General features: G+C 42.3%; 1 long non-coding RNA gene across 2 annotated transcripts; it reads right to left on the bottom strand.

Annotated features, from left to right (window-relative positions):
• Positions 1-17,949: 17,949 nt before the first annotated feature.
• LOC126043866 (uncharacterized) lies at positions 17,950-55,824 on the bottom strand. 2 transcript variants are annotated; one of them, XR_007507533.1, is made up of 4 exons: positions 55,717-55,824; positions 48,723-48,773; positions 43,458-43,836; positions 17,950-18,732 (listed from the first exon to the last, which is right to left on the bottom strand). It is a non-coding gene; the product is annotated as an uncharacterized LOC126043866 (long non-coding RNA). The 2 variants fall into 2 exon arrangements; XR_007507532.1 differs by lacking the exons at positions 48,723-48,773; positions 55,717-55,824 and adding an exon at positions 48,488-48,670.
• Between the last annotated feature and the right edge of the window lie 16,265 nt (positions 55,825-72,089).

Here is a 72,089-nt window from a genome sequence, read left to right as displayed (position 1 = left end):
CCACAGACAATCACGGAAGTGATTTTACTAGTATAATTAATAACTTTCCATCAGCTTATCTCTATATGTTTTCATGGTAGCTGGTATCACTGCTTTGATTTTACAGAAAATCAAAGACAGATGAAATAGCTTCTCCAAATACCTTCTTCCTTCCAGGCCAGTAGCAGAGTCTGGAACAAAACACAGGTCTCAAGTAATACCTTTATGTTTAGATCATGCCAGGCTCACCTTCTGATCCACTTCGCAGTTTGTGTTCAGACAAGCTCTTCAGAAGCTACTAAATAAACCCAAAGAGATAGTTTCTGGATTACTTCACTTATCCACACCTGTTGCAATACAATTCCTTTTTGCAGACCGATTTGGTATCCCTTTTTCAACAGCTCCCTTTCTGTAAGTATTGCAAAGTCACCCACACAGCACCTGTTCCATGACATACTAGGTTTTCTTAGCTGGCCCTACTACTTCACTAAGCAAGAGCAGCCTAGCTGCAAATATACTCTCAAGCCCTTATATATAAATCCTTGGAACCTCATTTGCTCTTTATCCTTGAATTATTGATATTAAGCATCGATAGAACCTCTTCCCGAATGCCCTTCTCATAAGGCAAGCTGTTTCTGTGTTAAACACTCAGTGATCCTTCCATCAAAAGTGCCACTTCGACACATGAGAAAACTTTCCACCCTATTCCCCTTTCCCTTAGCTGAGAGAGGATGCTATCAGGGATACAAGTCAAAAGCAGCAGCTGCTTGGCAGCAATCACTTATAAGTCTGGACAGATCAACAAGAGTAGAGTCCTTGGGGTAGTTACAAGGTTCCCTCTAGGAATACAGTACCTGAATATCAAAGACAAAACTACCACACTGAAGTATCATGGTAGCAGGGGACAGGCAAGAGCCTGTACACTTACATCATGAGTTCATAGCCATTAAAAGCAATGATTGTTCAGCTCTGAAAGAACATACAAGGGAGGAACAATATTGGAATCTGCTTTCTTGGATATATCTTTTTACCTTTCTGTTGAATGCAAGCTGTTATTGATACACTTTAATTTTTGCCTGCCCAGCCCCTCCGGCAGCTCTAGAGCCAATTTCCCTCCTCTCGGCACTGGAAGGGATTAGGAATTCCTTGAACACCAAAGCAAGATGCATTGCTTCGATGGGACCCAGACAATGTTCTAACGACAATTGCAGCAATACTTGACCTCTGCACTGCATGCTAATGCAGAGTGCTAGTAGCACCAAGAAGCACCAAAACAGTCCATGAACTGCTACTTTTTCCTGAACACTTCTTTATAGGCCCACAGGAAATTAATGTCCTAAAATACCATACAGCCTCACTGCCCCCTTGGAGGCAATAGGATTTCAATAAACAGCTACTTCAACTCAAATGTAGTCACTGATCTCAGCTACCTTCCTGTCACAGCCTACCCCAAGTGCTCCCACGTTAGTGTTCACTGCCCATGTTAGCATTCACTGTCATCACTGCTTTTCAACAAGTTGAATTTCTTTCACCTCTCATAAAGGACACCCCAGCAGCTTTGGGCCCTGACAATTCACACGCTCTTTATGGAATAACTAGTACAGCTACTGCAGGTTTGCAGGCTTGGGTAGGTGCTCCATTAAAAGACTTATCAAACTTCAGGTGGAGCATTATCATAGGAAAATTGAAACCTCATATCTGTAGCAACAACCTCATCATATCAGATGAAGAAACAACAGCATGAGGCCTGAACAGGAAGTCCCTTTCATAAGTGAGTTTGAATAAGTAACTCAAGTTCACATAAATCAGTCTGCATTTTTATGCCAACACACTTCTGACTCTGCCAGGGGAATCTATAGCCACCACTGCAAATATTACCCCTTAACAATCTGCTCCAATGGATGGTAAGATAAGCAGCAGTCACAACCATCTGCTAACAAATACAGGTAATCTGAGAACTAAACTGCCAGCTGCACCTGCAAATCAAACTCTTACATTTTCCTTGTGACCTACATTTTGACATACAACCCAGAAATTTTGGGAGGATTCTTCCAGAATGTTTCTGCAGAAATTCTGTAACTGATTAATCAATCAGCTCTGGCCATAATCCTGCCATTTCTGTTCAGAGTTTATGCACAAGTAGAAGAGCTGCACACAGGGCAAATTTTAATTTAATATTTTTGACTCTGGGACAAAAGATTCCCAGGAGGAATATCACAAGATTTTCACACCACCGGCCTTTCTCGCAATATTTATAACAGCAGAAAAACTGGGCAGAGGGCTGGGAGTAGATGAATCCTCTGTGGCCCTATCCTGTGCTTACACTTTCAAATACGGCCACATCCTCTGCCTCAAGGTAAAGATACAAGCCTTAGCTTGAGCAGAAGATTTTCTATGCTTTTGTCTTGCCTTGACTCCATTAGAATTTCTGGGGTCTAAAAAAATCATCCCTCAATTGAAGGTCTTCCAGTACATAGGGAACCCTTGACATTTCTGCATGAGCATTCAAGATCAAGCTCATAAAGCAGCTAGCACTTCATGAGAGCACTAGGCTTCTCAGGCTCCTGACTTTTCAGAAATATTCAAAATCCTCTGAAAAATTGTACCAGAAACCCCCAGCCATATCTGAGCTCACCTTTCACTCTGAAAATTGTGCTCTCCAGCAATCCCAGCTCCCTGAGAATGACTTGTCTTCTGGGTTGGAATTACCCTGTCTGACCAAAATAGTTAGCTACCTTTTTGCTCAGCCTATTTTGGGGATATTGCTTATTAAGGAATTTGTTTAAAGAGACAGAAAAAAAATCTCCCTTTCCTTTGTTTTTAAATGGATCAAATGCAACATAACCCCAAGCTCTTTCTGTGGCTAAAACCAGTAAGCACAGGTAGCCAAGGCGTTCTGGCAGGCAGTGGATCACCACTCAGTAAACACGCATTACTCACCTCACAGCAACCAAGGAACCCAACTCTTCATTTCAACTTTCAAACAGTAATTAATGACAACAGCATGAAAAATGTAATCTAATGATTCTTCTATAAGTCATCACACATTTACAGAGGGGAAAAAGGAAAAAAAAAATAATCTAACAGAGTTGGGCAAATGCAGCCCCCACTCCACATCCAAATTTCTGCTCTGCCTCCCAAAAATCTGCTTTTATTTCACTTTTATCATCACCATATGTTTACACCAGAAATACCTAGGTGGGAAACAAAGGTCAAAGACTGTAACGTGTTTTAGTTTTGTGGCCCATTCCTATTGCTATCAGAGCTGAATCAGTCTCCAGTTTCTAGCTAGCCTTTGATAGTTTACCATGATTTATTCTGTATTCAGATCCAGAATTGTACCCAGTCACTGCTGGATTTATAAAACCTATATACCTGGGCCTGAATGGATACTTTCCACAAGTTTGCCAAGATCAGAAACTAATCAAAGCATATATCCAATTCATCAGGTCTTTCTTGGGTAATCATTTTTCCTATCCCTATGTTCAGACTCAGGTTCCACATTTCAGAGGTCCCATCATAGTTCCTTACAAAATAAGATAAAATACTCTAGCCACCTTCCTTTTTCATAGCAAACGCTCATTTGTGACGAAGTCAAGAATAGAGGAGGCCAAAAGTCTCACAGCTGAGAACTACAATCTTTGGATTCAGAACATGAGAAACAACAACTTCATAATAATAAAAAAGGAGGGATTTTTCTATTATTGCTGGCACACATCAGTAGATCCTTGCCTTGAATTTTGGCATGGGTACTAAAGGATGCTCTCAGTCTTATACATCAGACAAAGGAGCAGCAGCTGGAAGGGAGCTTCTTGGGACCAGCTAAAAAGCAGCTCTTCCAGCAAGGTTCACTAATAAACCCTGGCCAGCATTACCAGCAAATGACAACCGTCAGGCTGAGGACTTCAGAGCCAGGCCATGAACCACAAAAACAAACAAAAAAAATCTGATGAAAACAAGAAAATCCAGATCAGGGATCCCCTCCTTTGGGTGAGCCAACTTAGCGCCTTTGTTTCTTCTCCCTACACAGCCTGAAGGGGGAAAGTCATTGCAAATTCAAGAGCGAAAGAAAAAGCAGTTATGGCTTTGCCTTTCCCACAAACAGCTTTGCCAATGCACCAGTGCCTGGTCCAATTCTCAGTAGACATGAGTTTGCAGCAGACAAATCTCCTCAGCACTGACACTTCATTGGCAGCCTCACCAGGACTCACAGCCCAAAGGCTGTAACAAGCCATCCCAATTAAACCACTGTCACCCATAGAGAGCTTTCTTTTTCTGAAAGAAGAAAATGGGCTCCAATTCCACTGGCAGGAAAGCTGGCATTTTTGCCACGAATAAGCAGCCAGCTTCTTCCTCCACAGGTGCCAGCTTTGCCCCCACATACACAAAAATTAAGCTTTTTTTTTTTCATCTTGTTCTGTCATCACAACTCACTGCCAGTAGCACATTATTTCATCCCATTTTATGGCTCACATGTGCACCATTGTCTTGCTCAAATTATGAAGGCACAAACACCACCTGCCACTGGTTTGTGGGTTTTTAATCTGCCTTTTCTGTGTGTTCAGGTAATCCATGTTGCCATTTTCCAGGCATAAACTCCATGATTTCTGGTTGTTTTACCCAAAGCTCCATAACCTGAAATCTTGTCATAATAAGAACAGTACGTTTGATTTAAAAGACGAGTAGAATCAGCAATTTACAGAAATTACTTGTAATAACATGAGTGACTCTGCTAAAAAGAAAACTAAAGAGAAAGCAAGAGGCAAAAGGAGAGAAAGGGAGGACAAACAGCATCACCAGAAGGATATATACTGCAGTCCAGACTACAGGGGCAAAAATAAAAAGCCCAGATACAGGGTACTTCAACCTAAGCTCCATTCCCAGGGAAGTTTCCAAACCCTGCAAAGGGTACATTTGCCTCTGACAAGTACACTTGTATCAGCACAACTGCTCTCGAGGTTGGAATAGTATCACATCACTAAAGGCCACATGATCAGGCCCAACAGGAGACATGAATAGCGTTTAACTCTTCACAATTCCTTTCTCCTCTGCCTGGATTTCCTATAGCATTTATCTGGGATTAGTGCGATGTACCCCGATTTCCAGAAATGTGCATTGGACGCCTAGTAAGTGCATTTTCTTCAAAGATGTGTTAATAGTCTTGCCAGAAGTACACTCAGCTAGAAAGTTTTGGGCCCAAACCTTTTCCTGAAGAAATGTCCCCTATCTGTGCGTCCTCTTCCACCCCCTGCGTGCACTTCACTAAATGTTCGCCTGCAGTATTTTCAGATAACTTTACAGGAACCAATCCTGCAGCTGAGCAAGTTTCCAAAAAGGAACAAAGACACATTTACCCGAGCAAAAGAAATATTTGAAAATTCAGATGATTAAATGCAGCCTGCTGTTCGTTTTACCTCTGTGGTCTTCAGCAAGTACCATAAATCCTGGTTTCACTTCGAGACAAATTGTCACATTATAGCCCTGCTATACAGGCATACACACATTCCTTGCTATAAAGAGGAGAGAAATCCATGCCAGATTAGGACATATGGAATCTCTGTTTATGGATAAATCATTTTTAAAACCTCTCTCTCTCTCTCCCCATGAGTCATATGTGAATTGCTGAAAGTGTCCTGTCAACAATAGTTTATTTACATACAGAACTAATTAGCATTATTATGGCAGACTGGAGAAGCAGGATTATAGTTAGGAGACATCATAAAATGAGCGATGCCATTTTAGGAAGGTTGGGAAACAGAGGTTTGCAGATCTCTAGCCCAGAAGTATATAAATTGGCCACCTGCCAAGGATGTCAAGATGAAATTCATTTTTAACATATCTTCCATTACCAATAATATTACTTCAAAATTAAAAGCCTGAGTCCTAATTTCTATTAGCTTGATGTTTGTTTGCAATATTCATTGCAGAGTAGAGCCTGGTCAGCTTCTTTTGCTTACAGTCCACTTTCTCAGTCTCATATGTTAGCACCACAATGTTAAGTTCAGATTTGCAGTGCTACATATCCATCTGCAATTCTGAAAAGTTTCCAATGCCCCAAACATTTATATTCCATATTTGAAGATTATTTAAAGTCAGCAACTAAATTTTAAACTAAATTAAGTTTACATAGCCTCTTTAAACTACTGAGCATAGTACATACAGCTACTCTGGGCCTTGCATAGACCTTTCATCATTAATAAGTGGAACAAGATAATTACATGCTCCAGTAGCTCATAGGGGTCTAGAAGTTATCACCACATAACCTGCTTTGTAATGGAAGAAGAAATCATCTCTGCTAGACCCGGGAGTATAATTCAAAGACATTTCCATAAATATATAAACACTGTGAAATGAATTCACGTGATGTGTAGGCATTTCATTTTCAGAGCTGCTAGCGCGTTTGCTCATTAATTTGTCAGGAACGTTCACTTCGATTTGCTCCATTTACCTTAGGAGGGTGTTCAACAGCAAAACAGTCAAAACTGCAAAATCAGACTGTGCAAAATAAGGGCATCTTAGATTAGCATTGCTAACATGGCTCTAAATGGTCCTTGCACAGATGTCTTCCCACGTAGACGAGCCAACTGCAGGAAGACCAAGGACAAGAGGCTGCTTTGAACACAGGAGAGGATCTCCCTCCCCACGCACACCTGACGGATGGAGATGCCTCCTCCTTTGCTGCATAGAGAGAAGATCCCCTCTTACATACCTCTTTTTGACAGGATCACACCCTGCTCCTCGCCTCCTGGGGCCGAACCTCCTCACCTGCTGTGCCAAAGCACGTTAGCACACAGGCGGCCCTGGAAAAGCCCTCAAATTCTTTGCCACTTTAGTTAAGACATGCTTTCGGGCAGGTTCAGATTTCCCCGAAATTATTTCCAGCCATTGCAGCCTGTAACGGGCAAGTTTATTCCTCGCAGAGCTTCCCCAACCTCACTTCTCAGGCGGCGTGCCTCCTTTAGAGGGCACTGCCTGCCCGGCCCCGCACCGCACCGGCCCGGCGGGAGCCCTTCGCCGGGAGGCGGCACGGCGCCTTGCGCTCATGCTCCGCACGGCAGCGCCGCAAGGGTTAAAGCCCTGATGATGCCTCAAGCCTTCAACCCCTGATGATGCCTCAAGCCTTCCCGCACCCTTTGGGACGGACGAAGCTGCGGGACCCACGAGCTCTTCCACCCCTGCAGATGTCGGTACAGCCGTGACAGTCGCGACCGCGTTCTGGCACGCTTTCATCGCCCGTGGCTTTCGCACGCCCACCGGCGCATCTAGCTACGTGGGTTCGCAGGCTGCATTGGGAGCGTGCGCCGAACCCTGGCGCGGGAGCGAGGGCTGGCAAGCAGAAAGGGTGGCCAAGCTTACGAGCGAGCAAGTGGAAACTTGCACAGCCTTGGGCGTCTAGAAGCGGTCTGAAGAGGTACTAGATAAGCACAGAGTATTTTTGCCATCTGAACAACTTTTCTGTTTGGTGCAGCTGTGTACAGTTTGGGGCGTTTTGTTTGGTAGTTTGGGGTTTTTTTGCAAGTATGTTCCTAATAGTCGCCCTTGCCTAGAGTTTTCCAGTTTCTGGCCGGTTTTAACACTCGACAACAGCTGAGCAATAAAAAGATTTGGACCTGGAGAAGTCACATTGCTCAGAAGCCAAAGAACAAAGTTTTACCCTTGCTAAGAATTGAATTTGACAGAGGTGAGGGGCAGAGCCAGCTCCAGCACCACGAGCCTTTCTGTGGGCTTTACATGACTACACTGGTTTTCCCTCAGTGAAAGGGGACGGACACACAAGCCCTGGGCTGGAGGCAAGAGGAGTGAATACTGGCAAAAGCACTGGCAGCCCTTGCTCACCAGCTTCGAAATCTAGAGAGCAATCCTGCCATTGGGGACGGGAATGGGTGGGAGGAGAACAGAAACAAATACTGGGAACCTCAAAGACTCAAGAAAGCGTTTATATTTCCTAAGAAAGGCTTGGCAAAGCCTGCCAGGCAAGATAAGCATTTTCACACAAGCTAACAAACAGATGATCTTGAGGTACTTCCTTCCCAGCTCCACCCCGCAGATCCCTTTGGGATGACAACTCCCCCAGATTCTCCTTCCCAGGGAAAGATACCTGCACCCCCCAGCTCCGCAGCGCTGCCCTGGGGCCAGAAGATCTGTCCTGCAGGTATACAGCATGTGCTGGGCTATGCTTCCACCAAGCACCACTACTGTTTGCCTCGCACACTCCCCAAACTGATATTTGAAACTCCAGCTTCCACTTAGTCACATCTTTAGAGAGACATTTTTGTTCCTTTCCTCTTGGCATTTTGATCTCTAAACACTTGAATAAGTAGCATTTTGACTGTATTACGATGGGGGCAGCAGGGATATTCTTCTGTCACTACAGCACATGCACTTAATACACAAGAGGCTCTCAGTGAGTCAGGTTTCATTCCTGACATTGGTTTTTCTATGTGAACCATTTATTTTGCTGAGTTGGCATTTATACACCCTCCTCCTTTCACCATATGAAATCTGAGGCAAATATAAGCTTGAAGTCATAATTTTTATTTTTACTTTTTTTTTTTTTTTCCCCCAGAAAGCTAAGCTTGCTAGTGTTTGCATGTGGCCACCCAAATTCCAGACCAAGCTGCTGAAACCTTGTTTCACTGTTCATAAAGTGCGTAAGGCTTGGCTGGTGCTGGTTCCCACATTCCCGATCCGGGCAAGCCAGATTAAAGCTCCTCACATATAGCTTGCACCTCTCCCCCATGCATCTAAACTTACAGGGATGAATCGACACAAAGGAAAGCCTGAACAAGTGCAAACTAATTTTTCCACAAGTTTAAGTGCAGTATAGCCTCCCCTTCCTGCCTTCTCTCACCATCATCCAGCTGTGCCCATAAACCAGAGTCTGACAAACTGATGCAGGAGTTGAAGGGAGCTATTAAATCTGCTCCCTGGAGCTTTAGCACTTGCAGCAATTTGTAGAGGAATTATTCTCCCAGCTCAGTTTGCAGCCTACCTCCATGCGGGATTCAGTGTTGGGGTTGAGCAACCTATCTGCAAATCCTTCTATTCCAACGAAGGTTAGATACGGGGGGCCACGCGTGGCTCAGATGGGCACACATCCCCATGCTGGCATTCCAGCTAGGCAGCGAAAGCCAAGTTCAGCCTCTTCTCCTTCTTGAAATGCATTATTGTTAGTGTTAGCTAATCTGCAAGATATGCCAACTGTCTGGCAAGCAATTCCAGGCAGCATTGTTTGTTTAGGATAGGATTGGGCTCTGTGAATCCAAATAAGACATGTATTTTTATATCTACCTCAGCCAGGAATGTTTGAAGGTGTGCTGGGCTTTAGGAGGCAGGGAAACAGCAAAACGGGCGACAAGCCTGGAGCTTTATAAGGGTTTGCATGTGTTTCTTTTTCTAGTTATTTCCTTGCCTCCTCTTTAGGTTCTTTGGGGAGCCAGAAACCAAAGTGTATTTATATACTAAATTCTCCTTATCATCACAGAACAGATACACTGATTTGTTTTTCAGCAACAGACTACAGAAACCAGGTTCTTGGTGTTTTGGTTTTTTTCTCCCCATCCTCTGGTGGGGCCCTGAAACACTTCACTTGTGAGCACTGGAAAAGTGAAAAGAGAACCTCTATCAGTATTCCAGCCTTCTTTCATTGCCACCACAGCTCCAGAGGAAAAGCAGACCCTCAAGTCTCAGTAATGATCAGAGGATGAACTGGCTGGTTCCTCAGCAGAGCAGTAAACTGTTCTAGAGCCCTGGGCCAACCTACCTCCCCCCCCCCCCCAACACTACTTCCACAGCTTTCAGATACCTATACCAAGCATCCCAACAGCTTGACCTCAGCACATGGAAGCTGACAAAAAGCCTGGGGAGCTGAAGAGTTGTTGCTATTTTCCTTTTGTCCCAATATTGCCAAGGAAGGGGAGTAAGTTGGGACCAGCTGGAGCACATCTTGCTTCCCCCTCTCCATGCAAAGAAGCCAACCTAGGAAATCTCAAACAGTCAAATAAACACAGACCAGGCCTCAGCTCAAGGACTAGAAAGCAGCTCTATCATAGCTATAGAAGAACATTACATTTAAGCCTCATAATTACTCACTCTTAAAAGAAAAGCCATTCTCAGCTCCTTTCCAAGAGCAGCTGCCATCAGGATGGAGCAGGACAGCTGATGGTCCCAGCCCAGGAGCCCTCCCAACCTTCCTTCAGAGAGCACAGCCTCCAGGCAAACTGAAGCCGCCTCTTGCCACAGCCCTTATGGCCTAATCAATCTGGCTAATTATGCCTCTCAGCTGCTTGATTGCAGATTAACTGGTGCTCTTTAACCCTTCCCAGTTTGGTGGTATGGGGGTTATCATCATGTCTCTCCTGCCCACAAGTAGGCAGGTCTAGCTATTCTCAGCCAGGATTATGTGCCCCTCCCTGCATATCAGCAAAATGCTTTAATCAATTCATAGATATCATTTCCATCTTGGCTAATTGAACTTCAGCCTGTTTGCATTCACATTGTTCCCAGACCTGTACCAAGGCAGTAGAAACAAACCTCCATGGGCTTCCTTCACAGTCCACAAGAATCATCATAGGTCATTCTGTTAACATAAAGAAATCTTTTTACAAGAAACTTGCATGGAATTGTTACAAAGAGCTTTGTTCACTAATAGTAGTAGCATTAAGTACAAAGCAGCAGCTGGTCTCTGAACAGCCCGGTGCTGTATCTTGAAGAGGTGAAGCAGAAACCCACATAAAACTGTAGCAAACAATTACCAGGGAAAACTGCCCTAAAATTACTCTCTAGGATCTGCCTGTTTAGACAGGGTGAAGGTTTTGTGCACAATAAACTTGCATTTATTTGGAAATAAATGGCAGATATCTCGGTTTGTCTTTTGTTCTCCTGTTAACACTTGAACCTGGGGATTATTTTCGCTGCAATTCCTAAGGCTTGCAGATGAAGTGACCTCTTCACCTGGACAGGTTTTCCTTCATTTGGGGGATACCTTTCATCAGTGCATTCAGCCTTTTTACCTACACCTTTGACCACATACTTAGTTTTCAAGCAACTGTTTGAAGAGTCTGCCATTTTAGCTCCATAACTGTGATTTTTTTAAAGTATTGTTACACAGCTCTGGGGTGGTGAGGACTCCTGTGAACAGTTCTTGACAAACAATATCCACGATACAATAATTAACCCCATAAGCGTGAGCTGTACCACAGGTAAAGCATAAAGGAAAGAGGCAGTCTGAACTATCATTGGTTTTGCATTAGCAATTTCTAGCCACTGCTAGCCATTTATCTGATGTCTCTGTTTATCTTCCCTCTCAGTACCTCAGAGAGGAAATGATTGGCAGGATGAAAAAAACCTACCCAACCTCATAAGAGCATGAACACATAATTTTATAATTTTGTATGTTATCAGTGATATTTGCTATGCATTGGGAGTTTTCATTCCATTTTTTGTAAAATCTAGATATTTTAGCTCTCATCCCACACATCTGGGGGAAGGGCAGGGAATGAAGATTCCCTAGGATGTAAATTATGTGAAATATTGAGATACTTTTGGAGAACGAAATGATGGCGAATAAAAATTCCAGGTTCCTGTCAACAAGAACATTTTCAAAGAACCCAAGTTCATACTTTTCTCCTTGTTACCTCTACAGCAAACATGGTTATGTGTATTTTTCCATTTAATTTCCTCCCATTTCTCTCTTTTTGCTACCTACTCCAGCTGTTCCTTTTCTCTCTCTCCTCTTGCCTCCAGTTTGTGCTTATAATTAATTGCTTCTGTAGTAGATTGTGAGTAAAAAAAATTGAGACTGCTTTCCAACATTTGACCCTCAATAACAAATATCACATATTGGTGGAACAATTATTATGCTTATTCCTAAAAAGTCTGTTCTCATGTTTAAATCAAAAGGTTAAGACTTTGATCAGTCCAGTTTTAAATAGTGCATTCACAGCTTTATTTTGCAATGAGGAGCAATAGATTTCCATACTGAGGATGGCGAAAGAAGACAGGCTGCTCCTTGGAAGGGATTTTTGTTTCCAATTATATTTGTTTCCCTTCTTTTCATTGCCCTAGCCATTAACACCAAAGTCCAGCCATTTCATCTAAAAAGTTGCTGTGTTTCTTATGGATTTTTCAACACGTGCTACTTATTCCCAGCCTGTAGTCTCTGCAGTGATCTGGAGACCTGTAACACCCAGTAAGTGATGTGTGTCTACTCAGCCTGTTTCACACCAGCGTTTCTCCTGTACTGGACCTCCGATGCACTTACACCTGATTTATCCTACAGTCAGTAAGGTACAGCAGAGAAAGAAGTGAGAGGCACGAAAAAGCACAGCACCTTGAGCATTCATTTTTACAGAAATATCCCTTGAAATGAAAAAAAAAAAACACAAAAAACCCCACCAACCAGGAAACATGCTGAATCATCCAAAATATTGCAGATAATGATTCAGACCTTGCTGAAATGAAGTGCTCATTTCTCTGTGTCGTTTTCATTCTTTCTTACAAATTGCCTTAACCTTGGACACAGAGGGAAGAATTTGTTTCCTTTACTGCAGTTTCTCATCTGTCAGAGAAGGCGGCATAGACCAGTGAATTCTCTCTGTTAGAGTAATCAGAATAAATGGACAAGACATTTATAGTATTTCTGCTTTAATATATGTGGCTGCCTATTAAGAAGTTCACTCTACCCAGAAAATGCCCTCGCATGCTTAGCAGTTTGATGTTTTATTGTCCCAAAGAAAGGACTAAGACGTTGGATTACATGGCTTCCAATACAAGTCCAGGAAAGACACACTTTTCCAGAGCAGCACTTGTCAAAAAAGGGCTGGTATTACAATAAATAATAATATCAATGTTTATTTTGTTTTGGGAAAGATATTGCGGGGGTTTTTTCCCCAATGAAAATAACCACAGGCACCAGGATCTGCATTGTTTTCTTCCATTTTCAGTCCTTAGTTTTTGTTTTCCTTTTTCCTTCTGTTGAGAAAGCAAGGAGCACACACACAGGAACCCTGGAGAAAAAAAAAGTGGAAAATGTAGACTGAGAAAACTTTAAAAATTACACCTGAGATGAGTCATTTTTCTGAAGTTCGATTTTTATTTTCACAGGGCTTTTTCACTAGAATATCAAAATATATGGGGAAAGAAAGTTAATAATGTTTGGACTATAATAGAATATTGACCTATCTTACCTCTGAGAGGGGGAGGAACAAATCTAGGAATAAATCTAACTCATAGTACATTCTGTTGCAGTCAGCTCTTTTCCTGCAGCAAATAGGTGGGAAGCAGTGGCCGTCATTATTATCATCATCATCATCATCATTTTTATGATACTTAGAAATAATCATAGTTACAGTAAATGCCACAGAAAGCTGTGAACTGCATTTTATTTCTCACAAAATATCCTAGAGGTGCAAATTAGACAAAAATATGATTCTCTTTTGATTTCCATGCTGATTTTAGACATTTTTGAATTTAAGTGTTAGAGAAAAATCGTGAGTGATAGCAAGATATGTTTGTGACACAAAAATATTTTTTAAAAAGAAGTCACTTACAGGAATGCCTTTCCTGCTTGATCTAAAGGGTGTTCTAGAAGGACTCTGGACCAGAGGTGTGCTCTGCAATGCTTTGTGCGGTGGGATACAAACATTTAACCAAGGTAAACTGATTCTTAAATGAACAAACACATCTGTTAATTGTTTTCTGTGTTATATGGGTAATGGATGTATTAGCAAACTCCAGATTCAATAAAGGAGAAGAGATAAGCTCCTCTTGTTGATAACAGTCTAATTCATGCACACAGAGGATACAGGGGAACAACATGTGAATTAAATACCAGGTACTAGAGACCATTTAGGAAAGGATGTGACTGAGGGAAAGTAGTAAAGTACTGGGAGTAGAAATGGAAACAGACTGGGGGTAGGGAGTCATGTCAACTTGCTGCTTGTAAAGAGCTGGTATCAGAAATTATCCTCCTTAACCACCATATTAAATTAGTAGCTCATTCATTGCATGTGTTCATCTGTGCCACAGTTGGGTCCCTTACCCTACCAGGCAGTCATTGACATACATCCAGAAAGGCAAGACTGTTGCAAAGACAGGGAGAAATGAAGTTGCCTTGGGACCACACTGCCAGCAGGGCCAGATGATCTAGTAGGAAAGACAGGAATAGCCCTAAGGACGTCCTAGCCTGGATGGTCTTGTTTTGCCTTCCTCAGGCAGGTATAGGTGGTTGGTCAGTTGGTTGGTTAGGATATGTAGAACACCTGTACAAGAACCATCACCATGTGCGAGTGGCTAATCCATGAGTTATCCTGTGGTTTCTCATCTACTGCAAACACAGAGATTGAAGAGGCTTTCCCAAATCACCAGGAGTCAAACCATGGGCAGCAGGGGGTGAGGGAAGACTTTAAAAGATGAGGAAATGCTATTACATCTTGCCATGGTCATATACATGTGACCAATCACTGATACACAAATATTTTACATCACTTCAGTGATGAAGAATTTTCTTGGAAAAATGGGTAGAGAGAAGACTGGTACAGAAAGGAGTCTGCAAACAAAGATGCTACTGCGATCAGGTAGTACAATGAGAGAAGAGGAACCAAGTATCCAGGATTTCGTCATGAACAGGGTTTATTAGGGCAGAATTGCTCAAAGTGCTGCCTGAGAAGAGGTGCTCTATTGATCTGTGGTTAAGGTGTGTGAGTGTCCAAGCTCTCCTTTCATTCGGCTCTCTAGAATCAACAGTAACATCTTGTAACATGAAGAGACATGAAGACCTTAATGTATGGCCCGTAGGATACAGTCAGCACATCTGTCACAGCAAGTATCTTGGCTGCTTTGCCATTCTGTATTGTGAGCAAATAATCTTTTCTTTCCCCCCTCTCTGAACCTGTTTCCCTGATTTACTTGGCATTCTTTTTCCTTTGTTGAAACTTTGAATTCAAACCTGGGGAACTTCACACCACATCTCGTCTTGAACTTTTAATGCAGTATCATCACATTCTGGGTTTTCTTGTACACTGGGGTGTTTGTGATAATCGAATGAACTTAACCTCAGTCAGTTTTGATTTCAGGTCAGCAAAAAGACTCGGCAGGCCTTCATGAATAAGGCTTGCTTCTTCTCCTCCTCCACTTTTTTCAAAGTTGCTTCTGACAAAACCAAGGACCCTTGGGCAATATTTCCTATTTATTTCACTGTCTGAAGCTAATTTGAACAGATGCACCAAGAATGACAAAAGTTAAACAGCCTGAAAAATAGGTTTCCAGCCCCTGAGGCAAAAGTTTAAACCACTTTTTTTTTTTTTTAAACTTTTTTTTTTTCCTTCTCTCAAAACATCCTGAGAAAACCCTGCTGCTGAGGTAATGGTTACTTTAGAAATTGCTGCATTCTGTTGTTTTACTCTTTAACCAGATTTAAAGTGAAGGCTTTGTGTTTCAGATACAACTAAACAATTACAACAAGAAGTAAATGTACATCACTGTTGGGTATCACCAGTCAAAGAAGATGAAACCATTTGTAAAATGTTTCTGATTTCCAGGGCTGATGTACCTTGTAAGCTGTTTTATTCTTTTTGTTACTGCTCTCCTTAAAGCTCAGTCATGCAGTTCAGGCAATTCACAGGCAATGAGAACTCTGATCCTGCTGCCTTCTTGAAGGTTTCATGGTACTTTCTGAAGAGTTCCCTCCCAAGTCAAATTCTTCCTCTCCATCCAATTCTTCTTTCCTGATTTTGCTTCTTTGTCTAAGGCACAGATCTGATTTGCTTCTGTGCTGGAGCTAACCAGAGACAGTTGCATTACAGCAAGGGGCTACTTTGTTCCTACGAAAATCATCAGAACAAGAAATGAGTAAGTGTAAAATATCTTTGAACATGCATTAGGTCATTAAAAGTGAACTAAAACTTTTTCATAATCTGGGGAAAAAAAAAAAAAAAGGGATTAATACCACCCATTCCTTTTTACTAAAACAACACTGGGTCATGCTGTCCACTCTTGCATCCTTGCAACAATTTAGGCAAGTGCCTCTGTGATCACATAGGTATCTCTGATTTTTCACCCTCTTAGGTTTTCAGCTATCTAAGTATAAGCATATATAGCACCACATGATTTACAAGACCTACCGAATGTCACACAAATACCACCAACAGCCCTGAATACAGGTAAAAACTACTTTACTACCAGTGTGTTGAAACGTGTTTATACAAAATATGTATCAAAAATTTCAAAGAATATAAATATGTACAAAACCCAAAGCCTGTTTGCAGGATACTGAGAAAAGTTAGACACCTCTAAAATCATCAAATGTTTGCAATGGCTAATTTACCCAGTTCTACTCCTAACAACACGTGGATAATGAGACTCCATCAACCACTTTGTTTTCTTTTGGTTGTTTTGTTTGGCTTTTATTCTAATTAAAGACATTCAGAAATGTTCAGGGGTTTATCGGTCTTCAGAATATAATTAGAGATCAGATCTAATAGTGTTATTCATTTGTGGAGATAAAGGAATAGTGCTATTAAAAAACCACAGCCATTCAGGAAATGCACTGGTAAACAAACACATTTATGTTGTATATGTGTTGTATCCACACACACATACGTAAGTGTGTATGTGTATAAGAATGTTTGAATATTGAATATTAAAATGAATAATGAATATTAAAATAAAATGAATATTTCTCATTTAGCTTTGTAATATGCTCTTACAATGCTTCAGAGCCAAAAGCAAAGAAGCAGCAAGTGGCAGTAGCTAGCTCATGGTTCTGCTTATGCCAAGGCTATGGCTTCTCCCCATGCCCACTACGAGCAGTCCCTGCATGTCATACACTCCTGATTGCCAGCAGTATCTCTGAACGATTGGCTAATAAAGACCAAAGATCACAACACATGGCATAGATCAGGGGTCAGTGACTGCCAAGGTACCTTGGTAGCAGCACTGCAATTATTCCTGTATCAGGTCCTTTCCAGCTTTTCAGAGCTCACAGGACTTATTTAAACTCATTGGAGGTTAAAAGCAACTGGACACAACCTGCTGTTCTCAAAGGCAGATCTTCCCCAGGGACATGGAAGTCCCACTCCTGTCATCACCAGTAAAGATGATGCAGAGCAGCCCAGTTCCTCTTCACTGATGACAGAATATTCATTTTCAATCTCTCTCCAGTTGTGGGCCCCTTGGGTCCATGTAATGGCCTGATGGAGGGGGTGTAGCAATGTAAATCTATCAATAATAGACTTATTTTTCTTAGGTACCTTCCACGCGCTTTGTCTGAGTAGCTCCTGGATTCCCAGCACCAGCAATGTGAAAATCACTGCTGTGGAGGCTGAGGTTCACCTTTATAAATCCTCCGCTGGAGAGCAGGCACTGTGTCTTAGTGCTGAATCAGCATCTGTCAACTCAACAGGTTTGATTAGACCTGACAGGAGATCCTGTATCATTCCTATCAGTAAAAGTTAGAGACAAGCCCATACAGCCTTCACGCGATTTGCTCCAGTTCTTATTTTCTTCATCCCTTACATCGTTCTGCTCTCACTTCATCCATATTGTAGCTGCGCTTCTCTTTCACTGCAAGTGAAAGAAACACACGTTCAGTAGAAAAAAGACCTGTTCTGCTAGTTAGGTACTATCTGCTACAGGATAGTTTTGTTCCTTCCTCATGCCTGAGCTAGTACTTCTATAGTTAAATATCCCACAACAGCATTACAGGAGAAACACCAAGGCCACCAAACTTCAAGTTACTCCTGCTGCTTCAGCAAGAAGCTGTGCCTAAGCCAGATGGCTGAAGCTGGTGGAGTGAAATCTGGGGCTTCAGAACAAGTCCTGAAGCATTATCTCATCCAAACACAGCACGCCTGGTAGTCCTGATGACTGGGTAAATGCCTTTCAAGACAAAGCAGCGTAGCAAATTTGAACACTTCACCTCTCTGATAGGAAATCAATGCCTACTTTTAGTAGGCAGCTCCCAGACTAGATTTTCCCTTACCCTTTTTTCCATGCCAAGTCCCTGTCCTGCAGGCAGCTGCCTTCTGCTTTCCCAGAAGAGTTTAAGAAAGGGCTGGAGTGGAGGATAATTATCATCGACGTTTATGTCACAGTGAGTAGATGCAGGTTAATGACGGACTGGTGATAGCCCTCACATGGCAGGTTCCTGCCTGCACTGTCAACCTGTAGCATATGAAGGAGATGCTGTTTATGGCACTCACTGGTCAGCTTTGCAATTTAAAACACTTCATGATCCTGCTTTCAAAATCTTCATGCTCAGTGCCAAGTGAAAAGAAAGCAGGGAATCAAACATTAAACGTCTGCAAAGCTCATGACAGCAATGTCTGCGCCAAAGAAATCTGGCGTGTCTGAACTCCTCATCCTGAGAAGGGGTTTTTTTCCCTTTCTCCCCCACTCTCTATCTTTCTTTTCTTCTCGGCTTCCCACCACATCCTGAGGTTTGAGTCACTGAGGGTTGTACTTTTATCAACAATGAAACACAGAGACACCTTTCACAGCTGCTGAGCTGGTTTCTTCCTTGGAATTTGGCTTTATAAAGACTAGTTGTTTGCTTTTGGAGAGTTCACGCACATGTGTACACAGCCTCAGACTTGCACACAAAGAATCCTCCATTTGCTTATGCTGCAGCAAACCAGCATAAAACAGCCGTCCACCGCTGAATCCGTCATCAGGCGATTGCTGCTGTCCTGTCACCCTGGAGTGATGAGGTTATGCCAGATAGGCTAGCAGGTAGCCTAGTGTTTAATTAGAGCCCTGCAAAACAAACAATAAATAATAATTTAAAAAAATGGGTGATGAGTCTTTTGAGGATGCCAGATACACTGTGAAGCGACAACAGCATCAAGATTAATGTTACTGATTTGGGATCCTTACATAGAAAATTCTTTTTAGAGCTGCAAAGTGTTTTTAGAGCTGCATTTACAGCTTCTCATTTCAATAAAGTTTCTCATCCTGCTGCGTTCCCCAATCACAGGGAAATGTTATTAGCTGGGCTGGACCAACGAGTGGGCAAGTTGCTCTTCCAGAAGCACATCCCGCTACCGCCCAGCATGGCAGCCCTTTCCCACGTGTGCTGATACCTCTCAAAACTAGCCTGTTTCTGTGGTATTAGAAAAACTTGATTAACTTTCCTTCTTGATACCCCTTCTCCCCCCCATCCCAACCCCAGTGCGCTGTTTTTCATTTTCACGCTGCCTCTGCGCTTCCTGAGTCCCTTTCGTACCGAAAATGATGAACTCCAGCGAGAAAGGCTCTTCTGATGGTATTTCCTGCCTGTCAAACAACAGGAAGCATCAGAAACCTTGTGAGAAAACCATTTCTTATGACACTACTAGGTTAATAAGCTGGGCCCAGATGGCTTGGATAGGTTTGGAGACCATTCAAGTTAGTATCTAAGCGTTAGGACTTTCAGCTGAACTTTTGATCCTGTGGAGGTTTGGCTATCTCTTTCGGGTTCCACGTAAACATTGATGCTTGTCTACTGTGCTTTCTCTGGCCAAATGCATTTCATGAGAAGGGTTATTTGTACCTTCTGATCAGCTCAGGGTGTGCACAGTGCTTCAAGCTGCCCTAGTTGCATAAGGGTACTCTCTCATGGCATTGCTTCTTGTAGTTTGCTCTGACTCGTGGAGTTTTAGCTCACACAGATCCTGACAAGTGGGGATCTGTGCGGGTATGTTGATAAATCCCTTTGCTAATCCCTTTGACATGAGCAACCGTTCACTGAAAACTCTTCCAAGTAAACAAAGTGAAAATTTTCTCCTTCAGTGTGTTTCAGTCATCTAAAACTGTGGAAAGGAATTATATTGTGCGGTTTAGTTCATCCATCATGTAAATTGAATAGGAAACAGTTGAATCAAAGAGTGTACGTTGTCCAAACTTGTTAATGAATATTGGAAGAAAAGGCTTGAAAGAGTCTAGGTTCACTCCCCAAATAATTCACGAATCAGAAAAGGAGCTACGGTCCTGCTTGGAAAAGCAGTGTGTTCCTGTTGAATTTAGCATCTACCCTTAACAATAAACACATGCTTAAATCCACGTAAGATGAGTGAGACTAAAGAGCGCTGAGCTGGGACACTATCATGGAACATTTTCAGCTGTTTTCAGCCCTGGAATTTTTCCCCCGCATCCTGCAGACACTGCCGGAAATCCCCGAAGCAGCCAAGGGCATTTGGGTATTCATTTCTGCATGTCAAAATTTCCCTGTAGGCTTTGCAAAACTTGAACCAGCTCTGCTTTGTATTTGTCTGAATGACAATGTTAGCTACTGATTTCTCTTGGAGACTGTATAGTTCCAAAAATCAAAGGTTCAATCTTGCTATAGTGGTAAATGGAAATAAAAGACAGGCAAACTACCAATTTCCTGCCTGAAATGAAAGTAGCTACCGAGATGCAATAAAAAAAGTCAAAGATTCAAACCACGTTATTCAGCAGAGCTTCTCAGGACATACCTGAAAGTGTCTCTTTGCTTTATTTTTCTCATCTCTTCCCAGGTAGACCAGACTTTCTTTACTGTGATGTGTTGGCAGCAAATAACATTTCATGAGACAGATACAGTCTGCAATCTCCTGTCTGCTGTTCCTATTAACAATTTTCCCCCCTCATCTATGTCTGCTTCATCTGAAACAAACAGTCTACATGTCAGATGTTCATTATATTGATGATGTCCCAATGACAACCAATTTATTTTCCTGCCTGCACCTCCAAGAACTGTATTAGTAATGATGTCTATCTGCTCTAGAGATGCTTTGTAAAAACTGATGGTCTGCCATGAGGATACTTAATTACACCTTCTTAAAGGAACACAATTAAGTTTGCAGGTAAAAGATTGCTCTGGGGTTAAAAATGTATTTTCAAATTAGTTTTCCTGGTGGGTAGGATGTTTAATTTTCCTTTCGGTAGCCAAACTGGAGAATTGATCTGAGAGATCTGGTGAGATGAATGCTCACTCTCAAAAGCAGAGATGACGCCCATCAGACCTGTCTGTCAACCTTTAGCCAATGTGATATCTGGTGGTAAAACCAGGAAAACATACACATATGACAGTACCTTTAGTCGTGAGGGACCCCCTGCGGTAGAGATACTGTATGCTGATGGGGACAGGGCAGGCATCCCCCAGGATTGTCAGCCAGTTATACAGGGCACTGCTGAAACTGCAACTCTTGATTTGCATTTCAATCAAGGCTTCCTGGGATGACAATAAAGAAACTTCAGTCCCTACAGAGATCTCCAATACTGCTAAAGCCTGTAAAGAAGATCACGCAACATGCTCATCCTGGACATGAGTGTGTTTTTGCCACTGAAACTATACGTATATGGCATTCCCAGCTTGCACGAGCCTCCGTGGGACACTTGGTCATCCCACAATGGGGTGCAGGCCTTGGGGCACCACTGACATCTGGATCCTTTGCCCAGAAAGGGGCAATGTGAGGATACGCTAGCCAGGCAGTGACCGACTCATTCACTCAAGCCAGCAGAAAGTCTCTTGGTTCTCCTGAACCCTCCATGGGAAGCAGGGGTCTTTCATCTGTGGTTTCCAAACTGTCCTGGATCTGGTAAAAGTTGGGCTTTCTGCAACAGCTTCGTTTGACTCCTTCTTGGGGCCATTTATCCTTTCAACTCAGTCTGCTCCAATGTTTTCCACATCACCTCTGACATATTTAGTTTCCACATTAGCTATAACATAGTTATTATTTTTAGCTGAGCAATTCCTTTCTGAAAGCAAATCACTATTTCATAGCATTTTGCAAACAAACCCGAAAAGATGCCTGAAAGGAATGTCATGAAAATACATGTAGCAATACTTCCCTGCAATACAAAACATAACTCATTTAACATGCAGATCTCTTCAAATGCTGGAAACCACCTGCTTCCCAAAGCACACAATTCTATAGTCCAAACCAGAAAATAAATAAATAAAAGTGGCATACATACACACATACACACACATGTAAAGCCTAAGCCAAGTCTATTTTAGCATGTCAGAAACTGTTGATGTAAAAAAGGACATAAAGAAGAAACTCCTTTGTGTACTACTAATTTAAAAATAGTCTATCATAGTTATTTCCAGAATATGTCAGCATATAATTTAAAACAAATGTTTTGGATGAAAACATAGCTTTTCAAATTACTTGTGGCAAATAATATTTATAATAATATTGATTTTATTTGTGGTCTTTTTCTCCTGTTTTCTGCTAAGCCACTCATTACTGGAACATATTTACCACACAGTTTGGACAAGCAATTGCCAATCTGTTGTCTTTTTGCAAATTGTACAGTGTGGTATTTTGTTAGTTGATTTTAATAATAATGATTATACTGGTTGGCTCAATCGCATGCTAATATTTCTGTTTCTTGACTGGAGAGACAAAAGAGCTTAAAACTAAAACCCAGCAAATAATAAAGGATAATAAATGCACTTCCAGGTGCAAATATTTGGTTGAAAAAAATGAGTTTAATGAGTTTAATGAGTTGCAATTCATTAAAAAAAAACAACCCACACTGCAGAAATTGGGCAAGTATTAATTGTAGTGTGACCAAGACCTTCATGCTAACTAAAGTTTCCAGCCTATTCATGGGACGATTTGTGAATCAGGTTTTAAGTATTATACCTGCTCCAGCTGACTGAACAACAACAACAACAAAGGCTGTTCTGGAAAAAAGCTAGATGAAACATTTGAGCTGGGCCATATTTGGGAACACTGGGAATATCCTTTGCCTTTCTGGTTCCCATGGCTGGAGACCTCTCTCCCTAGCAGATGCTGCTGATGCTGCTTAGGTCACCCTCTTCCCAGGTTGAAGGATTCCTCACCAACCTGGCCACCCGAGAGCACCAGATCCAATAGATCTTATCCATTGAGAAAAAAACCATGCTCCAGCACTATGGATTTTCCATGCATGTACAAGAGATTAAATCAAACCTCCAGATACAAAAACCCCTCCTGTTCTTTAGCAAATTTGGATCGGGGTTTAGATCCAAACTCCACAGCTTGGGATTGTTGCCAATTCTGTCGTGTCTTTCCATTCCTCTTTCTGGACACGATCAATAGCAGCCGTGCCAGTAGAAACGAGCGTTAGAAGCTGTTTTTAGAACTCGGCTAATTTGTGTGAAAGCAAAAAGGAGCAAGAATACTCAAACTGAAGCCTCGCTTCATGAAATTTCCATCTCCATTCTGCAGACTTGGGGTTTGGACAAGGTTCAGTTTTAAGGTGCTTAGCACACAACTCACCGCCTAACGACTGCTGCGCCGGCCAAGACCTGTTTCTGCTCCGTTTCAGCACAGTTTAAACTCGTCACGGAAATCAGTGGATGAACTTGAGATTTCACCATAGTAACATGCAAGAAAAATTTAAGGGCCCTGGGAATTTGCTCCTTTTGCTAGATTTTGAATGCTTTAGTCTAATTCTTTACTACATTGTATTGACCCTAGCCCCAAACCCCTTGAAATCAACAGATGGACCAGTTTTGATGAGCTCTGCATTCAGCCTATTCTGAGAAAAGCATCAATCCTTCATTTTACAAGAGGAATGAAAGTGTGCGGGTAGGTATGCCTGTGAGAAAAATGTTTAAAATTATTGTTGTTCTCTTACTCATTTCAAACATTAACCACAGAATTCATGTGCTCTTTATAAGCAAACTATCTATGAGACTTTCATATGCATGAGCCATAAATATTGCATTCAGTCAGGTTCCTGCCATGTTATTAATTGGTATTCTGTTTACACCCACCAGATTTGATAGAAAACATTGCCTGCTCTGTCAGGAATACACAAGAACTAGGTGGCACCAATGAAATAAATGCTGCTTGATGTAAATTGCTTCAGAGCTAGACTTACAAAATGTTTATTCAAGGCCTTGCAACAATCTGTTTAGATACACAGCAGCTAGAGAATGTCACCTACAATGCTGCTGAGCAGAGGTTCCAGTTAAATCATTTTAATGGTAATATAATCCATGCTGTAAAGAACCCCTTGCAGAGACTGCAAGCCATGCCATGTTTAAGAAAAGTTGATTTGTTATTTATTTTTCTTTAAGGTGGGCTGATAAACTGACGCATTGGCTGGAGACAGCCCCCAACCACCTCTCCACCGTAGTGCCTCCAGCTGCACTCAACCAGTTTGTCTACAAATTAATTTAAAAGTCTTTTGGGATTAAAAGAAAAAAAAAAAAATCACTATATGAAACTAAATTATCTGTTTATCTTGGGGTTTGCAAATCACACTTTTGTGGGGGACCAGGACTGAAAAGTCACCTTCCTATACACAAACCAGTAACAGGTTTTGCCATCTGATCATCATCCAAGGAATATCACATCTGAATGACAACCTACAGGTAAGCTTCTATTCTCCAGTAGCAGCAACAACTAGGGCATTGAGGTCATTTATTTGTTTGCTTGGAGGCAGTCTCCCAAGGATCTAATCAAACAGCCCATTAGAGAGTCTGCACACCGTGAAGAGATCCCGACTCAAGGCGCTCACAGCTGGGTGCTGCCCAGGAGACAACCAGGTGACGCAAACCAGTGGTGACAGGAACCCGATGTCCCCACCAGACTGTGATGAGTGGTGTAATTGGTGTGTGACTGGTGTCATGGCACACGGATTGCCAGTCACAGCTAGAGCAAGCTGTTGGTGAGGTGCAAAGGGAAAAAACCACTGATCTGTAATGAGCCCTGACTACTCCATGGGAGAGATCAAAGGGTTTTTTCTTTGTTTCTAAGCTTGACTCGGCACTGAGCAGGTGCAGAGCTGGCAGGCAGGAGCAGCAAAGCCTAGAAAATGTTGAGCTTAGCAAGGAGAAAATTATGGTGACCCACCATATAATTGCTCTGGGGATAATCTTTCCTCCTCAAAGACTGTGCAGTGCTGTCTGCAGGCAAGCTCTCTCTTCAGTCACTCGCAAACCAAGTTCATAGGATTGGAGAGGTTCACGGAAATCAGCGCAGCCTCCAAGTTTTAGGTAACAGTATTACCTATGATGGCCCTACCCCATTCTGTGCAGCTAGGAGACATATGGTTGCTACAGGGCTAGAGCCACATCTATCCCCTCACCTGCTTTTATTCTGATCTCCTGATTTTTCTATTCCCTGCTGCCTCTAATGCATTGTCTCCTATTAAAGTGATGGTCAGGATTAGCAACCATGCCCTCTTAAAAAAAGAGAATTAAAAAAAGCAGTATCTTGCTGGGCAGATTTTAGAGACAATTCTCCATCCATCTGGAACGTAGCAAACCATGCAATGCCTGTGTCCCCTTAAAGCTCCACTTTAACCAGCCTGAGGATGCATAAAGACAGTGCTGTAAATGACCAACCCAACTGACCTGTAGGTAAAGTACGAATGTTGAAGGAAGAACATTTTTAAAAGGCTAGATCACTCCGCTCTTTAAGCTCCCTTGTATTCTCCCTGTAAATCTGGCCACACTCACCATGACTGATCTAAAATATTCCATTTTTAATTAGTTCCAGGCTCGCAAATGTGATTGCTACATCTGCACAACGTAGCAGTGCCAAATCAAAGTCTGAGGCTGATGAACGAGTACTGCACAGTTTAAAGACCTGTTGAAGGAGAAAATAGGGCTACTCTACTATTGGAAATGCCTTTTGGAAAGTTTGGAACAGCCAGGTCTCCGTCTCCATCTCGATCTCGCAGCCCCATTAAAAATGAGTAACTGGGGGATATTCTTCAACTTCTCCCAGATTAAAAAAACAGCTCTCAGAAATAATCCAAATTCATAAATGCTGTGCTGTTCCGAAGATGGATCTCTGCAAAGATACTAGTAATTGTATCTGGAGGCTGGGAAATACCTTGATTCACTGAAGTGAAGTTCTGAGGCTCTCACTGACTGCGTCAAGGTCTGCGTTACTCTCTCACTGGGGGCATTCCACAACACAGGGATGCAACAACCATCCCGTTTACTCCCAGGTGACATGCCAAATTTCCTTTGCTCTCTTTGGCACAGTAAGTCTCTACCTTCAGCGTCCTCTTTTGGTAGTATTTAACTTGATGCTGTTTCCTTTTCTCTGTCAGAGGCATAAGCTGTTAATAAGGATGAGACCTAAAAGCTGATAGGAGGCATGTTGCCCTGATACCTGGGTGCAACCTTTTCTCCATAAATACAAGACTCTTTATCACAGGGCTCTGTTAAGCAGCTACTTGAAATGCAAGGCACTTAAGGGGGATGTTAAAGAATTCCTTGAGAAATTATCTTATAAGGAAGACAATAACATGAGAAGGAATGCATCACTAATAATAAAGCATACAAGCACAACTGATAGACAGGGAGACAGATAGACTGAGAGATAGTCATGAGTATTATTCTGTGGAATCTTGTGCCAACTGAAACTAATGTTTTTGTGGTTCACAGAAATCATTGCTGTCCCTAATTAGATGTCATGACTAAGCCATCATAAGTCTGTGCATATGCTATTCCTTTTTCTTTTTTCTTTTTTTTTTTGAGACTTTTGTAAATGTTCTGTGTTACTCTTACTCTCTTGAGAGCAAGGCTGAAACTCTCTCACAAGGACTAGGAGGTTAAATCTAAACCATTACAAACTGCGGCTTACATAAATCTAACCATATGCACTTTTGGAATGTCTCATAGTTTAAACTACAGGTCTGTGTGTAACTGTTCTTGCTTTCAAGTCTTAAATCCAAGAAAATATAACTCTGGACGTCTCTCTGCTCTAATAAGATCTCTTGTGAAAGGATATTAGCACCTGGCTTCCCATCGCATCAAAGCTGGTCACAAAATCATTTTGCTTGCAACAGCTTACAGCTCCTGTGGCTGTGGGCTGCTTACAAATTGGTGCTGAGGTGGAGTGTAAGACTGGAGATTTGAGTTCCTGAGGGTGAATTGCCTAGGGGCAAAGTGTCTTTGCTTTCCTGAAGACTGAGTCTCTGGCTAGCTGGAATACAAGCCTGCTGTCTGTTTCTTCCTTGCCTTGTCAGGATTAGCAGTACCTACCTGGGACCTGCAGTGTTGACCATGGCTGTCAATTAAAGCTAAACACATTTCAGCATGGCTGCCAGCCAAAAACACAGAACCTGCCAAATAGTAAACACGGAAGATCTGCCTAGTTTCAAAACAATTGTGCCACCACTGTGAGAAGAGTGTGCTTATAATTCCACTGTAACCCAAGGGCTGCCTGTGCCGATACCTAGTTGATAGAGGGGGTCTTCAAAAGGAGCCATCCAGAGCTCAATGTGCCTGCTATCAGATCCTCTTTCTTCAATATGAGGATCTCCAGAATTTTTTATTTTGTAATAACCTTTCCCAAAATGCACTTGATTCATAGCAGAGTCTTTGCTCAGTAAGCAATGAGGACACTAAAATGCATCAGACACAAACAAAACCGAAGGGCTCAGTCAAAGATCACAACACGTGGATTTAGATTTCTAGAATGGGTATCTATTTTTGACATTCCATTAAAGAATCAATTAAGTTTGTGCAATTAATTAATAAGGGAATTTTTTTGGGGGGGAATACTATTACTGAGGGCAAAACTTTCCTATAAACTGTATTCTAAAGTGCACATGGCAATCATCACATGGTGGTTCCAACTAACAAAAAGAAGTATTGACTATAAAAAAAAGCCCTTTGCAATTTCTAAACTGGAAATGGATATTCACTGAAAGAAATACATCTGAAATAGCAGTGATGACTGAAAAAGATCTTAGAAGATGGAAATAGATTGAGTTTTGCCTGAAAGTTTTGGGACATTTTGACCTTCCCAAGAAAATGTCTCAAAGCTACTTGTGCTTGTGGCAGCAGTGAAGAAATGGCGCTCAAGGAAAATCCTCTTATCCCACCTCCACAGGCCCCCAGTCCAAAACTTGGTTCTAATCCTTTAGAACTCGTATGCAAACAGTTTCTATTTCCTGAACTATTCAAGAGCAAAAGGAAATACATAAGAAGAGAGCACAGGTGCAATGAGGAATGGTGACAACTATACAAGTTGTCCATAAGGTGGTATGTAAGCAGGTTCACACAAACTGTTGCGGACGTGATATTGAGAAGAGCAGAGACTTATTTCCTGGCACCACAAGGGCCAGACCTTGGAGTGGTGTAGAGTTCTTTTTTTGGTTTGTAAATTATCCTTAAAACCTACAGCAGAGGAAATATGTCTTTAATTTTATATTTCAAGTGGAAACCAAACAAAGATGCCAGAGCTTGGTAAAGCCAATGACAGCCATGCTTTCTTTTGCCAGAGATATCCACTTGCCTTTTCAATTAGGCTTAGATTCAGTCCAGAAATATGATGGTGCTGGGCCTAAATAGGGCTCACATGTTTCAGCTTTCACCATTATTGCCTCAAATCTCAACTGTGAAGATCTGACAACACGATGAGACAGGTAGATCAAGGGGAAGAAATATGGAGACACTAATAACTGAATACTCTACTTCAATCCCTGCATTTCATTCTGAAAGCCCCTAAAGCACATTACAAATTGGGTTCTTTAGCTCCCCAAACCATTTAATTCACCCATGAAATAAAACCATCACAGGAGCTGGGATAGGGAGGAGGGCAGAGAAAGAGGCAGGTGTTTAATATCAGCTCAACAAAATAATTTTAAATCAGGAAAAAGAAAAGAAAATTAACAAACCCAAAGACTTATTTATGTAAACACCTCTTTACTTTGAGTTTTCTATAATGCAGGTCACTGTTCCAAGATTCATAACTTACAACGTTTTCAAAGAGTTTTGGCAGACCATAAGGAGTAAAATATTACATATGACCTGCAGGTCTTCACTGACTGCTCCTCTGCCCTTACAGGAAAGATAAGGACTCGCTTGCTGCAACAGCTTTTCTTCAGGAAAGTACTGTAATATAAACTCTCAATCTAGGCATCATCAAGGTATAGCAGGATGCCATAGTCACCCTGACTCCTCTAATTTTCTGAGTGGGAATAACATCTGAATCAGTAGTGTAAGTTATTTTTCTATCTGTACATACCTGTATAGCAACAATTTCTTTACTGTGAAGGTGCTTTCCATCTGTCCTTCCATTTGAGCGTGATGGGCAGCAGTGGCATGGTATTTTTGGCAACAAACAGAAAAACAGGTTGGCTGTCTCTGGACTTGCCCACCTTCTCTCAGCAGCAGCCTCAAACACTGTTTTGTTTTGACACGTGTTTCCAATAAAAACACAAGGTTCATATTGACAAGAGGAATGCTGGACCAGACCACTGGCATTTCAGAGCAGCCACAAATCCTGCTTTCTCTCAGCCCCCAAGGGTCAATTCCACGCAGCAAGTATCCCCACTCTCTAATTATTCATGTTCTTCCACAACCAGCCTCATTATCTAGTGAGCTACTGTCAGCTGAGGTTGATTTTTTCAATTATTTAAAGAGACATTGTCAACCCAACTATGCTCTATTTGCATACATAAAATCACGAATCTCTTTCCTATTACCTCTGCTATGTCTGCTTTAAATACTGCTCTGAAATCTGGATACGGGCAACAGAGGTTTTAATCTTTAGCCCAGAGAGATGCTCTGGTGACCCGTGTAAGGGCTGGGCTACAAAGGCATGCGGATGAAAACAAAATGTTGCCACTGGGATACATTGCTGGAATGTCCTTAGTTTCATGGCTTAGCTCGAAGGTCAAAGACATATATATACTTTTTTTTTTTTCCTCAGAGCTGCCATCTAAGAGTTTATGATCTAGAAAATGTTTTGCTCCTGACTTAAAAAAGGGCTTTTCCTGTAACTTAGCAGGAGACAGAAGATAGTCCAAGTAAGGAAAATTGTTCCCAAGAACCATGGTTCTTGGCTCCCTGTTATAATACCAAGTGATCAGGGTATTAAAGAATCAAAGTCCTAGTCTGTGTTTCTCCCCCACTTTGTCTTACACATCAGTGAGGAGCAGGAAAGGCTATGGGGTCCCTTGCATTTTGTTCATTTGGAGGAGGTATGTACAAGGTCCACATGGTCTGGGAAAGCATCATGCCCTTTTGTACCCTCAGGTTGGGTAGAAGGGAATCCCAACTTGCTTCATCTATGCATCTCTTCAGGTATATAAAAATGCCCCTTGCAAACCTTCCAATGGGAATTACAATGCCATAAACTGGATTTTCCTCCATGTGTCCAGAGACTGCCATCAAAGGGATTAGGAAGAAATGCAGCCCATGTGAGCTAAATGTCTTCAAGAATCCCACAAAATCCTAGCAGAATTACAGGGAAAAGGGCATTGGCTCCTACCCATCGCCTGCAGGGGCAAGAGACACATTTGTAGCGAGTCTCCTTTATTCATCAATCTCAAAGAAATGATCCATGTGTTAAGAATCATGTTTACGTAGGAAACAAGGACTATAGCCAAGATGACTGGTATCATGGGCCTTTTCCTCTTGCCTTCCAAACAAGTAAAATAAGTATGTTGTGGAGTTTATTTTTTAAAATAAATTCTACTTAGATTCCCCAAAACAACCAAAGGAAAACAATCATAAAGAACACAGAAAAAAACCACTCCTGAGACACATTGGTATTACATGCCATGTCTTCACATTTCATCTCACACTGGCACAATGATAATGGAAGCCTGAACAAATTTCTTGAACCAGCAAGTCAGGCTCTCAGGAGAACACTTCAGATCATTTGTTGTCCTTCTGCTTTGATGTACTCTACAATCTCACATGAAATCAGTCTTCAGCAGGAACAGCCAGGCTCGATGTACCAAAGGCAATGGGCTCCCCTCCTAGGAAACTAATCAAAACCATCCAGTGTCAGCAGAGGGAAGGCAAAAGCAAAGAGCCAGCAAATAACTAAATAAATACAATTGCTACCCCTTAAATAACCTTGTCACCGAAACACAGAAGTACACAGATAACTCGATCCTTCTTCTGAGCAAACACACTGTGCATATTTAACTTGACAGGTTTTTCAAGACTCATATTCCATAGCTTTCCATATTGTCCCCAGCAGGACACAGCCGACAGTCTGGAAAATAATATCTTCTCTAACTTCACTACTCCCTCCCCCACTTTTTTTTCTTGTAATCATCCATATTATTAATAGGAGGCAGCTGGTTCCCATTAATGTTGGGAAAAGTGGTCTATCTCAGGAATTATGGTTTAAATTGGCTTGTAGTCTGGGGGAATTAGCCATCTGCACCTGGCCCAACATGGATATTTTCAGCCATACTAATCATAAACAGGGCTTTGTTCTAGCTGTGTCCACTTGGGTCTCTCACTCTGTCTTTTTTTCCCCCTTAGAGAGGTGGGGGGGGGGGGGGAGAAGAAGAAAAAAATAAAAAAAGAATCCCATTAACCCTTTCACAGAATTAATCAAAACCCTAAGTGCTTTGTTAGTGTCCTGCATTTTGTCTTTGTAACTGAGCACATCATTTAAGCTTGAATGAGGCCCAGCACAAGTTGTGTAGCTTTTCAGAGACTGAACAAAATTGGCAAGAGGAAGAGCCAGTTGTTTGGCAAGACAGCTGTGATTTAGCAATATCTTCATGACGTCTGCGTGAAGTGTAATACCATGTGGGCAGGAAGGGCCATGCACTAGACTAAAGCTGGAAAGAGGGAAGGTTGCAGTATGTAAAGCAAAAACACCAGGACATTGCAAATTACTCTGAGCAACATGCTATAATGTAATGGGAATGTAGGTTGAGGGTAGGCTTTTCCCCCCTCCCGTTTTACGTCCATGTTTGGCAAAATGATTGTGTTTATCCAGCGCTTTGGGGCTGAGATAAGAAAAATGGATTCAAAGGTAAGTGAAAATAAATGACATCATCAGGTCAGAGGACTGCTTTCTTTGTCTCACAGACTTGGCAGTGCAGGTATAAACTCAATCCCACCCCCAAACTCTGCAGGGAATCCATCCACAACTGCAGTTATAGGAATAAGTGGTTTATTCTACAGCAGAGTCTACCCAAATCTTCAACCACTTTTTTTTTTTTTTCCCTTTTTTTTTTAAAACAGCTGGATCTTTAAAAAGAGATTTGTAAAAGACTGGATTTTCTCTCTCTCCACATCAATCTTCCTGCCTTAGTAATTATAAATTGCCAGTGTTAATGTGTTTAAAAACTGTATAGAAAAAGTCTGGGAGGATAGGTTCATCGGTGGCTGTTAAATACAATGATCTGGACAAGATCTTTGGCTTAAAAGTCACTGAACTACTGCATGCATGAACCTGTGAGGCTCTGCCAAAGGAATGCTCAGTGTGCATCCAAATCTCCTACTCTCCCTACAGACAGGATATTGCATTAGCTGCGACACTATAGATGTTCGTTGAGGGGTTATTTTGCAAGCAAAAATACACACTTTAATCTGACAGTCACGGCTTCATCTACTGGGTTTTTCTCTAAGCAAAGCCAGCTCCATCAGCTATTTTTTGTGGCGCGGCATCCCTCCTCCACCCAGACTTACCCCTGGACTAGTGCACTGAGGTGCCAAATCCAATTTTGCGTCAATAGACAGTCTCTCCAGTCCCCTCTCTATCAAATTCCAACCTACAGGTCCTGGCAATGCATGTCTTAAGCATAAGGAACCAGAGAGCTCCTCAGAGCCCCCTCATGCTCCCACCTGGCTGAATAGCTGCGTCTAATGGGCTTTTTTGCTTGCTCACTCATTTTGCAGGATCCAGCTGAAACAAGCAGCAGTGCTGACCTCTCATGTGAGAGCCGGTTGCCCGTGCTATTTGCAGCTTCTCTGCGATCAGGAAGTGCCAAAATCTCAGAAAGCAGCCTGGATCTTCCAGGCCAATTTAGAGTCTCGAGAGGCCTAGATAGTTTGGATAACCTCCAGTGAAGCGTTACAATTTATGGGAGCTTATCCAAACCAAACTCTGAATCAAGTCACTCACCCATCAGTAACCGAAACACCTCTCAGAACAAGGTGTGCTGCCAAGTTCTAGCAACCAGCTATGAGGTGGGACCAGGCAGCATGGAGGTGGGATAGGGTCGGCTAGGGATGGACTGCTGGAACCAGGACTTCAAGGGCAGGGAAGGTGCAATCAGCCTTGTATTCAAACTTGGGCAAACAGGTGGCAGCAGAAGGAGATGGAACATAACGGAGGTAGTTTTTAATAAGCAACTCTGTGAAACCAGTTTAGCTGCCCACACACAGATGTAAATCAGAAAGAACTGGTTCATGAGAGCAGGGAAGAGTGCTGAAGCCACAAAGGGGTAAGATGTAAACGACATCCACCGTGAAGATCAGTGTAGGTCCCACGGGGCTGCAGCTGAATGTCTGTGTCCCATCCTCTGCTGAAGGCTCTACATGAGCACCTTGTCTGCCTGAATGTAGGGTTTAGCAAAAGGGAATAAAAAGGAGGAGGTGGGGGGCAGAAAGTCATCCTTCATCTTGGTGAGCTCTTAAGGGTTTACTGGGACAGCCACAAATTCCTGGAAATGAGATTTCCCACCTCTTCAGGGAGCAGGATTCAGGTATAAAAGCCAGAATAATGATTCTTGCACAAGAAATGTATATTAAAAACAAAAGAAATGACACGACTTCAATAACTTAGAGTAAAGGCACCTGCAGTCCCCAGGTGTGTCTGTATTAGAACTGTGTACAGTGTCCATGATTCAGACAGAGTATCTCAAGGCAAATACAGACTGAAAGCAAGGACTCCCTTGAGTCTTGCTCCTTTGCCTGACTTCACCCACAATAAACCAGTCCATGACTTCCACCTGCTCTTAATCTGCCTCTCTTCCTAGTTCAAGTCCTTAGAGCTAGTCTTCAGAGTAATTAGCACAGTGCCTGGTACACTGCAAACCTTCTCTCCATCTGTACACTGGCTGGACAGTTATACTTCTTCTCCACAACAGTGCATATCACAAAGTCCAGAACAAAAAGTGCAGAAGCCAGAGACAAGGCCTCCTGGCTGAAGAGATGCAGCTGTGGAATGAACTTGCAGAGGAAATGAGACAAATCCAGTTAGAGCACCTTTGGGAAACAATGAAAACCATTCCCCTTTTCCATCATAGGCAGGATGACATTCACAGCATCACCATCCCACCATGTCTGAAGGAAAGAGATCTTTTTTACCATAAAGATGACAAGAATCAGAGATATCCCAACCTTGCTTTTGCTGACCTTTTCTTTCCCCTCATGAGAAACACTCAGATATTATATCACTGTGATAACTAGAAGGATAAACCATCAGGAAGCTCAGTATAAGAACAAGGAAAATACTGACAGGAAAAATTTCAGAAGGTTGTGGAGCTGCACAGTTCCTTCAACCTGTACAGGAGATGAAGTAAGACTGGGGAGTGTACAGACAAGGGAACTATTTGCAAAGATTACTTTCTGTATCATAGCTGTGTAAAGAGCCCATGGGTTTAATGCAACACTAACTTTTCTAGAAAGCAGAAGAAAAGATATCACCACCAGTCCAAACCATCATTTTTCCTCCCATGCTTAGCAAGCAAATAAGCTGCTGAGCCTATATCTATATTTTACAAATATTTCAGGTGTTTGCAGTAGTGGCCAAATAAACTTCAGACACATGAGCATTCGCAGAAAGGCAGAACACTAACCAGTGCTAAGGGCAGCACTAACACAGCGTCATCTGAAGTGTATCCTTGCTATGGGTCTTTTTCTGCCTGAGCCCTGCTTCTGATCTCAGTGCTGCACTCCAGGTTCTTTCCAAGCGTGATATGTCCCCTCTGGGCCCAAAGGAGCTCATACCTAGTCCCTTAGGCTTGTTTCTTCTCAAGAGTGAAAACGCTAAGACTCATGTTCACAATGCCTTTTCCCTTCCCATCCTCCCCAATTCAAAAGATGCATATCTTTCTAGGCATCTAAAAAATCACTATTGCTTTTGGCTACTTTTTTCCTCAAGGCTTTATTGGCTGTCTTGGCACTATTTGCAGTTGTTTGTATAGCTGTAACCAAATTAAAACCTGTTGTCATTAGCAGTCTTGTCTAGCTCCCTACGTTCCCCTTCTTCTACAATGCCAGCAGTATTTTCCTTCTTTTCCCCTGTGAGGTGACCTCTCAGGAACATGCTTTTTCAAATAAGGTTTCTAGTCTTGCAGGTACTAAAAGAGGTGCCAGGCTCATGGGTATCCACCAAGCCAGGGTTCCTGTGTGAGGCTAATTTGACCATGGGACATGTAGTTATTTCTATTCTTCCTTCTTGATCCTTACTGTCTTTATAGGGAAACTGAGCTGATAAATTCAGTCTTCTTTCAGATACTGTAGCTAGCTGAAGGGCTCTATGCAGCCACTGAGCTCTGGGCAGGGCTATCACTCTGGTGAAGAAACCCTGAAGAAGAGCTTGCTTTGTAAGAATGAAAGCAGAAAAGATGGATAGGTGCTGAGCAGCACCCGGAACTGAAAAGCCTATGAAATCTGTTAGCTGCATACATACAGGGTCAGGAGACCTGTGCAATTCCTGAGCATTCCTGAGATTATGGGAGCAAACCACAAAGCCTTAAATGTCAGACTGGTAAAGAGGGAGATAAAATGTGGCAGGGATTTGACTGGGGCAAGTACTCTAAGGAAATAAGAAATGAACAGCTGACCTTGAGATTGAGTGTGTATGGTATAGAAGATGAAACAGAGATTTTAAACGAAGTTTAGTGGAGATGGAGATGAAGAAAGGATGAAAGAGAGATAAAAGAAAGGAAATCCACATACAGATGGGCTAGCAGGGTTTTTACTTTTGGCTGGAGTTTTTCATTTTCCTCCCTCTGTTCAGGAAAATCTTCAAACAAATGGGTAATAAACTGACAAATTAATGAAGCCCAGCATTTATTCTCCATTGTGACAAGAATATCTTGGCTTCAAAGCAAAAGGCAGATGGGCCACAACTCAGTAGCAATCACAGACTGCCACAAAGAAATTAACCCACTGAAACTAAGGTGGAGAAATCAAGAGCCCAGAGGGTCATTGACTCCTTAAGGTCTTGGAAGACCTGCTAAAACTTATTTCTGTCTTGTGATGAACAAATAGAATGAAGAAAGCTTTTACATGCGCATTTAAGGATAGGAAAAAATAGCTATAGGGACTGGGAAGACAATTTATAGCTTTTTTGAGTGCTACATCTCCTTCCAGTTTTCCTTACGTGTTGCTTTTAAGGAGTCACCATCACCCAACAGCTATTTAATAACCTACCTGTAACACATGTATTTGTGTCCATCCCATTGCTGAATTGCTGTGCACATCTCCATCACAAATAATCCTTATTGGTGCATTTCAAAAGCAGACATCCTGGAACACCCTGGATCTCGGAGACTGAGCTTACCCTCTGATCATAGTTGGTGCTTCAAGAACAGGGCTTCGTGTCACTAGCCTAATCATGCAAGGGCCTCTGAAAATCAAAAGTTTAACATGCTGCTTGGCTCCAGCAAAAATGCAATCTTGTAGCAAAATAAACAGAAGAAAAATCTCTTCATAGCACAAAGACCTAATTCAGGGGGTAGATTTCATTATAGGAATAGCACGTGTCTGTCTTACAGACCTTAAAGTATCCCACACGCTTTGCTTATTTCAGAACCTGATTCTATGAAATGAAATACTACAGGATAATCATATTTATTTGTTTGGTTTTCCACTTTGTTCAGTTATCCCAGCTTAAATGTAAGCCAAATGTTACACTAAAAAAAACCCATGGATATACATATTTTTTGATTTACTAACAGGAGTAAGAAAATAGGTTACAACAGCCAAGACCAGAGGTCCTCATTTGTAACCATTTATCCTCATGTAGTTAAAGGTCACCCACAAATTATAGACTGTGGGTTCTAGCACCATTTTATACATATAAATATGCATTTATATTTACAACTGCTACATACTTATTTTCCACAGTGTGGTGCCCAATGTTTCTGCTACAGCCTGAAATGGAGCTGCCGCACACGAAGACTGACTGGTGCTATATTTAACACAGAGAATTTTTTTTCATTGGGTGGCAGTGGGATGGGAGGAGGAGGAGAGGTAATATGGTAAAATCAGTTGTGCTGGAGACAGCCGAAGGTAACTGTTGTGGTTTGTGAGTTAAATGGCTGCTGGTGTCCCAGATGAACTAGAGAAACAATCTAGAAAGCCACCACATTAAAAAACCACTTATCAAAACAGAAAAAAACACTGGTTTCCAACTATTCCTATCCTTCTTTTAAATGAAGGAGAAATTGGAAGTACAAGCTGAAGCTCTAAACATCAGAATGTCTAAATAACAAGATCTTTTAAGAATTATAAAATTGAGGGGATATTACTTTCATTCTCATTTATGATTCTTTAGGCATGATGAGCCTTTCAACATTTCTCTGTAGCTCCTGCCATTTGAAAAACTGAAAACCTGCATTCTCAGGAAAATACATGACTCTGGAAATCAACACTTGAATTGAAACTGCAAATACTGTGGGACTAGTGCTAGAACTGTGAAAGTGGGCAATAAGCCTGTATAAATTGATTACCCAGCAAGTTTATATGGCTGGTGAAATCATTAAAGTGTAATTTGTAGTCACCTACAAAAAAAGAGATACCAGATTAAGCAGATGGTGTGGTACCATGCAGTGAACACTTAAGCAAGTGAGATGTAGCCTCTAGATTATTTATAACTTGCCATTTGAAATTAGACTTCAAAGCTGACCATACTTTGAGCAAGGGTTGGTCTAGATGACCTCTAAAGGTCTCTTCCAACCTGAAACATTCTGTGATTTTAAGATTTTGGCATATATCTCTCCAAGTGGGGGAAAAAAAAAAAGTCTTTTCAAAATGCACTGGTTGAAAAGTGAGAGGTAAGAAAAAATGAGGGGTTTATGTTTGGTGTTTAAATATCCTCCCTGAAAAATATTTTTTGAAGTTTTGACATTTTCTAAGCAGTTCTTCACTAAAATGATATAGCCCCTTCATCTCTATGTTGCTAGGTGAGGTTTATTGCAGGGTTGCCTGCTATTGTAAGGGTCTGCACGTACTCTGCACTATTAGAGCCTGCTGCACCAGACACAGGCTGACACTGTCTCCTTTTGAACTCCTCCAGCTCCTTACCTTAGCGTCTAGTTTTATTTCTGGTCAGACTTTTCATGAAAAGTCACAGCAAACTTCCTAAGTCCCTAAGGGTAATTTAGATTTTCTTGCAGACCCAACTGCCCTGCATACTCTTCTCGGGAAGAATAACTGGAGAAAATACCAAACCTTGTGTTTCTTACAAAAGAAACAGATTGGTCTCGTTTAAAAGCCATCCTTCATATTCCAGCTTTAAACAGACATTTCTCACTTTGCTTTTTACTTGCTCTCACCCTCCATCCCTGTGCAAGCAGAACAACCCCAAGCAAGCTAAGATGAAGCGACAGTCGGGGAGCAGCTCAGCAGGTTCAGCGGGAGCACGGAGGGTCCCTCACCGTGGTCACTGCAGGCACGTCCTGCTGCCTGTGCTGCCCACAGTCTGAGCTGGCAGCCTGGCAAGGGCAGCCCAAGTGCTGTGCAAATCCAGAGGGTAAAGAGGTAAATATACGGCACTCCACCCCAAAGGTGGGAAATCAAAACAAGTACAAGGCAAATAGAGAAGAAACCCTCTTCTCCTAGCTTTCTGCTCCCTTAGAGAATCACAGAAGTACAAAACCATGAAAACAATAACCCCAGCTGCAAAGGCAATGAAGCAATTTGTTAGGGAGATGACATTTTTAATGAGAAACACTTGCTGGAGGAGAACAAAAGGCCCTGTTTGGTCAGAGAGATGCTCTTGATACTCTTCTGAAGTGCATGAAAAAGTAATTTCATTTAAGCGTCATACACAGAGCAGCTGAATTTCCTGAGGCTCCAGATGTTGTCCTGTGCAGATGCTGAACAAATGGAACTCTGTCCTGATGAAATGAGAAGAAAAAAAGCAAGCCTTCCTGAACCAAAACCCATGCACCAGAGTATTTCGCATCTTAAAAGAAGAAAAAAAGAGGAAAAAAGAAAAGGAGAGAGAGAGAGAAAACCATGTAAATTGCAGAGAAAGGAAGTTCTTGAAAGCAGCAATGTTGGACGTAGGATAAACTGTTCTTAATTGCCCTATAGATAATTGAAGGAGACTAGAATCTGGATTTGCAAAATACCAAGTTCTGGCTCTGTTGCCTCTTTTTCTTGGCTTTGTGCTCTTTCTCTTTGACAGTTATCTGGCTATGATTACACTGATTTTGTTCCCTAGGAAAGGGCAGATTCTGCAAATTTTTATTGGGCCAGAAGTTACTGGAACTTTCTCGGGGTGAATGACAGATTCAGAATCAACAACTAAAAAACTATAATCAATATTACACTGTAATAGTAAAAGCGCCAGCCTGCTTCCTACCTTGAGATTACACAAGTTTATTTTCTGAATTTTGGGGAGGATGAGGGTTTTAGTGCCTTAGTGGTAAATGCTTTTGAAATAAGAGATCAGACCAGAATCAGTTCTCATGTTAATGAAGACTAATGGAATATATTGACCTTGATATTCAGATACTTCATTCCTCAACTTTGGGATGGGTGACAGAAGTAGATATAGATGATTACTAGACTTTGTAAGCCATACGGGTCCTATATAGATTCTGATGTAAATCAGAATAGCCTTAGGCCTACTGGCTTATGCTCTGATTTTTTTTTTTTCCCCTGCCCTTTTAGGCTCTGAAAAATGGAGGCTATTCACTCTTTCTTCTAAAGCGCAAGTCTCCTTCTGACACAGCATTATCCTTTTGCTAAGTGGTAGCAGATGACAGAGTCTAAAGCACCGCACGAACACGAGAGCATTCCTACCTCTTACATAGGGCCCCTTCCTAAGAAGCAAGGATGTCACAGACAACTCTGCCTTTGAAAAAAACAATAATAAAAGCCAGGTTTGTGATGCTGGTCCATCAGCAGGTGGTACTGTGTAGTCAGTTTATAGTGAACAAAGTGAGAACGATATTGTTTTAAAGTGAAATTTGGAATAGGCAGTTAGCATCACATCTGACATGAACTCCATGGGCAAAGCTAAAAGACTGACACACCAGAGCACACACTAAACAAGGAGGAAGCAAGCCAGTGGGTGTGTTAAGTAGATCTGAGTAAGAATAGAGCTAAAGCTTTTAAAAAGAAAACAACTTAGTACATGCAAGTTATGAGAAACTGGGGATTGAGCTTTTGTTGCTCTCTGTTAAGAGGTAGACGTAACACCAGGCTGAGAGCAGCTGCCTTCCAGCACAGAGGGAAGAAGATGCACCCAGTATAGTCTCACCAGTCAGAGAGAAGTGGTCTCAGAGCTTAGACAAGAAAGCAGATCAGAGGACTGACAAAGAGAGAACATTCCCTGACCAGTTTCTTCTTTTAAAAGAAATTCAACATAGGTCAAATGAGCTAGTTTTCTCCAAACTCAGTCAAACCTCATTCTTAGATGACCTAACGTAAGCATCAGCAAACCAGGTAGCAGCCGTGGTGCTGGTGGCTCACAGAGGAGCATTGTGCTTCAGAGAAACCTGCTTGAAGCAATTCAATAAAAGTGAATTGACCTTAGGATGGAAAAATCAATTTTTACAGAATTATTGGGTGTGATCTAATGACTGTACTGAATAACCCAAATTCCAACAATAGGTAATGCTTTTAAGCATGTTACCAGGTTTTGTTTCATGCATACATTGCCAAAATAATCCCTTTGCATACATAGAAAGTAGTCAGTGAAACTTAACTCTGGTAAGCACTTACGACAGACTTCCACCAGCAAGCAATCTTTTAATTTATATTCTAAAGAGGTTTGCATTAAGGCCTGTCCCTAGCAGCAATCACCAGTATACTGACAATCTCCAAGTCTTGATTGCTAATGAGGAGGAAAAGTCACTGGGGTAGAAAGAAACTAAACATAAATAAGATTTTTCATGCTCATTTTTCCTCCGAGAACACCCTACAGCAGCACATGCTGGAGCCATGTGGAATACAGGAGGTTTAATCCCACAGAATTTTTGCCATGAGGCCTTTGGTGAAGAGAGCACTTTTGCATTTCCACTCCAACAGCAAATGCTGCTGCATGAGCCACCATAAAGGAGACAAACAGGGAGTGGTGCTGAGGGCCTGAGGACTTCAGGGCAATAAGAGAGCTGGGTGAACAAGGCAGCATATTTTTAAGGATTAACACCTTTTTAAGGATAACACCATTCCAGAGCAAGCGCTGTTAAGTCCTGCTCCTGGGACTAAGTAACACAGAATCTCACTGCAACCCCATGTTGCCTCTCTCCTGCGTCATTTTCCCCAGCAATCCAAGGATCATCTGCATGGCAGATGCTAAGTCTTGATCCGACAGAGAAGCCAGTGGAGATGGGCTGTGTTGACGCACAAACTGCCGAGTGCCATTTGATGCTTAGGCAGCAGTGCTGTAAGGGGAAGCTGGTGTAGGGCACAGAGAGGGCAGGTACCCTCTCCTTGTGCATCTCCAAGCTATGGGGAGCCAGATAAACCTTTGGCAGTGTAGCAGCATCCAGGGCATCATTAGAAATAACCTGAGTTCAGAATCCCAGGTGTCTGCATCCACCTTTTCAGGGACTTCTTGGCCTTCTCAGTATTTGATTTGATATTTTAGAACAGTTTAAAAAAATAATCTCCTGGGCATAAATATAAAATAATTCCTTAAAATTATCTGGAATATCTAGCTTCCTCATGAATTGCTAAGTGAACACACTTATCCCCTTGAAAACTCCAGGGAATGATGATTTCCTCATTCAGGAATCAAACGTTCATTTTCATGGGTCATTAGAGATGGATAGCTCTAAAGGTAGTCTAAACCTTTAAACTCCCCTGTCTTTTAGCAAGGGGAGAAAACCAGGAGAAAGACAAAGAGAAAGGAAATAATGAACATTTGCAAGACCACTAATGAGCTATTGCAGGTCATTACTTTTATTTCCAATAGGAATTTAAATTACAAACTGTTTTGAGAATCACTTGCATTAGGCATTTACTATATAATGAATGTGACTGCAATTTTAAAAAGCTGGTGTACAGGATGGTAGAGAGGCCATAAAAATCCCAAGTAACATATTGAATTGTGTGTACACATAATGACTGTATTATTTCTAGGGAATTAATCCCTCCTCACCCCCCCCCCCCCCCTCAACTTTCCAGACTCTGAATCATTTTCTAATAGGATCTCAACAGGCAACAGTATTAAAAATGTGTTAGATGTTAGCATCTGGGCCAGGAAAAGCATGACAATCTAATATAGAGAATCTAACCAGGGCATTCGTCCAAGCCTGCCATCCATCTTTCCATTTTCTGCAGTGTCTCTCCCACTTCAGGGTACATAGAATGAGCAAGTCCTTGGAATAATGGCATTTAAATGAGGTAAAGCCTACCTGACGCTGTTTCCTTGCCAGGCAGGTTGCAGGTCCCAGGGAACTGATACTCAAACTACAGTCATCTTCCTCTCAGTAATAGCAATTTGAATTGAGAAGTCATTTCAGTACATGGAGGCAAACTAAAAACAGCAATGTCATTCCATTAAAGGGAAAAGAGAACCCCAAAGCCTCAGGCATCATGATTTTGACACTTGATTTTCATTCCACAGTGGAACAAAAATGAAACCTTTCAACAATTCTCATGAAAACTTTCAGGACAGAGAGACAAGCCAGAGTAATGGACTTTCTGGGTGGGCAAGATCAGCAAACTGGAACAGCACCATTGGGAGATTTTGAAAAAAGGTCTGACTCCACGTCTTTGTATTTGATACAGAAGATTCAGTTTCAGGATCCTCCTCTAAATTAAACAAATCTCATTATAGCTATAAGCAGTCTGATCAGCAAAAGTTATTCTCTTCCAGTTTTTGATAAAATGGTTTCTTTAATAGAAAGGTTTCAGTGATAAGTTGTTCTAGCTGATTCTAATCCTTGGGACTGTGGGGGGAAAAAACATAATGATATCTTGTTTTGACCAGCATGAAATTCACTGTCTAGATTTAGGATGTCCATTTACCCTCTTCCTATTTCTTACAGTAGAACAGATGAGGTCACATTGGGTAAAGAAAAGTAAAGACCTAAATGAAAAATGCCTGCATATTTCCAGTATGTATACTTTTCCAGAGGTATCCAGGGTAGTTAAAAATTAATCAGTCAGCTGCACAGGGTATCATATTTGGATGTTAGTGTGCTCAATTAAAGTCTTACTTCAGTAGTGCAGACTGTCAGGAAAACTGTTAAGAAACTGTTGCCGTCTTTGAAGGCTTAAAATTGCCAAAGGCAATATAAAGAGAGAAGGAAGAAAGGGCATTTTAAAGAAATTATCCTATTCACTTGTTATAGCTTAGGAATCTTTGTCTGCAGAGAATGAAAGGAAACAAATTACTCTAGTACACTTCCAGTACGTTCAGTATGCAAAGGTTAAGCTCCCTCTGTTTGGGAGAGATTTGAATAAAGGAGCTGAACTCAAGTTTTGTCCAAAGCTTAAAACTAGAGCTTTAGTGCTTAGAAGTATTTTGTTTTCCTACTCAAATATGTAGAATGTGTTAAGAACAATGGACAGGACAGGACCTCTTTGGACACTGTGCCCAGTCCCTTTATACTGCAGATACATATCACATCATCTTATCATGGTCTGAAAGAAACTTTACCTTAAAACAAGGCTGTATGCTTTAGTGAATCCTGATAAGAGGCTCTTCCAAAAGCTCATCTCACTGGTGGTTAAAAGCGTTCTCATTTCCAGCCCTACCGTGTTCACAGGCAGGTTCTGGCTTTGCTGGAAGTGGCATTTCATAAGGCAGACTCCAACCAGGCTTGCACCAACTTGGTTAACAGCCAACCTGGATAACAACTTCATCTGATGCTTGTTGATGCTCTCCCCAGTCTAATGGCTTCCTTTTCATTTTCAATCTCTTCTTGCAGTAAAATGGAGCAAATGTTGCTTTACATTACTTGCATTACAGTGGTCCTTGGAATTTCCAGCAAACCTGGGAACATGCAAGACACTTCCTCTTCAGGAGAGTTTGTGGTCTACATGGAGGAGGAAAAAAAAAAAAAAAAAAAAAAAAAAAAAAAAAAAGGAGAGGAAAAGAGAGACAGAAAATAATGGAAGTATTGAATAAATGGAAAACTTATCCTCCAACTTTTCCAGTCTAATCTTATGCCCCAACAGGCCTCACTATACCTTCCAGGGAAAGGTCATTGTCTGGTTTTCTAAAAAAGTTAACGATGCTCTCTGAGGACTTGTCCGTCTTCAAATATTTACAGAATATTGCAATTATTTTATTGTCTAATTCTTTCTCTCAGTAAGTAGGCAAATGGTTGCCGAACTGGAACATTTCAGAAAGTATTGCTACTGCAGTCCAGTAAATCTACTCTATCAAAAAGGCAAAAAATTTCCAGCTCTAGTTTCCTGCTTATCCCTATAGGGCTGTGCAGAATTGTTTGCATGTCAGCCAAGCTGTATACAGTTTCCACCAACTGTTCTAAAGAAATACTAATTTCTTTGAAAAGCCACTTAAAAAGTCAATATAACATCAAGATGCTGTTTCTTTTTCTAACTTGGACACTCCACTCATGCCAACCAGCTCACCCTGCATCAACTAGGAAATCTCTTGCAATCACTCAGTCTGTAGGGAGACATGATGAAACGTTTGAATTTGGAAAACATCTCTCTTCCAGTTGCTGGGCTTCACTTATAATTTGCAGGTCTGCTTGGATGACCCCATGAATACATTAGTCCTTCTGGCAACCATATAGTGTCACAGCATCTCATTGCATCATCACTGGCCCTCAGCATCACAGTTCTAGCTCAAAGTGGTAAAATAGCAATTTGACCAGCAATAAAAATTTCATTTAGTTGTAATGCTTGCAGCAAAGTGTAGGTCAATCTGTCTCAAATAATCATCAACCAGCAAATTCTAACCAGGACATCAGGATAAGGAAAGACAGAACAAAAAAATTAATCAAAATGTGAGTAGCAGCGATCTTGTAGATTGTTGTAAAAAATCAATACAGATACCCACTGGAGAACAAAGTCAGTCTTGTAAAAGAGTGAGGGTACTGTGAGATCAGGTCTCAGCCAAGCAGAAGCTTTAGAAGTTACCGTACTGCGTGGCCCACACAAAAGCATCCGCTGACAATATTAATACAGCTCTCGCTTCCTGTAAACTGCGCGACCATCAAAGCCTAGATGGTCTTTGAATTACCCTGCTGAATGAACCTGACATGATTTGGAAATCTGATACAGAAGCACAGTCGCAGTATTATCGCCTATCGAATTATAAACATCTCTCTAAAGTCCTGTCGAGGGTATGTGCTTCCAGCCAGGCTGGGAGCGCTCTAAAGGCAATATGCATTTAGCTGAGTACATTTTGCACCTAGTATAGGGACACCTCTGTGTTTCTAATAACTCCGGCTGCCTACAAAAAGTCATTTCTGTGTTTAGTTTAGTACTGACTGGGGAAATGCCTAACCAAGACAGCATGGTTTTTATTAATATTATTGTTTTAAGCAAAAGACAAAACAAGAGGGTACAAAAGTTAAAGCTGTTGTGACTGAATGGTGTTTATTTTAATTCCAAAGAAAAAAGATTTACTTCCAAGGCTTGAGTATTTGCAATGTCCTTATTAGTTAGAATGCATGAAAACACAAGTGAGAGGAAACAGCATCTGTAACAGACAAATGGGGCTACCCGGATGTTACAGGATTTTCACAGAATTGCTATCTGAATGTGATTATTAAAGCCACTAAGGTACGAAGCAGAGCAGTGCTCATTTTTATTACAAGAGAGACTATGTGTAAGCATGCCTGTGTATTATGCTATTGCACATTGCATCCGTTATTCACCAGTATTTTTGACCCATGACTTTGCTTATGGGCATGAATGTTTACCTCAAAACAATTTGTGAAGAAGCTGCTATATAAATTACTCAAATTACTGAGAATTACAGGAAACATCAAATGTTTGTTTCTGCATTTTGTTTAGAGTATTTTCAGAAAAACTCCAATTTTGGCTTAGTATTCTCATCTGAAATCATTCAGTCCCATAATATTTCACATGAACATTTACACAGAGCTGCTCTGAGAAAAAGAGGCCTGAAAATGAGCAATCGAAACTTCATTTTGGCTTTAATTAAACATATTACTGCAGATCCAGGGATATTAAAAATAGTCCACTGCAGATGGACTCATGGTTATATATTGAATCACAGGTTCCCTCTAAGTGAAATATTTCATTGGCAAGCTGCTCATAACTACTTATTGCTGCACCACAGGGCAAGCCAGTCAGTAAGACAAAAATCTATTAAAAACACTTTCTAAAGTTTTCACTCTGGGAGTAAAGTGCAGTACTAATTTTCTTGCATTAGTTTTGCATAAATACAAAGACTGGAAAGTTCTCCCTAGAAATGTCTTAAGGTTGGGGTTAAGGCTCTTCACAGAACCCCTTAGGAGTGCAATGCCATGTTCACACTGCTGTCAAGGAGGGGAGGAGAGGAAAAAATGGTTTTGAACAACTTTTTGCACCCTCCTGAATGTAGATCATGCAGGACTTGGACAGTTAGAAAGTAGAACAAGACTCTATGGTAGAGTAGTAAAGATCATCTCAGTGGGATCTCTCTGCTAACCATCTGTTATGGGAGGAAAATGTTCATTCTCATGATTATTTATGGGGTTTATCTCCCAGCTGAGAAATCCCATAGTATAACAAAGCATTGCTTGATCAAATAACTGGTAGATCTGGCTCTTAGAACCCCTCTCCAATTTTAGTTTTCATTACCAACGTGGAAGATGGAAGACAGCAATCACGGGCCTTGTTCACAGATTTTGCTATAATTAAGTTACCTGCCTCCACAAAGAAGTCCTTGCACAGCGAACATTTGTGCAAAGGCACAGATGAGCAACGGAAACCGCTGCCCCACCTCTGCTCCTGGAGAATGGCATATTTCACTTTAAATTGGCCCTTACAAACTTAGGTAACTGGTTCAAAGTGAAACAAATAGCTGTTATTCCAAACTTCAGTAGGGGAGCAGTGGATGAGGGTGAAGTGGCTAAGACTGGGATAAGAGAATGAATTGAACATGCCAAGCTGTATGAGGCTTTAAAGGAAAACAATTTTGCTGTGATTGAGAGGTTTGCTCCTCAGGGAGGGTCCAAAGACAGGGCCAGAGCAAGAAGTCTGGAAGGTTATTTTAGCAGTGGTAATTTCAGCAGGTTGAAATAGCCAAACCAAGTCCTTCAGCCAGGGAGAACAGTTGAATGGAGCAACCAGAGAAGTAACTGTGGATTTGTAAAACAAAGGGGTTACATTCTCTCTCCTTCTGCGACTGGCCTGCTGATGTGATTTTGCATGTTCACTGTCATGCCCAAGCGCATGTGGAGTGCCGTCAGAGGCAAAGAAGAGGAGGGAGAGGTGGCTGGAAGTCAAACAAAAGTCCTATGAAAATAAAGCGTGGAGTAAAAATAGCATGAAAGCCCCATTCTGCTAGCATAGAGACAGAGGCGGCAATGCAACATATCTAGAAATAGTATGGGTCTCAGATGGTGTTTACATGTCCATCTCTGTTTATATCGATGCTATATTACCATTATTACTGCATACTAATGCCTCCACTGCACATCTCTGAGCTATAGTGCTAAGCTGAGTAATTACATTAATTTATGACACCTTTGGCTGCTTCACCACCTCCTCCCTTCTGAATATCCTTAGCCTTCCAAACAACCTTTTATGTTAGAAAATCTTAAAGTGTTTAAGAGGGAGGAAATCAGTAGGGTTCTATAAAACCTGAGTAAGGTATTACATAAAATATCCCGAAACTATGTTGGCTCTATTCTTCTTTTCCAGCAGTGCAAGTCAGGAGTGACACCAGTGTAGTTACACCACTGCTTTGCTGGAGGACACCACCACAGCTCAGATCAAAGATCCACTGAGCGAAATTGTCTCCAGCTCTAATCAGGCCTAATATCTCTTGTAAAGCTATTATCCCTAGTTAGGGTCACTATAGAACCTTAGCACTAGTATCTCACTCATTTATCAATCTATGTCTTAAAAGCAGTTCAGTTTTTGTTACCACTATTGGTGTTCAGAGGTTACTCCAGAACACCTCTGTCAATGAACTCCCTTATTTTTAAAGCCTAAATGAGCCATTTATTTGTTTGTTCCCCACAATGAGGTAAGATGAAAAAGTGACTTAACCTCTCTCACAAAAAAAATCCCACCCCAAGCAGAGCAGACCCTAGACTTGTGACCTCTCAGGACAGATCCTGATCCCCTCCATTCCCAACAAAGTTGTTCTGCCAGGTGGTAGGACCTGAGGAAGGAGCAGGAGATGAAGCTTTGCTGAGGGTGGTTCCCCTGGTGATGAGGATTATAATAATCCTCTTGTGCTTCATCACAGCCACTCACACAAGTCCTTTGTGTCAGATGGATACTTGGATTCACAACTCTGATTAACAAACTAAACCAACATCATTTTCTGCCAAAGAATTGCAGGGTTTCAGAACCATAAGCCAACATGCTGGAACAACAGAGAGCAATGCTTTTACTTCGATTGGGTTTAAGTGGTGGGATCCACAAGTAACTATGACACTTCACCAGGACGGATAGATAATGTTTGTTGTTTTCAAGAGTCTATCCTCCCTGGCCCCTCACTAGATCTTTTGTGTGGTTGCTGGTACTCACAGCTTCTTCATGGGACAGGACCGTGAAATCAAGGTTTTGCTATTGCTGTCACATCTGCACCACAGAGATTTCCTGGATGCTCACAACAAGAAGGCAGCTTCTTTCTAGTGGGGTGTCCTCACCTCCTGTGGCTTCCCTTCCACATACATCATGTGGATGAGATGTGAAAGTTGTCCCCCATTTCAACCAGACACAGGCATACCTGCAACAAATAAGAGTCATAGCTATTTCTTACCTTTGGTAATAACTGATTGCTGTTGAAGGTTTCAGGTTGTTCAGAGTAATTCTGTGAATAAGCAGCATTGAATTAATACATTTACACACACAGACCCAAAAGGGGTTTTGGGGTGCATGGGGGAATATTCAATTGATCTATTTCTTTGACTGAATGCAAAATTACCTACAGACTCTTAGATCTGCTTTAAGCATTCTAGCCACCCTCCATACAGGCACATCCTAACGTTGTTTTCCTCTGGATCAATATAAATTCCCAGGAATCCATAGTTCTGCCTATCCAATTCCCTGCACAGACCAGCTTAATATTTTACGCTTCAAAAAACCAAATAAGAAACATCCTCAGATATTATTATCACTGTATTTTCCTCATACGACATCTCTCCTTCATACCTTTTTGAAAAAGTCCTTTTATCTGCTTTTAATGGACATGAATGCAAACACAGAGAGAGTATGATTCAGTTCTCTGTGCTCATGCTGGTCTGACTCATTCCAGTTTTAAAGCAGTTTACTTCCACTGGTCGCTATCTGCTTCGAGGTTACATGGCTGAAATCCTGTGATCAGAACCAGCCCTAGGAGTAGCTTACTCAGCAAAGCAAGCAAACAAAAAATTCCTTGCATGCTCAAATATGCAGTGCTGAATGATTTTTTTTCTTTTCTCTTGTTTTATATCAGCATATGGACATCTATATACCTCCACTGATTTAATTTACAAGTGTATATAGCAGCAGTAGCAGAGTGCTAAGATAAGCCCACTATTTTAATAAAAAGCAAATCTAACAGTGAATGCAATTAGGTATCTAGTGTTATGTCGCACAGCGGGAAAGAAGATTGAATAATAAGGATTTTGCATCTGAAATCTATTGGCAATTTAAAAGTCTTTGGGATTTGATGGCTTGGCATGTTTGGGTATAATTCACCTCAGTTTGGTAGTTCCTGTACAGTCTGAAATTAAAATCATCCTATAAGAAACTAAGGTTTTGTGATTTCCATCAGTTTAAAGCGGAGCTAAGGGCTCTTCAAGCTACCAGTGACAACTTGGCAGCTCAGAGACAACCAGATGCTTGGTTTAACATCAGTGCAGAGAGGTCTGCCTCAGCTGATGCTGCAGAGTCACCCGCAAAGCATCTCCCCATCTGGGGGTTTCCTCCTGTTTGAAAGCTCTTTGGGGATATTTGGAAGACAGGTGCTGGTGCCAGCTCACCCCTCAGTGGCAAAATAGCCACACGGCAGAAGCAGACGCACCAGACCTGTCAGCCTAACACCACCACACAGTGAGAGAGGCTACAGACAATGGCAGAGAGACTCAGTTATCCTTTGGGTACCACATGGAAATACAGGTGGAACTTGAAAACAGGAGGGCTGTTTCAATAGTGGCAGGACAGAATGGCTCTGAGTGCTAAATATAATAAGTCTTTTAAAAATGTAAGCTTTGAGTATCTGAAAACTTTTAATCTTAAATAGTAACTTTCAAAGCTGATCAGACAGAACCAAGGAGTTGTTTGGTGCCTGAAACACCCGGCAGAAATGACTGCACCCCCACTTTGTCATTGGTTGCTCAAGATGTTTCTCCCCATTTCTGACTCTGTTTAGCCATTAAGCAAGTGAAATGCCTTCCAGTGATGCCATCCTACAGTTAAACCATGATGCTTACCTGCAGTGCCATGAGAATAAAACCTGGTTTCACAAGTTCTAATAAATCAGTTTTGTACAGATGAATCCTGTCCCCGATAGCTTTGATATGCAGGATTTGTACATAGCAGAGGGGAAGTCTGGCAGTGAATTTCTATTGCTCAAGGTCTGATCCCAATGCACAAAGCAAAGTCTTGAGATTAGAAAAATGCATTTGCTTCTGGGAAATATTCTGCATGCATGAACATGTTAGGAAGATGGCTTTTCCTAGTGCTGGATTGTGATGTCTCTCTGTGGCCCCTTGTTCAGAAGCAGAAAAAGGAGGGAGAGACTAGAGACGATCTCAGTAATCAGCTTAGGACTTACTGATATAGCTCCAAAGCAAAGGTCACTAAGCTCTGCCTGTTTGCCCAAACTCTGAGAAACTCTGCCCGACAAACTGAGCAGTCAAAGGCAAGAACTTACTAAAATACTAGGCATGGAGAAATCTGAGATAACAGGTGACTTGCTTGTTGATGTTTATGCTGATGCAGCAGAGAATTGCGTGGCAGGGGAGGGGGGGAACAATCTGAGTTTTACAGGGTTTGCAGTTGCTGCTGCACGTGCAAAGTTTACAAAGCAGCCACATGACTTTAGTCTGGCTTTTAGGGAAAACTGAAACCTCATCTGATTTACTGGCAAAGCTAGCTGGCTCTGGAGAGCAGAAAGCAGAGCTTCCTCCAGCTCTCAAGACTACACATCATCCAGGTCTCATCTTTGTCCTTTGTGACTGGCATCTCTACACCACTTTCCCCTCCTTCTGTCCCGTGCCCCTTAGGCTGGCTGCAGTATGCCGTGAGAGCAGCCACGCTCTCCCCTCTCCACCCCAAGGTCCTCACATCCCCACCCAAGCTCCCGGGCCCCAGCCAGCTCAAACCTCTCGCCATCCCACTGCTTTCATAACTCATTCCCGCACCTACATAGGCAGGAGACCCACAGAAGACATTCTCTAAATAACCCCTCAGGAATCACTTCATTATCTAATAATATCTCTTGCAACCCACTTAACCGAAGGACAGCAGATGACAGAGCATTACTGTCTGCTTGTTTTAACGTAGAAGTGAAACTGGAGCAGAAGACAGTTCCAATGAAGATTTCCAAATACAGATTCATGCCAGCGTTTTACCAGATGATTCCTAAAGGTTGATTTAATCAAGGCTGACAACCTTTTAAGGATCCAGTCAACCTTTCTTAAGTGATACAAAATAAACAGGGGCAAAACTTTCACGTTAATCTGAAACTGAATCCGTAAGCTTTATGAAAGTTGACATCTGCATATGAGAAAGTTACACATGGGTAATCAAAGTTTCTCTCTGACAGGATCTACTTCCACCCATATAGATCTGGGGATTTGATGTTTGCCAACAGATGCACGTACCTCATACGTACTGGGCAGACTTCTCAAAGGTCATCCTGAAAACATGCTCTGTAGACCCCAGGCCCGTAACTCCAGCTGTTGCATGAATTGGGAGACAGGATTTGGCAAGGGAAGCCCTTACAGTTACTTCACAATAGCGTCCCTCAAAGCGTCCATGAAGGTCAGAGCCATGCTGAGGGTTGCAAAAGGACTCAAGGTACAAATGCAGCAGTCCCCAGCAGTTCACCTCCTCCAGGGTAATAGAATAGCAGCAAACTATAACTGCTGCCTGCAGAGGTTTATATTCACCAAACAGTGGCTAACTACCTTTAATTGCTGTCAGGCTCCCAATGCCAGTGATGATATCTAAGAGACTAAGCCCTTGCAGCCAGAAATTATAGGTGATTTCCTTACCCTGGAGACAATTAACTCCCATTAGCTGAGAAGGATCTCAGGGAACAGGCAAGTTGAAAGGGAGGTTAAGAAAGGTTGCCTTGTGATGATGGGATTCATCTGCTTCTTAAGGCATGATGCCCTACCAGTCAGATACAGAGCTCATCCCAAGTTCCTTGAGTGGCAGAAAGAGAAATGAAGGAAAACACCTGCACCTATCCAGCTCCTCCTGAGCAGAAACCATGGGTCCTTCTGGCATCTTGACCCTATATTCTGAACAGCCTTGGGAAGCACACACACAGTATCTAAGAGATCTCCCAACAGCCAGCCATCCACAGGCACAAGACAGAAGCAACCTGATGAAACACACTGAAGCTGGTCTTTCCAAAGGCTTCACGAGCACAGATGTTTTGATAAATATGTGCTGTGACTGGCAAAGTTGTTTCATCTGCCTTCAGTATCACTAGCTCTGGAATTACTTCCATACTATTCTCTTAGTTGTTAAACCAAGATCTTGAGGGAGAAATAGAAGGGGAGGAATGGGGGAAGCAGAACGGTCTCTTATGTTAAATCCACCTCATGTGCGAGCACATAAAGCCAGAGAAGTTTGCTGCCTCATGCTGTGAGTCTACGTCTCAGCTTTTGGCAGTGGAACAAAACCCTGGAAGCAGTCTGGAGGCATTCACATGTTTTGCCGCTTGCTTTGGCTACTGTCGAAACAGTCTAAACCCTGTGCACTCTTTATAGAAATATGTTTGCAAGGCATTTTTCTGAAAATGGCCACAATGAAAATACTTGCAATTTAGATTCCTCTACCCCCTCCTTTAAAAAAAAAAGTTCTTAAAAATGCTGATTTTCAAATTGTTCAAATAAGAACAGCAACCTTATCCATGAGAAAATCAAAACAACTGGCTAAAATGGGTCTTTAAGGCTATCCTCTGTATGCCTCATTTTTTTGTTCTTAACAGCACATATTCTCTCCTGTGTGATCTTGCTAGGATATAAAATATATTCAGACTCTGACTCCTATCTAAGGAGGGCCTGAAAGCCTTTTCAGAGTGCTCCTAAGGCAGTGCATTTGACACTGCACTCCCTGGGAGGAGGGCAGCACCATGCATCACACCTGAACCAGCATGAAGATGACAGTTCTTCTAGAAGTGACAAGGCAGCTGCAGATGACTATGGGGCATCAACCCAACACTCACTCTGCTTCTGACGTTAATTTAGCAGTCTATATTGGTTTCTCTGCTGCCTTGGCTAAGCAGCTTCTGGTGTATTCTGAAGTTTTATGTTGCCTTTTGGTGCCATGCAGAATACATTTTGTTCTGGCTTTCCGAAGTGCCTGTATTGCAAATGGAGCTATGATCAGCCGCTTAACGACTCTCATTACCTGACACTGCAACTCCATGTTTTTCCTTGACAATTGAGGGTTAGGAATTGTCTCCAGTTACCTGTGTTAGATTCCCTTTGGAAACAGTGCTGAGGACAGTGAGAGCACATGGAAGAGGGAGGACTTTAATCATGAACCAAATTACAACCTGAACAGCAAGCCAATTGCTGTAGCTGGCTGTCCCAAGAGGGGCAGAAGGAAGGAAGCAAACCAAGAGTACATCACTTTGGAGGCTTCCTACATCACTAAAATCACTTTACACCTGAAGTGACAGGAATGAAATTATCCTAATGATATTCCTCCAGTAGACGGATCAGAAAGAGCTGTTTAAATTTGCCCGTGAGTCGAAGTCCAGTTACTCTCAATCCTACTCATTACTGCAACACTGCAAGTTTGCTCTGGTTTCCATTGGCTCAAACCCTCTTGTAGTGCTGTATGAAGATGCGAAGTACGGCATAAAGGGCAAAGGAGCTGAATTTGATTGTTCTGGGTCCTTGCGCATGGTCTGATTGGAGTATGACGTATTACCTACTTTTCCTTCACATCAGAACAGCCTGAGACCACTAGCTCTGAATTGAAACCCCTTTGATGGTCCCTGATAATGTGCTTCAGCAAGTATTTCACAATCAAAATGAGTCTTGGTATTTCTGAAAGATTCCAGAATCATGCCAGCACATCTGTTTAGGCTGAACGACTTATTTGGGCAAGTCCTTCTGCCCCTGTTTCCACTTCCTAATAAAATAAGGATAAAAATTAAACCACCAGTAGACTGAAGTTCTCATCCCAGTTCCAAATATTTTTTCCTCTGTTTTTTTTAATGTCCTTCAAGATAGAAGAAGGAGAATGCTTGATCCTTTTTTTCACTGCTGTCATTCTCATCTGTTGTTCATCACAAAACAGACTGGGAGATGTTTTGATACTGATGTATTTCTTATCTTTACATGTCAAAAACCAAGGGAGAAAAATATTTCGGAATATGAAAAATATGGAAAATATAAGGAGGGAATGGAATGGAATAGAAAAGGGAAAATGCCACATGAAGTACATGTTATTAAGAAAAGTGCTAAGAGAACTTATCTCAACCTTGGGATAACAATACGTATTAAACAAAATAAAGTGGCTTCTGAAAGTGGAATACCATAAGGAATGCTCTAGGACCTTTTCTAATGTATTGGCTATTTAGGAAAAGGATTGGAAGATATCACTGAATGAAATGGGTAGAAGACCATTAAAGGGACATGTAACTGTCAAAGTTTTAATTTAATTAGATCATGGGCTGATGATGGCCACTGGACCTTCAGCTGCACACTGTCTTGGTTTTGACTCTCTCTGGAAGGCAGAGAGTAGACCAGCAAGGGAGAATGTATTGGGTAGGTGGTCTTTAAAGCATGCAACAGAAAGAAAGAGCAATGTCACACGTAAAAAAGATCAGGAGTGCAACAACTGCAAGATTGTCTTTGTTTTCCCCAAACTTGTTAAAGCTGTGGTATGTTTTACACATTAACCTCTCCATACCACGAGCAGCACAGGGCCAGACAATACTGAGGTGATAGGTCACTGAAGCAATAAAGCAACGCTTTATTAATGTCTGTGCTCCTAAAAATGGAATCCCAAATTCCTTCCAGATATTCAACTAGGTGATGGAAGTTTTATTTGTGGGTTAAACCATAGAACAAACTGCAACCCTTATGCCCTCTTAAATCATGCAGCCTCCTTGGAATGACTAAAATTCCCTCTGAGTTGCATTACCCGGAGTTTGTAAATGTCTGGAAGGCATAAACCACTAATGCATGTAATTTTTCTTTTCCATCCCGCCATTTCTCCAGCTTTCCCACACAGATCGCTGCTTTCTCCCAACCACTTCAAGAACAGGATATATTTCTGTCTCAAAAACCATGCACTATCTCTCCTGATCCAGGGAGTCAGATTACACTGAGATTCAAAACATACTTCCTCGCTGAACAAATTTGACATTCATTTTTCCCCTACAAGAAGATATCTGCTTACAAACCAGGTGTGACTTGGAGTGGTCACCTGCAGGGCTTCCTTTGGGGAGAATATGAAAGCTTGGAGAGAAATTATTGATCATAACAGCCTGACTGTAGCCAGGAGCAAACAATACCTCGATGCACACGTTGTGCACAGTACTGAGCTGTGCTGGAGACAGAGCTGGACCCACTTACCGTGTTTCTTTGGATCATATCCTTGGACAAGGTGTTCCTATGCAAAGCTGGCTCTGCCTCTTCCTGCAGTCCTTGGCAGGCTCCCATCTGCCCAGCACTGAAGGTTTCCTCCTGCAGGAGACACATGTTAATCCACAACAAACCTGCTTAACAGTTCTGTTCTGCTCCCCATCATTTCTGCCAGATTCATGTTGCATGACAATCTAGCACTGGTTCCCAAGGATATTTTTCACATACAACAAGCTTCTGTCCCCTTCAAATACTCTAGAGTTAATAGCATATTCAGAAGGCACTTATTTATTTACCTTCTTTTCAAAGTAAGGCACTCAAAAGCCCCACATGCCAAAGCCAAGATGATCTGGGCCACTTCGCCTTTAATTTTCTGTCTCTCCAGCTCACTAATAAGATGCACTCTGTATCAAAAGTAGATTGCTTGGGTTTGAGTACTTGGATTAATTTTTTTGCATAAGCTTTACCTGGAGCTCTCTCAAAAACATTTTTAGAGTCAGCCTGCGGAGGAGCTTAGCATGAGCTCAGTCATTGCTTCTCATTCTCACTTAATGCAAACACCAATACATCTCAGATGTGTGTGAATCCAAGGCCTTCTCTATTTGTCACCAAATCTGTGCTTCCATGCAAGAGTTTTTCATAACCACCACAGTAAATTCACTGTCATCATTGCATAACACAGCTAATAATTCGGTATAAAATACCTGCAGTAAAGAGCAAAGGCAGAAAAAGTCCCTCTCTGCTCAGTTTTATACTCAGACTGATGGCAATAATAAAGTAACAGTTTTCTTATATATCTGTGTAACACCACAGCTGTCTCAGATACTTATTCTTGCAATTTAAAACAACTCCACTTCTGTTCAGTTCCAGGCTTAACCACCAGAAAACTTTGTAACAAGAAATGGACTTTTCTTGACTTCTCCTGGCGTTTACCTCTGCAAGGCTGATGACTGTAAGGTAAGACTGGCAGCATCTCCAAGAGTTAAAAACAGAGTAATCACTTAACATATACAGGCTGAATTCAGATAAGTATATGAAAACCAGTGTGCTTTTCAAAACTCACATAGACGAGCTGTAACTTCTTCCATTTATGAAACTGATTCAGAAACATTAGAACAGGGATGTTCAGACTGCTTGTGGTTGGGAGAGAAATACACAATTTTGTCACTGTCTTCCAAAAAACCCAAAGATGATATTGAAGGTGGGTGAGGAAAGCAAATGTGACCCAAGATTTCTGATGCTGAAGTAGTTTGATATAAATGTAGCTCTATGAAGCTTGCAAGAGGTTGTTTGCAGCATGTGTGTGTTCGCTCCTGAGTCTCTTTGCCTATCTTCCCAAGACCGGTGACCCGTAACCATACATTACAGTGTTGGCTTTTGAACCCTTAAAAACCCATCTGTAGGACTCTGATTTTCTTCACTCCAAAGGCAGGAGCTACGTACAGCACTGCAGCTCCTGGCTGGGATTTCACATGCCTCTACTGCCAGATGATGAATACCTGCATGCCAATAAGTTTCTGTGCCTGTTTTCATACCTGGGACTCTTGTAGTGGATAAATAAACACTGAAGTGGCACAACTTGTTCTGCATGAAATTGGTGAATAGGCCTGAACTGGTGTTTGCTAACAAATCCCAGCTCCATTCATTTCCTCCTTCTTCCTCTTGTTAGAAGGATTCCTCTCTCCTTTGCTCTCTCTCTCTTTTTTTAACTATTATCCTTACTTTTAAAACAAGTTAGAATATTTCTCAATGCTGCGTATTTCTTTGAAGCTCCGATCATTGCAACTAATCACTTAATTGTGGGTTGGTTGGAGATACTAGGCATTCCAAATGAGCTTTTCCAGGTACCAGGCAATCAAACCCTGCTAGATTTCCCAACTGCGCTCAGCTCGATGGAGTGAATCCAAGTGGGTTTGGCAAGTCAGCTGCTCCCACCACCCACGCACACACACCTACTGGTATTTTATTCGCTGGGCAACTCTTTCTTCTCCCCCTCGTCCCACCCACCATGGTTGCTTGGCCAAGAGGGGAATTCGTAGTTCAGCAGTTCAAAAGAAAGCTCATTCATCCTGCACTGAAATCTGTGGCAGGAGCACAGCTGCCCTGTTCTGACTTGTCTAGAGAGATCAAGATGCTCCAGCACCAAGCTCCCATCTGAAAAGACATGTGGAAGTCCTCCTGCTGTCACATGAAGCCGCGTCTGGCATTGCAGGGCTTCAGCTTGCTCTTAAGCCTGGAGATGATCAGGATTCTCTGCTGACATTTGAAGGAGCTTCTTGCTGCTGGGCAGCTGGGAGCCAAGGCATCAAAACATCCACCCTCTCAGCTTTTCCAGAGCAACACAGTAATACCATGCAAACTCCGTGGCTACATAAAGCTCCAGTGAATAAGGTATAAGAAACTAAATAAAAGCAAAGGCCTTCAGCATTATAAGCGCCTTTGAGGTGCTTTGAGGTGCATTGTTTGACAGTGTAAGGACTTATTCTTCGTGTTTTATTATTTCCATCACTCTTTTTGTTCTCCTTGAAAAATGCTCAGCATTCAGGCAATATTAAAAGCACCTGAACAGTAAACTTTCAAAAGGACACAGCCAACTCTCAAAACTTTGTTTTCTTCCTTTCTACCTACACCTATGAAAAAAAACCTGAATGAAAACACAAGTTAATATTTCCAGAGAACCAGCGAAAACACCTTTCTCCCTCCAGACACCCAGCTGCCTTTCCACAGTAATCAGCTACAAAAATGCACTCCCTCAAGTCCTGTTGACACTATTTGCTGATTATGGTACGCAGGGATTATCTGACCTGATAAAGCTGGACTTTTTCTCCTCCTAACAGTGCAGTGCTCATTTCAGGAGGCAAATGGTGTTTTTCAAAAGAAGCAGGCCAAAGGTAGGAAGAAATACTGAATGCTGTATTTCTTCACTGATCATGGAAAATAAAAAGGATATATAAGTGGAAACTCTACCCTTCCTTCTACCCCTTGCAAATCATCTGTATCTGAGGCAAACTCAACATTTCAGTTGGTAGGTAGTCAAAATGCTGCTCTAGGAAGGGTGATGTCCTGGTCCCAAAGTCACTTGCACCATTTCCCCCAGGAGGTTCAGATGTTCTCTAAGATCGGACACGTCCTGTGCGAAACAAATACAAGAAGTTTGGAGTCCTGCATTCTTCCACCTCACTCACCCTGGCTTGGAAAGAAATGCAACTGAAACTAAGGGAAGGAGCTATTTCTACTTTGTTGTTAAATGCGATGCCTGTTTAGTGCTTGGCATAGTGCTGATCCATTGCTTCTCCCTGCAAAGGGCAACCTCATACAGCTTCTTTATGAGCCCATGGGATAAACAGAGGCCCAGGGACAGTGACAAATCTGACCGAAACAAGTTTGTGTTTCTTACATCCTCATCTTACCTCCTGCCTTATCTGTAATTAATATCTGTAAAATGCTTTGAACTTTCTTTTTCTCTTATCTCAGCCGTAGTGCAGCCCCTGGATGCAATGAGTTGAAACAGTCTCCTGGAGGGATCTAAGCTGGCAAAGGGAGGAATCTCCACCTGCTTATCATTTGTGTTTTGCAGTATTAAACATGATTGTAGTCAAGCACTTCTTGCAAACTTTAATATGTGGTTTATTTTGGTCAACAGGCTAAATCTATTTGGTTCAGGTTCAGATCAAGCTGTGATTTTCCGAACTGACCGATCAAGTTTCTCTCAACAGCTTGCTTCTGCAATGACTCCAGTGATAAGTATATGCCTGTGTAATATGAGAAACTTCAGGGAGGTATAAGAACCAAACCAATCTGAGGCAGTGGTGTTCTTAGCGGTGTCAAAGTGTGACCCATGTAGCTAGTTTGATCCCTCTGAATGTCTACAAATTTCCTTCTGTGAGGAGTATAAAGTAAAAACCAAGGTTTTCATTTGTGTCAAACAGTTGCACAAATAATTTACTATGGAAAGATCCAAAGTAATTCAGCACTGGCCCCCTTCTTAATTTTTTTTTATTTCTACTATCTCTAATTACAGGCATAAAATCCAGGTAATAAGTGGGTTACATTTTCTGTGAAGAAAATGATGTCTATAATTATAGGCACATGTTCAACTGAGATATTGTGGCATCCAGTGCTTCCACAAAGATGATAATTGTCAACCTTTGCACTGTAATTAAGTCTAAATGGGAATCCTAATCATCTTCCAAATGAGCAAACAGTAAGCCTATCTTGATTGGCTCTGTTGTGGCAATGAATGAAACTGATTTACCCCATGAGTTAATTAAGTTTTACGAAAGCCCATGCCCCCCTCTCCTCAAAACCCACATTGTCAGCAAATATTTGAGCTAATTAGTTCTGTATTGTTTTAATGCTGTGTGATAGTATTACCTGCATTATCCTATTAGGAGCCCTGGTTTTCTGCAACCTTGATTTCAAGTTTCCTCCTCGGAGCAACTACTTTGCCTTTGAGTCACCTGTTTCTTGGGTTCACGGCCTTCTTTTCCCTTTGAGGCTTATGATTTCAGCAAGGCTCATGAACAAAAGAGGATGCTATGCAGTTTGGTGCTCAGCTTTCCTTACAAATGCTGTTTATGCCTAACCGTGACCTAACAGGCTCAGTGTAAGTGATCTCGTCTCACAGGCTTTCTTTTCACTGCTATTCACGTGGGATACTTTTTCCTATTGAATGCCAGTGCAGCCAGACCAGCAGGACTCTGCTGAGCATGGACCACACGGGGAGGTCCTGTGGATTGCTGGATGCCATGCATCATCCCAGGTAAACAGTTACACTACACAAGCCAACCAGAACCAACGTGACTTGCTCTTGCTTTCTGTTCCCATGTTCAACACAACATAATCATCCACTAAAGTTAAAGAGATCATTTGAACTCTCTGGTTGATTTGCTCCGTTCCTACAAAGATAGGAATTGCATATAACTATGCGGAAGAAGAGTCAGGAATCTCTGCTACATCACTTCACAGCCTGGTCTCCCAAGGAAGCCACACGTGTGTCCAGGAGACCCAGACATGGGTGCAGGTAGTGGCTACTCGGAGCTGCCACAGCTGAGGATGGAGGAAATTTTGGATCCACTTGCCAGCTGATACCAATCAGCATAGGTACACTATGTCTGTGCAGATACACTGATTTATTTTATGTGAAGACCAGGTTTTGTTTCCCCACATCTTTGCGCTCTCTCTGCTTTCTCACCTCAGCTGTTTGCCTAGAAGAACATGTGTATTCTTCCTTTCATGAAGGACTTGAGCTGCAAAATAAATGCAGAGTAAAATGTTTCCAATGCACTTGCCCAAATATAATGATTTGTGCAATTTAGTGGAAAAAATCACAGAGCTGAAAAAATATATGTGCTTCCTGTGGCGAGAGCACCTGAAAGGCAATGAAATTCCATTACCTGAAACAAGCCCATAAACAGCATTACAGAGCAGCCACTTGTCAGTACTAGATGCTATTTGTGGGAAGCCACTAATTGCAGCTTTCATAAAACGGTTTGACTCCCTTCCAGGCTGATGCACAGTGCATTCCAAGTGGGTGATTTAGAAGCTGCAGAAAGCCAAATGCCCCAGCCACAGGGGAAATCTGCCACTTTTGGACTCCCTAAGGAGAGCTCCCCAGCTGAGCAAGATGTTGGCCACTTCTTGTCAACTGCTTTCCGTGCTGTCAATGTCTCCTCCTCCATCAGAGCGACCACAAAAGTCAGGGACTTCTGGGAGCGGGAATGGTAGCACACATTGTAAGGAGTAGCCTCTCTCTCCAGCAGATTTATGGGATTTAGTGTTAGAGGAAAACTAGGCAGAAAGACTAAGATTGCAATCCCTTTGCCTAAGCAGAGACAGTTAATATTGCTTAAGGTGTAATACTCAAGGCCTTATGGTACTAGCAGATACAATGCTGGACCTACAGGAGACCTCTTCCCTCCTGGAAAGACAGCTGGAGGTCGTGTGGAGCATGGTGAGCATCCCAAGTAGTTTGTGAAGACTGCAGTTGGGCAAGAGAGTCATGGCACAAATGACTTTCTCATGGCCATACAATGAGCCCACAGCAGAAGTGGCTCTTTCCAGTCTGATGCTTTAGCAAAAGACCTTTCTTCTTAATTACCTTTCTCCTTATGTAACATGGTCTCCCTTATAGAACAAAGGAGGGAAATGAAATTTAAGTCAAACTTCTCATCTTCGTTCTGAATCCAAAACACACATGCTTCACCTTTGACCCTAGGATTGCTTTATATCTTGCCCTGTGAATCTATACAGATGACACAATAGGACATGCTTGATTGGCAGGTGGGAAAACTGGCATTCAGCAGTATGATTCATCAGTCCTATCAGAGCACACAGAGAAGGCAATCTGCTGATGTTTGGATAGTTTGCATGTTCTTATCTCAGTGGAACTTGTTCACACAAGCAAGGTTTGATTTTATGTTATCCTAAGCCTTGCCCTATACTTGTCCTAGTAGCTGAAAACAAGTTATTTTAGCCAAAGGCTCCAAAATTCTCACTTCTTTTTTTAATAAAAATAAACTGATCAGTGACTTTCAAAAAGAAAAAAAAAAAAAAGGAAGAGAAGAAAACAGAATGGTATTTTCAGTGGCTCATGAGCTGGAAAAACAACATTTTTAATGAGGGAAAAAAAAAAAAGATTAAGGCCACTCAGCAGCTGAAAAAGCAAGCACTTATTAAAACAAAATATTTAATGTTCACAGCCATTCAATGGTTGGAAAAGCATGTTCTAATGACCACGTTTAATAATGTTTAGAGCCACCCAGGGCCTTGAAAAGCAACGTCTTGCCTAACCTTATAGAGCTGCTGATTCTAATAAATAACATGCATGTTGAACCCACATGTAGCAAATTAGATACCCTACCACTTCTGGGGAGAAAAGGGTTACAACCCCAAAGCTCAAAGTGCCCCTCTACTGTGAACTGAAGGAAGTTAGAGACAGGTAACTGGTAGGAGAAAGACGGGAAAAGGAGAGTGCTGCAGAAAGAACCTGAGCTCTCTGTTATTCTTCCCAGAGGGGAATATCCAGCATCCAGAGTGTCACCCCGTTGTCCCAGTATGAGAAACCAGAGAACAACTACAGGTTTTTCTATTGCCAGGAAAAGAGGGGAGATTGTGCCACTGCAGACACCCCTGCACCTTCACAAACTGAAGACACTTGAGATTGTAACTGGGCAAAAGAGGTCAGGGACAGATATGTATGTCTCCAAGCACCCTGTAACATAAGATATTCTTCTTCAGTTTGATAATCTAATGGCTTCTCCTGAGGCAGCATCACAGATTTATTCAAAAGTTCATCATAATAGCACAGATAATATTTGCTGGGGAATGGTCCTACTTTAGCTGTTTCCTACTCAGAAATGGCCTATGCATATTAAAAAATAGTCTTAATTTTGCTGCATTTAAACCAAAAAATACTCGAGGTCTAGTCCTAGGAGAGCTGAGGTGGTGTAAACTAGTCCTCTGAGCCTTTCAGCAGCATGACTGCCTTGAATTTGAAACAGTGCTGCAATTTGTTGTCAATATTTCACACTACTTTAATTTTCATACATGGAAAATAAGTACTTGGGGTCATCTTGCCTTGTTGACAGGGATTCAGGAAGTGATTCTGAATCCCTCTGTGCATTTGGAGCCTTTCCAGAAGCTCAGCACAGTACCTGCAAAGCAATTTGTCTTTGCAAAAATATTTTGCCATTTAAAGCCACTAAGTGGCAGGGAAAAGCAAGTCCTCAAAATATATGGTGTGCTTAGCTCTGGTTCATAGCTGTGCATGCTGAGGGTTTTAAATGTAATGCAGTAACCCCTCCTGGAGAAACCAGCTCCTAGGTTGCTGTTAAGAGAACCTTTTCCACCCAGCAGAAACAGGAGAAATCAATGTACGTTAATCAAGGTATCAGATATGAGAGAGATCTATCAACAAATAGAAATAGGACCAGTCTGCCGGCATGGTGCCAGGCATCTGGCCAAGACTTTGTGCAAATAAAGATACAGTACACTACAGCGAAGGCTCCCAGGGCAGCGATGAGATGACAATCAACTGCAGTGTTTCAGCTCATGCTTGCAGAAGTCCATTGTGCCCATCTGACCCTACATCAATGACCAACGCTGAGCTCAGACTGTAATTAAGATGATGACAAGAATTGCTCTGAACATCTGACTTCAGCTGCCTCAAAGGAATTGACATTTCTCGGGTAGAACTGGAAGCTTCAGCTGTTTAATTTTGGATGACACTCATTTGCAATGTCCCAGCTCATAGCAGTGACCTCCAGCTGAAAGAAGGTCTCCATTAAGGGCACACTAACCTGAACGCTTGCAATATCCGGAATGTTTGCAATATCACAGCCTTGCCCTTCATCCCCAGTGAAATAGTCTTCTATTCAGAGGGAAAACATACTGGTTAGTTTTCCAATGCTGAAATGCTGGCTTTGTGTTCCAGGCTATAAAAGGCATGTGCAGCTTTGGTGAAAAGCCCTATCTGCGAAGAGACACCGGGTAATTTGAATCTATCAGTCACTTCAGATGCTGCCCGTGGTCAGTAATGAGGGCAGCTCTGTGGGAGGATTTGGGGTCCTGGAGCTTGGAGAAGAGGGATACCAGTAGATCAGCAAGCTGTACAGTGATATGAGGAGTTGAATGGAGCTTTTAGAGTGCAGCATACTGGATGATCGCAGCTGGGAACCACACATCTGTCACAGAGCCCAAGCTATTTATCAAGAGAGATCATTTACAAAAGTTGTGTCTACATCACAGTGTCCTAACTGGTCCATAGGAGCCCTTTACAGTCTCCCCCAGCCCAAGCTGAATTCTTTCCTCCATGAAGGAGTTTAGCACAGAAGTGCAGTGCTAGGAAAATTTGCAACCCAGAAGGGTTGAGGCAGTGCATGCGCTCAGGCTGAGATCCCAGAGCTCCTTGGCTCTGCACCTGGAAGAGGCTCCCCTGAGACTGTTAGCTCAGTTCTCAGAAGTCCTGGGACGATCCCAGGATAACAGGTCCCAGCACTGATGCAACAGCACATGGATGCGTGCCGGGTGCCCCACTGCCTCAGCGTGCCCTCCTGCACAACTAGCAGCGTCTCACTGCTGCAAGGGCCTCGCACAAAGGAGGTTTACTTCTCCACAGCTGCAAACGCAGAAACCTTCATAAAATACGCTGCAAATCCCTCTGTTCTTTCCAGCACAGCATTGCCGGTGATTGCCCCCATATCCACCTCCCTCACCCACTTCCAACCATCTGATCTTCTGCCAAGGGATGACATGACTTTGTCTTGGGAGGCTCTGGCCTGTGTCCAGCTCAGATCGCAGCACAGTGAATATTCAGAGCATGGCTGGGAGACACAGCCCTGCCCCACCACCGGCCCAGGGCACCCAACCACTGGACAGCAGGCAGCCAGCTGCTAAACTCGGGTTTCCATTTCACTCCATTAAAGACAATTACAGTATCCATGCACCGCACACACCCTGCTTCAGACACATGGCATCCTCTGTCAGGAGAAACCCTCGGCAAAAAGGGGAGGAAGGGGTCCTTGTCCCTCCTCAGCAGTCAGAGATTGTTATTTCAACTGTCTTCTGGCTCCTGCAGCCAGCTGGGTTGCCCTCTCCTTACTGCCAGGCCCAAAATTTTGAGGCTTTCCTAAAAATCCTGAGAGCTTTCAATTATTGGCATCGCTTAGGTGCAACTTTTTTATTTTTTCTGAATACATAAAATCAAGAAATTGGCCTTTCTTCCCTCTTCTTCCCCTTATAAATTATTCTTAATCGGATCTGAGATGGAAGTTAGACTGATGCTAAAAGACCATGCAGGGAGGGCTACAAAAGATAAATGTGGGGAAGGTATTGATTGCTGGGGATCAGAACAGAAGAAGGATCTTGGGGAAAAAAAACACCTACAAATGACTGAAGGTAGCGGTTCAATGGGGCACATCTGTTGCTGCTTCCAGCAACATTCAAGCATCCTGTAAGAAGCTGGTGGTTGCTTCTCATGGGACTTTTTCCCATTTTCTGCAAACATCCTGACAAAATCCTACAGCTTAGCATCCCCAGCAGCTCCCACCACCTGCTCTTTCTAGCCTCCAGCCCTGGGTTTGTCCAAGCTCTCACAGATACTGTGCAGATGAGAGCAGGCTACAAGAATCCTGAGGAGGAAGCACATGTCTTTCTCTATATCTAAATGAAAAATGCCCCGGATCCAGTTTCCTCCTCTTAAGAGCGTACGAAACACACGTGCTGTTTTCTCCCGAGGAGTTGTAGGGAACCACCTTAAGCCCTATGACAGGTTTGACAACAGCTGCGGCAAGATTAATGTTTTAACTACATTAGTATCCTTATTGGTACTAAGTGGTTTTTCATATATTTGCTCTTCCAGAGTGGTACTACAGGATATTTACCCACTGGGAATGGTATACTTTAAACAATAAAAGGACGTGATTCTGTCCTCTCCTGTACCAAATTTTCACTCGTGATTTCCAATGAATTTGTTGGGATTGCACATGATTTAAAGTAGTGCAAACAAAGCAAAAGAGAAACAAAACTCCAGATCTGAGGAGTAAGGATGTTAAAGTTCAGCAATGGGGAGGGTTGGCTGGGGAGGGCAGGTAGCAAGGAATACTCTGCTACAAAAGGACCCCGCAGTGTCCTCTGAATTTCTCCGGCTCCAGGAAATTTTATGGGATTAGAGCTAATGAGTAAAGAGCATGAAACAAGTTGAGAAGTACAGATCTGATGTCAAGAGAAGCCAAATACCATAAAGTGAACTTGCATGGTTAACAGAAATGGAAGGAAATGGAGATGGAGAAATGGGGCTGTCGGTGTGAAACCTGCACTTGCCTTGAACTCCAGCAATAATTAAAAAGGATGAATGGGGTCTGGCTGTGGTGGGAGATGATGGGAAACAAGTAGGATTCACGTTGTTCTGAGGAATGAGAAAATAACCAAATTGAAGTCAGTAATTAATCTACTCACTTCCTAGCACAGTCCTGAAATGCAATTATAACGATTTCTTTTAGGATTACGATGATTTGTTTCACTGAATCTTTGTTTAACAATTTCCCTACGAAAAAGAAAGAAGCTCTATCTGCAGAGCTATGTTGAAATATCTTTATATTTGGTCTGTCAACCTTTGCCAGCTGAGCTAAGCTGCAGAAATAGACCTTTTCCTGACGATGCTGTCACCTTTCTTCTTTGCAAAATGGAATAATGGAATTGTCAGAAGACACTCATGACAATGGCTTTCTCAGCTGCCTTTGTCCTCAAACCATCCCAAAGGTACTTAGCCCCCAGGGGGATTCACAATCCAAACTTTTTGGGGAGGGAAAGGGTAAAGGGTGAGGGGAATCTTTCAGAAATTTAGCCACATCTGCTGCTCTAAATTTACTGCCTCACACCTGAAAAAGTTCACGTAAGGCAAGACAGAACAATTGCTCTTTAAAAAATATTCACCAGGCACAGCTTGTAAGGCAACTATTGAAGTGGGCACATTTATAACTACATCTTAATAGTCCAAGAGCCATATGATTGCAGCTTCTGCATCATCAGCCCAATGTCTAATATGAGGAAAGTAAATTGTCTGAAGGAGTTTAGGAGCACAGAGGCCTTTTCTGTCATTCACATTCAAATCGGGCTAGTGGTACTGAAGTCAACAAGCAAGAGTATTACAGAGTTAGCTTCTGGTTGCAACCCATTTGGAGGCAAATTAAGGTTTGTGCCCTGAAAAACATTTTTGAAGTATCCAGAAAAAATAAATTGGGTCTTTAATAAAGGAATATTACAAGTGAAAAATATTTAAGTGACTCTAGTGACAATAATTCCTGATTTCAGAAATTAAAAAAATTAAGACACTTCAAGTTGTCCAAAGGTTAAGCACAAATTACTAGGAATATAGTGAAAAACTTTTTAGCCTGAGCTTGGAAAGTGAAGCAGGAAAACAGTGAGATGTTATTTAAACATCAAGTGAAAGGGTTGAAAATGTGTGAAAACATGAGTGTACTAGGCCTTGTGTTGGAAAATGGAGGCCTTCGAATCTGCAAGTATCATTACAGTGCAACAGAGGTTCACAAGAACATGAGGAGTTAAAGCTTCCTTTCCGTTGACAGGACTATTTTTTTCTCCTGCTCTGAGAAATAACCTGGTTAGACTTCTTGGAACAGCTGTTTTCTACCATCTTTGTCATCTGTTTTTCAAATTACCCAGATATTAAGTGATTATTTCTTATGATTTCAGCCTGAGAGCATCTGGAATTCTTGAAAACTCCCATCGCTTCAGGTTTCCCTTCTACCTCCTTTACATCCTGTCTTCCTCTCTTTGGTCTCAAAATTAACTTTTCCTCTAACATGCTGATGTTCTTGAGTTTAGAGGTATGGCACATTCTCAATTCAGATGGTACAGGCATGCATGCAGAGGAAAGGGTATTAATTATTCTTCATGAATCCTGACTATTTTCAAGATCTTGTACTTCTAGTAATAATACCAAGGGAAAGGACCATCTGAGTTGATCATAAAATGGCTACTGTTGTAAGATAATTCCTCAAAAGTCTTTAGGGAACACAAACTGGTGCTCAGCCTCTTGCTGAAATAAGGAAATTGCTCTCCTTCCCCTTCCAGCCAGTGGATCTCCATCACAATGGTCAAACCTGTGACCTTGCTGCCTAACCTGAGGTGTACTCCAAAGGTGAGTCAGTGTCTAAGATGCAGACCACAGGCCTGAAGAGCTCAGTGGTGAAACATTGATCAATAAGTGTATGACTTGAACGTTAACCTCAAACAGCAAGATGGGCAGCATGAGAGTGCCTGGAAAGGAGTCAAAGCAGAGAATGACTGTATATGTTAAAGAAATGAAACATGATGTCCCAATTCACAGCATGATGCACTTTACAGATCTGTGACAACATGGCGTCTCAAGACTTTAAATGCAGCAAATGTGTTTTGCTAGGTTTGTAACAAGATATTGCATATTCTTTAATTTGCCGCCTGCTGCCCACGTTACCCAATGTGCATCCTAAATCACGTATCCCTCACTAGAATTGCACTTGGTTTCCCTTCTCCAAATCATCAAACACACCCCTGCTTCCCTTGCACCAACCTAAACTGATTCATCAGGGGTCAGTGCTGTGTTCTCCTCTGCAGTGCAGCAATAAAACAGGACTTGTGATTTCTCATTTGGTTTTTCTACACAGATTCCTCAATGGAATACACCAGGGACTCGAAATGAGTTTTATTTGTCTGCCTTCAGGTCGTTTGTGGTGATTGCTTACTCTTTGTAAAGGTTACAACTGTCAGCACCATGCTGCTTTGATGTAGCAGTCTGCCACTAAGAACAGCACACGCAGGCAACACATGGATGTTTGCAGTCTCTCCTGCTGTCACAACATCTCATCCTCATGATATCATCAAGACTTAGAGGGACCTTATCTTGCAAGTCAATCTTTCTCTCTGTGAATAAATAGTGATGGAATTTGTGGTCTGGGTTGTGACCTGCAATGGGAAGGTGCAGAGGGGCGTGAGATCCTTGCCTGCGCAAGCCACGCAACAGCCTCAGCACTGGGTCCCGTTCCACACGTGTGAGAGCGATGAGCTGTTGGTCTGCTGAGAAACTGGGCATTTTTGAATCTGCCTGTCTGAGCAGGACTGAGAGGGAAATGCATGAGTGATGTGCAGGGTCTGGGAGCGCTATCTATGTTATCTTACTCACTCTGACACAAAATTCTTCACTACACCCTTGCCATGCTGTGACCCTGCTCGGAGCCATCAGTGGCACGTAATCTAGGCAAAAAACTGCACCAGCATAGCTACACATCTTTTAAGGTCTAAGGTGGGATCTTTACGTGGCAGGTGTACTGACTTGCTTAAAATGAGATTTGGCACCTGTAGCACGTCATTGCAGACAGCCCTTAATGAAAAAATCCTGGGTCAGCAGTCAGGGGATGATCTTTGACCTAGGACAACTGTGGCCTATAGGTTCATAAGCAACTAAAATGAACTCGGAGCAGTGTCCAGCAAGAATCACAGACTGGAGAAGGACCTTGAGAAGTATTCATCTACCTGATCAATCTGGATTGGATCGTGCTGAGCTTGAGAAATAAACTCAGGACTGACGTTGTGCTGCTTTCTAAAGTTACCTGACACCATTGCTGCTGAATTGGCACCACTGAGGTCATTGAATGATGGGTTGAATTTTTGTCACACCTGGATTTTGAACACTCAGCAGCTCCCAGGCACCAACGCCCTTCCCCACAAGCACATCCATCATGACTGGCATTGATGGATTAGCCAAGGAGTGACTGGACATGAACTAATGAGCACCATTCGGCTAAGGCAGACGCATGCTAAAAGGTTAGCATAATGGGAGCTTTCATTCCACAGGATGCATCTGTGCTGGAGACCTTGTCCAGCCACGGCTTTGCAAACCCACAAGCCCCTAGTCTATTTGGGATGCAGAACATCATTGCACAGCTTCTGACAGCAACTAAGCGTAGGTAATGTCCTTGCCCCGCTGTGTGGCCTCCCCATGGCCCACAGAGCCAAACGAGCACAGCAGCCTCTGTGCAGGTGTCCAAACCTACCCACACCTACTGGGATAGGATCAGGGCATGCCCTGAATGGTAGTAAAATATCTACTGATGTTAACACCAGGACCATGGCTGGGTGGAAGCTATGATAGTTAGATCCTCTTCTGAAAGACAGTTTAAGATGAAGAGTCAAGTGGGTAGAGAGAGTTCCCAGGCTCACAGGGGAAAATGAGACTCCTAGGACACCCAACAGCTTCTCAAGGCTAAGAGCAGACCTCTAGCATGTTAGTATCTGTCTGGAAGGGTAGGTCCTTCCTACAGCCTAAGACAGTCATTTCCCTGCAGCTATGCTCTAGGATCGAGCTCCAAGTTACCATTCTCAGATTTGCTCTAGTCTTGCCTCACTCCACTTCTCCTTCTCTGTTCTGTCTCGTTGTCCTCTCTTCCAGGTCTATGTTCATGGATCAACAATCTCCACATGCTATGGTAGAAAGCTCCCTGTTCAAAAATATCTCTGAACTAGAATTACCTAGAAACTTTAGGAGTGGCCAGTTTTATCTGTGAAAGGCAAAATTTTCCCTCTTCACAAGAAGTTTTCCAGAATATTTTATTTAGCACCCTGGAGCCTGCAGCAACTGTTTTCCACTTCTTAGCATCTTCTTTTCCATATGACACATGTGACCAAACCCATGATGTAAATACTGTGGCATTGCATATCTTCATGAGTACACACTGTCACACTCTCTTTTGAAGATAACTGGCAGCATACTGGATGCAAAGAACAGCTGGAAGTAGGGAAGCAAGAGGGAGATCAGATGGAACTGTGAGTAAATACCGTAGGGATTGTGTAGTGTGGGTGTTAGCTGGGAGATTCCTAGAAAACAGCACTAAAATAACAGCCTCTTGGCTTTAAAAATTATTTACTTGTTTGTCTAGACCCAGCTATCAAGTGGCAGAGAACTGCTGGGGGTGGATAAGTATATAGCCAATGCAGATTTGATGGTTGCTTTTTGTCAGAAAGATACATTTCACACCCATCAAATATTTAATTAATACCCACACAGCTTTAGGAATCTACCACAGGGTTTCTCTTCTCAGAGTTTCAGTCTGGGAGAGGCAGCTCCGCAGAGCATGTTACAGCACAGATCTTCCTCTGTGCAACATCTGGCAACAGAATGGTAATTGATGTTGTATAAAAAATAGATCATCTGTATGCTATTTTCCACCCTCCTCAGGAGGGAACCTTTTAATTGGCTGATAATATCCCCCCTTTCGTCTGTCCTCTGAGAGGATTATATAAATCAGGCATCTAAAAGGTCAAGGGATTCCCAGGAGAGGATCCATAAAGAACAGAAAGTTTATGCTGCAGCCATCCTACCGCCTTCCCCCCAAGATATAGCAGAGGAACTGCGGAGGTCCAAATCCACCCCTTGCATGGCCACAAAGTTCCTGTTGAGCAAAAACTCCCACTAATGAACATTTGCTTCTGTCTCACCAGGAAAATCCCAGTGAGCGTCCCCATCCAGCCACCAGTTCCAGCTGTGAATTTGCAGGGGAGGGGAGTTTGGGCTCCCCTCCATTCCCTGCAGCTCCTGTGGCAGGAGGCGGCAGCCAGGCAGCCTCCCTTCCCAAGGGGGTCTGTGCATAGCATGCTTGGTGGGAGACTTTCCTGACGCCATCCATCCTCCTGGCTGCTTCAGGAGTGACCACCCTCAGCTACCACTCGCTGTGCTCATAAGGTGCCCTGAGAGATGTATTGAGTCTGTATTTCCTCTGAGCAGCCAGGCTCCTGCAGCACCCCAGATGAATTTACAGGCTGTCTTTCCCCGTGACATACGTCTATTGCTTTGTGCCGTGCTGGAGGTC

This window comes from Accipiter gentilis, chromosome 10, assembly GCF_929443795.1.
Source record: "Accipiter gentilis chromosome 10, bAccGen1.1, whole genome shotgun sequence".
NCBI classification, from domain to species: domain Eukaryota; kingdom Metazoa; phylum Chordata; class Aves; order Accipitriformes; family Accipitridae; genus Astur; species Astur gentilis.
The sequence above is the reverse complement of the archived record's forward strand: the minus strand, read 5'-3'. Positions and strand labels throughout refer to the sequence as shown.